The sequence below is a fragment of the Vigna unguiculata genome, chromosome 9 (assembly GCF_004118075.2).
Source record: "Vigna unguiculata cultivar IT97K-499-35 chromosome 9, ASM411807v1, whole genome shotgun sequence".
In the NCBI taxonomy this organism is placed as follows: Eukaryota; Viridiplantae; Streptophyta; class Magnoliopsida; order Fabales; family Fabaceae; genus Vigna; species Vigna unguiculata.
Window position 1 is genome coordinate 6665225 of NC_040287.1, and position 53430 is coordinate 6718654.

Consider the following 53430-nt stretch of genomic DNA (forward strand, 5'->3'; position numbering starts at 1 on the left):
TATCTATAATTATAAAGATAAAAGCTTATCATTACTTATTATTCAAAATCAAATACAAAATCTATTAAAATGTAGAAATGTTAGGTACTGGCATGTGTATACCACGAGCGATGATTTATTTCATTTTTTTCAATTAACATATTTTTCATGATATTTATGTACATCATATTTAAAATATCTCAACTCTTTAAAACTCTAAAATATTTGTTGAGACAACCTTTAGGTGTTTTCTTTATGAAAACACCCTTTAAAGATTTTTTAGAAGCAAAAAAAATTTACTTTAAAACAAATTTACCTATTGCTTTGTTTCGAGCAATTTAAAAATAAAATAAGAGCCAATAAATAATCTAACATTTTAACAAAGTCTTCATTGTTTTGTTTCTGAATGTAACTTTGAGTGAAAAGGTAAAAGAAACAAAATCTTCATTGTTTCTTTTATCATTTACATTATATTTCCATATCTTTGAAAAGCTTTACAAGAATATTTCGAAAATTGTTTTCCATCTAATATATGTTTTCACTAAATCATTTACCCGTATTTGTCTTCAAAAAAAAAAAAATCTAAAAGGTTTTCAAACTCTCTTGAACCTCCCTTCTAAAGCATAACATGATCGTGGAGACATCTATATATAATACTAATATTCCAAGAATTTGGAAAATAAAATGAGACAAGTTGTATTTGTTTCCTAAGTGGACTAAGTTTATGTTGAAAATACATTCTAACTTCTTAAAAGAAAAGGAATTGTTTATGCATTAACTTTCTTTCGCTTTTTCTCTTAGTTTTACCCTTTTTCTTCTTTCTTCCTTCTTTCTCGTTTTCTTTTATTTTGCCTTTCTCATTTTCCAAATAATAATGCCCTCAATTCAAATATTAAAGTTGTAAAATTCGTGGTGTCAACTCTGAAACTCACGTACACATGTGGACTACGTTGGTTCATGTTTCTCCAAATATTTGGTGTGTGGCCAGGATTCACTGTCTTCAGATTCCATACCAATGGCCACTTCCACCCTCTCCCACCAAACTTCACGGCCGTTCCCCACGGCGTGCGCCAGTTCCAGCCCACCAAGCACCGCCGTTAGCCTACGGCGGCACCTCCCACCTCCTCCCAAGCCCCGAAAACTTTCTCTCAGTGTGAAAAACAGCAACCGCTTCAAGTGGGTCATTCAGTCGAGCTTAGCGGAGCAAAGCCCACCCAAAACGTTCGACATTCAAGAACTCGTGAGATTTCTCTATGACGATCTCACACACCTCTTCGACGATCAAGGTATCGATAAAACGGCCTATGACGAACGTGTCTTCTTTCGAGACCCAATCACCAAACACGATACTTTGAGCGGCTACCTCTTCAACATTGCCCTTCTCAAAACAATATTCAATCCCCAGTTTCAGTTGCACTGGGTCAAACCGGTCGGTTTCAACTTTAACTTCTCTTGCTCTTATCTTCTTCGCTTTATTGTAGAGTTTGTTCTGTTGGACTGATGGAGTTGCTATAGACAGGACCGTACGAGATAACTACTAGGTGGACCATGGTTATGAAATTCGCTCTGCTTCCTTGGAAACCGGAGCTCATCTTTACTGGAACTTCCGTAATGGGCATTAACCCAGAAAATGGCAAGTTTTGTACCCACGTGGTAAGTTCCAAGTTCCACGTTCCAATTATCTAGTAGTGATGCTATGCTATCAAATTATGAGTTTTTAGATTAACAAATATTTCATGTTGCCATTGACCTTCTTATTTCTTAATTTTCCAGGACTTTTGGGATTCAATACAGAAAAATGACTATTTTTCTTTCGAAGGTCTGTTGGATGTAATCAGACAGGTATCCCTCATGTTTCACAATCAATCTATGTATGTTTTGGACCTTACATTCTCACAAAGTCGAAGTCTTCCGAAGTTATTCTAACTAGGAGGTCTTGTTTGCAGTTGAGGATTTATAAGACACCGGAATTAGAAACACCAAAATACCAAGTATTGAAAAGGACGGCAAATTATGAGGTCAATCGTGTCATTCATCAGTATAATTGTTTTTCATTGATAGTTTCATTTACTATCTTCATTTCTAATGTATTAGTCTGATTCATGATAAAATAGCGTGCCAATTTGTTTAAATGATTAATTTCTGATTAAATACAAGGGTACCAGATTGAATCTTTACTATTGTTATCTGATGCATTATATTTTTCATTTTTAATGATGAAACAGGTTAGACAGTATGAACCATTCATAGTAGTCGAAACAAATGGAGACAAGCTATCTGGGTCTACAGGCTTTAATGATGTTGCTGGGTAAGATTTAAAAAATTAAGTGAAGCTGTCGTTTGTTTGTTCTTAGAGTCAGCCTTAGGTTAATCAACCACATACATACACAGATATATATTTGGAAAGAATTCCACGATGCAGAAGATTCCAATGACTACCCCTGTATTCACTCAAAGCAATGATGCTGACCTGTCCAAAGTTTCAATCCAAATAGTTCTTCCATCAGACAAAGAAACAGAAAGGTATGTCTTCTGAGTTTTTCTTGTCAACAAGTTTTGTGCTGAGACATTCATGTCATAGCTTAATAGAGAAATGCAGTTTTGTGCAAAATAATATATGAACATAGAAAAAGTGTGATATCTTTAGTTGAATTTATAGGTTTGTGCTTCCTGTTTAATCTTGATCAGTTTACCAAGTCCTAATCAAGAAACAGTTCGCTTGAGGAAGAATGAGGGAGGCATTGCCGCAGTAATGAAGTTTAGTGGAAAACCCACAGAGGATGTTGTTTGTGAAAAGGAGAAAATCCTACGCTCCAACATCATTAAAGATGGTCTTAAACCTCAGATTGGTTGTTTGCTTGCACGATACAATGATCCGGGTCGAACATGGACCTTTACAATGGTATGCTACGAAACCTGCTTGATTATGTCTGTGGATTTCTGATATGTGTGCTTGCTCTGCTTATACTACTTCTCAGTGTAGATACCTGGTGTACACTTTGGATGAATTATTTAGCTATAGAGATTAGGTTTAACAATAATAACAAAGAAGGAAACAGGATTATCCCTATTATTGGATAATCCTAATCAAGACACAACTCGCACCACAACAATTATAACTATATAAATTTCCTCTATCTCCCAAAAGGAACACTATCACTTTCACACGGGAAAAATGTAGTTAAAACAATTATCTAAAAATTGCCTGCCAAACACTAAAGAGGCTTATTTATAACTCAGTTTCCCACTTGAACTGGGCATGTTAGGACTTTTACGTTGAGAAAAGATCAGAGAAACTTTAGGTGAAAAAGAGGTTAGTGATTGACTACAAACCTTTAAATCAATTCCTCAAAGATGATAAATTTCCTATACTCAGTCTCCTTGCCAATTCTACTCAAAGAATCCAACACTTTTCCAAAGTTTGATTTAAAACTTGGGCTTTAGCAATTAGGAATCCATCCCTCTGATAGGGGCAACACTGCCTTCTGTATTCCCAATGCCCAGTATCAGTGGACTGTACTTCCTTTTGGGTTTAAAGTAGCCTCCTCTTTGTTTCAAAAAGTAATGAACCAAATGTTTGAACCTCTCTTAGAACATGCAATCATATACATAGATGATATCTTGCTATTTTCCAAAATATGAAATCGCACAACGCTGTCCTAGAACAATTCTTTGAGCTAGTTAACCAGTTTGGCCTCATGTTTTGAGAAAAACAGATTCATTTGGCTCAACCGAAAATAGATTTCTGGATATGCATTTCTTCCAAGGAACATGCTAGCCTCAACCTCATAGCTGGAGAATTACTAAACTTCCCAGACGAATCTCTCATTGTTAAACAGATTCAACAATTTCTTGGGTTCTCACTTATATTCGAGATTTTATTCCTCATGCAGCTAAATATACTAATCTTCTATCCAAACTTTTGAAGAAAGATCCCCCACCTTGAAGCCTAGAAGAACAGACCCAAGCTGTCAATTGGAAACTTTCAAGATCTTTGCGAATACTATGGTATAAGCCATAACTTTTCTACTCCTAGGATACCAAATAGAATGTACATTAAACCCTTGATTAAAAAGACTCTCTATAAGTTGTGGAAAAACAAAAAGTCCAACATATATTAATCTCATGCTTGTTGGCATTCAATGCTTTATCCTTAATACCAAGGAAAGTTTGGGTAAGTTTGACTCCAAAAGATATAAAGGAATTTTACTTGGATATTTTGAAACGTCTTAAGGTTTATAGAATCTACAATTCTAGAACGTCTTTAGTAGAAGAAGTCATTCATGTAATTTTTAATGACCACAAACCTGATTAGGAATTATCAAAGCAAGACAAATCTCTTGGTTTTGATTTACATGATATACAGAGAAATCCCATTGCATCAGACAGTTTACAAGAGCCACTAGACAGTCCAACGGAAGAATGAGAACTAATTGAAAGGAATTGATTTATTCATGTTCCATGAATAACACTTTCCATGCTTCATTCACACTTGTCTTGCCTTTTCTTCTGCTTGATTTTTCTTTCCTTTGACTTGCATGTTTTGGCCAAAATCTTTGTGAGCTCAATAAAGATCTATTTTATCCTTTTGGAAGTTGTTACACTAACTTGATGTTGGTCGGCTTAATTAATGACAATTGATTCATTTGTTTTGTGGGTCATGACATGGAAGAGGAATGAAGTGCTGATATGGCTAAATGATTTCTCCTTGGATTAGCATCAATGCAGAAACCATAGCTGCTGTTATTGTCACTGCACACAACTAATTTTTCCATCATATATTTGTCTGAGTATATGAAAAATGTTGTTAAAAGTTCTGTGGTAAAGAATGAGAGATGTTTGGAACCAAAAGTAGGAAATATAATTTGGAAAAAAGTTAAATAGGAGATTATCAAAATTCATGTTTATTAGCAACAACTCATCAAGTTGTACGAGAACTATGAATGTTCTTTATTACATACAATTCATCAAAAGAAAAAGTGCTACTTCAATAAGTTCATCTTTGTTATTGAAGTGATTCAAGTTCATAACTTCTTTGATAATGAGCATATCTATATTCAAGACTCGGTAGAGCAACTGCTAATTCATTAAGGCAGTTTCTTCCTGCATCTCCATATAAAAAGACACCTCATTTTGTCTTTTTTGGATTGGATAATACGAAAGTTTTGTCTTTTTTAGATTGCACAATATAAAAGTCAAAAATGAATTACGAATTGCGTAATGTAGAAGTCAAAAATAATTATCAGAAGTTGAAGAGGGTTAAGAAAAAATATTTTCCAGATTGTATAATTTGAAAGTCATTTGACATCTAGAAATTATTTTTGGCTTTCGCATTTAACAATCTGAAAATATTTTTTACGAGAAAGAAAAACTTCTAAATTATATAATTCAAATTTATTTTTTTATTTTTAAATTATATAATTTGAAAATCATTTTTAACTTCTGCATTTACAATTCTAAAGAGCAATGGAGGAAGTAACTAAATGTATGAAAGTCATGAAAAGTTCTCAAAACATCATAGAATAACCTTTCAATAATGTTTGGTCCAGAATAATGGCTCTTTGCCATTCCAAACGCCAATGCTTTAGAACCATTGATGTCACCACCTGGCATAGGCCTATGTTTGGTAAAAAAGTGACTATAAATTGAAAATTTCCAAAACCAAGAGAAAATATATAAAAATTATTTTGATATATAAAAATATAACTATAAGAAGATAAAATTACAATTTTAAACAGAAAATATATAAAAATTATTTTGATAGGGGTTTTTGGGAATTTTTAGTTGCGGTCAACAGTTGAGAGAATTAAAGTTAAGAATAAATCTTCGCTTTATTTTCTGTCAATTCAACGGATCTAATAAAGAACTTATTTGTTATAGTTACATTAAATGAAAATAAAATTAATTAATGTATAAAGGGTAAGTTATTCTTGGATAAACACTCCTTGTTACAAAATCATGAGAAGGAAAAATTATGAATTAACTGTTTTAATAATGATTATAACATATTTACAAATTACAACATTCATCATCGCGTGTAGTGATAAATTCATGCTCACCCGTAGACAAGATGTAAAAATGAATAAAAACTTTAACATATATAAACTAAAAATAATTCAATGTTATAAATTATATTTAATACATAAATGATATCCTGAATAATCCTTTAAACTTTTACGCGTAAGCATTTAACCTATAAATATGTTACATTGTATTACTTATAATACAAGACGTGTTGCAAGAAGAGCATTTAACATTCACAAGTATATATAAAATAAGTATTCTTCGAATTTAAGTTATGCATCATCTATGTTAATCTATATGGTATTTGTTTATTATTTTATCAATTCTTGTCAAGTATTTTTCATTATAAAAAAAGGAGATTATTGAATCTAAGAAAATCTAATCCCCATAAACCTCTATTATAACAAAAGTTGAACATGTTATTATTACATGAAATTCTAAGTTATTGCCCATTAGACCATTTAGAGGTCACTAATAGTGTTAGATGATATGTTAACATTTACATATTAAAGTTAAAATATAATACGTAGCCAAAATCGTAATCATAAATGCTTTCAAAAGATAAAACGAATTAAGATTGATAATAAAGAAATAACCTATACTTTTTTATTGATTAAATAAAAGTTGCATTTTATATAAAAAGTTATATTCTATAACGTTCATATTAGAATATCAAAAAGGAAATAAAAGAAATACGTGATATGCAATATAATTGAATCATGCTTATATTACTTGTTTTTTAATTGTTTTCTTATGCAAAGAAGATAAAGTTACAAGTATCAAAGCTTTTCATGAAAGGTTCCGGTGAACAAACACAATGCGTGATCCACGTAGTTGACAAAGATGAGAGGAGAAAATTCAATCAAAGCAAAGATTGAAGAAACGGTCATCTTCAAGACCCTATATAAAGGTTTTTAAGGTTTCAAGATAAAGTTGAATGACATAAAAGTGCTTTATAAATTATAAGTTGGTAGTTATTATTTGTGGGTGAGTTAAGTCTTTGTATTTTATTCACCAAGTGCAATAACCCTATTAGCTTAAAATATCCTCTTTTGAGAAACTTATTTGTTTTATACTTTTAATCTTAGGGAGAGATAAAGACAAGACAATTATGAGTGATTTGTATATTCATTGTAATAAAGAGTGATTGTATATTCGTTGTAACCATTAATTTGATTAGTGAAACCTTTTAAGAAGTGATCTTAAGAAGTTGTTCTAGATGTTCAACTTATCTTTAGGCAAAAGGCAAAGTAATGTCTTGTAGAATCTACACACATCTCTTAATAGTTAGCACCCCCTTGAGTTGACATTAGTATGAATTTTGTGTTTAGTCTTCCAAGAATTGGGAGGGTTTAATCTATCTTTGTAATAGTGGATCATTTTAGAAAAATGGCCCATTTTATATTGTGCCACAGGGGATATGATATTAGTTACATTAAGGATTTTCTTTAAAGTTGTCAAATTTCATAATTTACAAAAGATCATAATATTTGATAGGGATGTTAAAAGTTCTTGAGTTGATGGGAAAAAATGTGTCATTGTGAAGAACATCAATGTCTTTATCCCCGAGAATTACCCTATCGATAGAGAAATAAGATCAACACAAATAATATACCCCCGAGAATTACCCTATCGATAGAGAAATAAGATCAACACAAATAATATAACGTGAAAACTCCAAAACTAGAGGAAAACCATAATCGTTGACAACCATAGAATAACACAATGTAATTTTTTTTATAACACATAGACCGCTCTTATGCCCTTTGACCCCAAATACACTCACACTCTTCAAAGCAAGAATTTAACCCAAACCTCATACTCTACTACTAAAGTATAAGAAAAGTCAAATACAAGTCTAAAGTGTCTTTGTCTGGGCATCTGAAACCATGAACATAAAGTCTATTATATAGCCATTATCACCCATGCCATTGCTTATCTTATACGATGTGGGACTTTCCAAGTTGTATTATTTTCACCATCTCAACAATCTCGACCATGATTAAAATAAATACATCTTCATAGCTTATACCAACAATCATACTCCACCATAAAGAGTATACTCACTTGGAATTAAACCATTTCAAGAATTTCCTTTCATTTTACACCTGCATCAAAGCTAACCAATGTCCATATGTAATCACCACAAACCTTGCATCAATATTAGTCAATGCCCTTGCAAAATTACCATACACCTTGTATCCATGCTAACGAATGCCCGTGTATAATCACCACACATTGTGCATCAATATTAGCTAATGCCCGTGCATAAAAACCACACACCACATATCAATGCTAACCAATGCCCATGTATAATCACCACACACCCTCTATCAATATTAGCCAATACCCTTGCATAATTATCGTTAGAAAAGACTTATTCGAGCACTCACAACATGCTCAACCAAGAGTTGCCACATGTCACAGTCTTCCATTTTCAAATTTGATCAACTAGGAGATGCCATGTGTCGCAATCCTCCACTCTTAGAATTTGCCAATTAGAAGTTGCCACGTTAGCTCCTTTTTCCAGCAAATCTAGTATTGCTTCATGCTCATCGCACAACCACCACCGAAGCATCGATCCTCCCTACACTAGCCTTTGGTAGAACACATGTCCTCCACCAATGGTTTGACAGGCTCAAAACTACTTTCATTCAGTTTGGTTTTTGAGCTAGCAAATGTGATTCATCTTTTTTCATCTACAAGCATCAATCTCACACTCTTTTTCTTCTGATTTATGTGGATGATATCGTCATCATTGGCAACTTTTCCTCCCTCATCCAAAAACTTACCAATCAACTTAACTTTACTTTCTCTCTCAAAAACCTCAATATGCTAAAGTATTTATTGGGAATTGAACTCAAGCACTTACTTGACAAGTCTCTTTTCCTAACTCAAAGCAAATATATTTGAGACCTTCTTCATAAGACTAATGTGGTTGTGGCTCATCCTATTTCTTCTCCTATGGCCTCTTCCTGCAAATTTATGGTTATAGTGGTTGTGGTTTATTTTCGGATCCTACCCTCTACAAATTTGTGGTTGGTGTTTTATAGTATGCCACTTTTATTAGGCTTGATATTGTTTTATGGTCAATAAAGTTTGTCAATTTATGGCTAGTCCTCTTCATACACACTAAGTAGCAGTTAAAAGGATCTTAAGATATCTTAAGGGTACTCTATCTCACGGGCTTCTTATGCAATGAACTATTGTTGTGAAACCTTTCTCCATCACAACTATGTGTGATGCTAATTTCGCTTCTAATATTGATGATCAATGCTCAACCTCTGGCTCTGCTACTTTCTTAGGCTCTAATTTGATCTCTTTGTGATCTAGAAAGCAAACAGTAATTGTAGATCCAATACCAAGGTTGAATATTGCAATTTAGGTCAAACCTCAGTTGAGCTAACCTGGATTCAAGCTCTGTTACAAGAACTTCAAGTTCCTTTCCCTCTTCATCAACTTCTTTATGACAATCAAAGTGTCGTAGTTATTGTTCATAACTTTGTTTTTCATAGTAGAACCAAACACATGGAGATTGATGTCTTTTTTGTTAGAGAAAAGGTTCTATACAACAACTTCTCATTTCTCATATTCCAACTTTAGATCAATAGGCAAATATTTTGACAAAGCCTCTCTCTCCAACCAAATTTGCTTTTCTTCAAGGCAAACTCAATGTGTAGTGTTTTCTCCCAACCTTTAACCTTAACCTTAAGTTTGAGGGGGAACATTAGAATAGTCCCATTTAATTAATAAACATAATTAAAAGAAACGTCACATACAAATAGTATAACAGTGCAGTCCTGGGGTCTTAAACACAACCCTTACAATCCTAGGCACACCACAATGCCAAAAGTAAACCAGTTAAAAAGTCTAACAGAATATATAGGAATCAAAAGACGGACAGGTACATGGACCATATCCCTAAAGAAAAGCATTAAGAATATGAAGACCAACCCAGGTAGACTAAGAGCGGGATCATCTCTCATCTGTTGACCACGAGTATCTCTCACATCTGCTCCCATCAATAAATTGATGATCATCGCAAGAGTAGAAGAATAACATACAAGACATTCAAACAAGAAATGGTAAGCTAGAGCCAAAAAGATTTCATCAATGCAATCAGATATACTTTCACAGTCCAATATACATATATCAACCAAGCATGTTATAACCTTTCAATCAATACACTAAGACTTGACTCGACTCATCCGGATACATATAACCTGGTCGGATTCAGCGGATGCTTGCACTTGTGATGGATACCTCTGCTCACCCCCGAGCTATGTGTTACAAGTGTTACAATGAATCAATTCCCTCACACACAAGGTTAGCCCTTAATGAGTTTCAGGCCTCATGCTACTCTCACCACAAGAGTCTGTCTACTCTAAGTGAGACTAACTAACTCCTTAGAGTGTCAGGATGCAATCCTTACCTTGAATCCTTACCAAGTTATATAGATGGGGCACCACCATAGACACCCACTAAAAGGGCCATGAATTACGTCCCGACCACTGAAGCACGACCCTGAAATCTCACCTAGAGATTTCAAGGAATTACGCCCTGACCACACACCAAACATATTCACACAGCCAAGTAATATTCATCATGCATGTATATATATATATATATATATATATATATATATATATATATATATATTATGTCAACCTTTAAGGCCAATACCTTTCATGTTCCAAGTCAAACCCATTCCAACTCATTATACTCCATCCATGAATATAGAATTTCAACTCATCACGTTACCATGCCACTTTAATACCAACCATCTCATCAATATCACATGCTAAGCTCATACCAAACCCATTATTCACAAATCATTAATCACATCACTCATGCATAATCATTTGTCTCACACTTTTAACACAACACTTAAATCCAAGCAAGCATTCACCATTCAAGGTCAAGGAAACAATCAAACATCACACTGCCTCGCCCAGCTCCTCGCTCAGGCTGAAGGGTCTCGCTCAGGCGAGCCCCTTTCGCCTAGGCGAGAGCTCTAGAGATGGCAAATAAACCCGTGCCCGTGGGTATCACCCGAACCCGTCCCCGTTTTGACGGGGAATCCCCGCTTTGACTGGGTATGGGTATGGGTATGGGTAATACCCGAAATTTTCAACTGGGGATGGGGATGGGGATGGGGATATATATATACCCGCCCAAATACCCGTCCCCGCTTAAATTACTAAACTATTTATAATTTATTAAATAATCTAAAAAATATATATAAATAAATAATATATTTACACATAAAATATAATATAATATAATATAATATAATATAGTATATATACATATAAATAAAATATACTTTTATATATATATACATATATATATATATATATATATATATATATATATATATATTTACACATATACATGTAATATAATATAATATAATATAATATAATATACATATAATATATATACATAATAATATAATATAATATATATAATATATACGTATAAAACAAATTAATCATTTAACTAGTGAGATCTTTTATAAACAAATTTATAACATTACAAATTTATAAAAATTTAAAAGAAATATATATATATATATATATATATATATATATATATAAAAGCATAAAATATCTACGCACATACATATAATATATATACATAATATAATATATATTATTATATTTATATTATTATATAATATAATATAATATATACTTAAAATAAATATATATCTATAAAAAATATATATATATATATATATATATATATATATAAACATAAGATATCCACACATATAATATATATACATAGTAATAATAATATAATATATAATATAATATAATATATATAAATAATTATATATATATATATATATATATATAAACATAAGATATCCACACATATAATATATATATACATAGTAATATAATATAATATATATATATATATATATATATATATATATATATATATATATATATAACATATTTCTCATTCTCTTTGTTTTTTGTTATACACTTTGTTTACTCTCTCAATTGTCTGGTTTGTTTTTCAAGATTTAATTTTGAAGGTAATTTTTCTTCTTCTTATTACATAATTTTTACTCTCTGTACATGGTTATGTTCAAATAGGTGTTCCTCAATTTCATTCTATGAAATAATTTTTAGGTTACACATTTGATTATCTTTATTTATTTATTTATTTTCATGAAAATGTTTGACTATTATTTTGTAGCTCTTCTTTTTGTTACTTTGGTTATACACTTTGGCTTGTTCTTTATGTTCAAATGGATATTCTCAAATTTGGGTCACACATTTAATTATCTTTACTCCTTTATGATAATTTTATTTATTATTTATTTTTTGTTTCATGATAATGTTTAATTCTCAATTTTAAGTGCTCAATTGCATAAATCCTTAATTTAATTCAAGATCAAAAGATGAAGAATCTATGTTTAAATTTGAATTATTATTAATTTAATTTTGTTATTTGTGCTATTTCGTTTAAGTGGTATAATATAAATTTTTAATAGTATAAAAAATATTTGAAATATTTTTAAACTTGATTATTGGTTTTCCTTTTATATTTTGTTAAAAAAGAAATTAACCTTTTTACTTTGTTTGATTTTTTTTTGTTACGTATGTTAGTTTCTAGAGAAAATGAGCACAGGAGATCAAGATTTGCAGGTACCAAGTCCACCACAGTGTTCACAACAACCAACTCCCTTTCAAAGTTCCAATAATGACAGTCAATCTCCATTGAATCCATCTACGCAAACACCTTCAGAAGTTCATGATGAAATACATTCAACAACACAAGTAGAGCCTGAGAAAGGGAAATTGAAAAGTGTTGTGTGGGAACACTTTGAAAAGATAAAAGTTGATGGAAAATACAAAGCTAAATGTAACTATTGCAAGAAACTGCTTGGTGGAGAAACAAAGAATGGAACAAAGCACTTGCACCATCATACAAACATATGTATTCAAAAGAAGGCTTTAGCAAAAGGAAAAGGGGGACAAAAAACACTTTTTTCTAAGATTTCAAGTGGCAAAAAGGAATTGGCTTGTGGAGCTTATAATGAAGAAAATGCCAAGAGGGAACTTGCAACAATGATTATATTGCATGAATATCCATTGTCAATAGTGGACCATATTGGTTTTATTAGATTCGTGACAACAATTCAACCATTATTTTAACTTCCTTCACGAAATACGATAAAGAAAGAGATACTTGGCATCTATGAACATGAAAAACAAGTTGTTATGAAGTTGATAGATACAAATAAAGGAAGAATAGCAATTACATCGGATATGTGGACTGCAAGCAATCAAAAGAAAGGGTATATGTCTATCACAGCTCACTATATTGATGACAATTGGACATTGCAAAATATAATTTTGAGGTACACCTTTTTTAATTTATAAATTTTCCAGTAATTTTTTTTATGCACCTCTAGAAAGATTATATGTCTTACAAAATATTGCTTAATTTATAGGTTCATTTATGTTCCCGCACCTCACACAGCTGATCGACTTTGCAATGTATTAGTTGATTGTTTATTCGATTGGAATATTGATACAAAATTGTCTACTATCACTTTAGACAACTGCAGCACAAATGATAGCATGATTGAAAAAATTAAGGATAAGTTGAAGTTGGACACACTCATTAAGAAAGGGTCTTTGCTTCATATGCGTTGTTCAGCACATATCCTTAATTTGATTGTGAAAGAAGGGTTAGCCGTCCTAAAAGAAGGGGTGGAAAAAATTCGAGAAAGTGTAGCATATTGGACAGCAACTCCTAAAAGAATGGAAAAATTTGAGGAAACAGCTAGACAATTGCGAATTTCTTTCACTAAAAAGTTAAGTTTGGATTGCCCAACTAGATGGAATTCTACTTACAAGATGCTTGATATTGCCATATGTTATAAGGATGTGTTTTTTAGGTTAAAGCAACGTGAAGCTCAATACACTTTCTTTGCCAACTGATATGCAGTGGGAATTTGCAAAGGATGTTTGTCGAAGGCTAAAATTATTTAATGACATCACAGAAATCATTTCTGGCTCCAAATACCCAACTGCCAACATCTTTTTCCCAAAGATTTGTGAGATCAAGATTGCAATAAATGATTGGGTTAAATCTCCTGAGATAACCATTCAAAATATGGCAATACAAATGTTAAAGAAATTTGAAAGTTACTGGAGTGTTATTCATGATATATTGGCAATTGCTTCAGTTTTAGATCCAAGGTACAAGATGGACATGTTAGAATATTATTTTTATAAATTGTATGGTAATGATTTTGATCTGAAACTTAGTAGGATTCGTCAAATGTGCTATGATTTGGTTTTGGAATATCAATCAAAAAAGAATGAAACTTCTTCTTATAGAGCTACATCATTGGAGTTGGGAAAGGATGTTGATAATGATGCGAATGAATTTTTAGAGTTTATGGCAAAAAAGAAAAAATCTAGAACTACAGTTATGAAAACAGAGTTGGATTATTACTTGGAAGAAGATAATTTGCCGGTTACACAAGAATTTGATATCCTATCATGGTGGAAAACAAATGGGTTAAAGTTTCCAACCCTTCAAGCAATTGCAAGGGATGTTTTAGCTATTCCAATAACAACTGTAGCTTCTGAATCTGCTTTTAGTACTGGTGGTCAGATATTAACTTCTCACCGTAGTCGACTTCATCATATTACTATAGAGGCTTTGATGTGTACAAGAAGTTGGATATGGAACTCAAACCATCTAGGTAAGTTACTCAAATTTATTAATATTTTTTGTTAGTATTTTTTGTGAATTCTCATCTAATATTCTACATTTGGTGTTTGTAGGTGTTAAAAAATTAAAAGGAAAAGATGTTCTCATGAGTGAAAATGAATCTGATGAAGAAGGTACATTATATTCTAGTAATTAAAATTTTCAATTTCAATTATTATATCATATCTAATTTTTCATTTTTTTCTATGTGTAGGTGGATCGAATGCAAATGAAACCACTGATCATTTGTAAAATTAATAAATATTTTGGTTATTATAAAATTTTAGTAATGTGTAATTTTTTAGCTTTTATATAATTATTTGAATTTTATTTAGTTGTTATTTGATACTTTAATTTGAGATTTATACTATTATAATATTTTTCTTAATATTTGACATCATGAAAATCAAAAAGAGTATGTTATTTTAATATTGAATATTTTGATAGTATCATGATTCCGTTGGTGTGATTTTTAAATTTTTTTTATAAAAAATATTTAATTGATATATGGAACAATAAAAAAATGGGTATGGGTATGGGTATAAGAAAATACCCGTTACCCGGTGGGGATGGGGATAGGTCAAAAGTTGTATACCCGTTGGGTTTGAGGATGGGGATGGGGATGAATTTTTATTATGGGGATGGGGATGGGATCATGATACCCGTACCCGCCCCGCTCCATTGCCATCCCTACTATCACCCTTGTCATTGCTTATCTTAAATGATCTAAAACTTTTCAAGATGTATTATTTGTATCAACTCATATTTGTTAAATATTACGACAAAAACTAGAAACTAAGCTTTTTTTTTTTTTTTTTCAAACATGTTATCCATTAACTCATGGACAAACAAAAGTAGTGAATATGTTTTTATATTATTAGAAACACTTATAAAAGTCAATGAATATTTTTGAAACAACTATCTTTTTCATATAAAACTTTTTTATAATTAAATAATTTATAAGGTTATTAATTGCTCCTTCTAAGGTCTTTAAGATTTTGATCCTATCACTTTTCTTTACTTACTGGAAAGACTAAAAAGTGTGTTGAATAAAATGAATTTTGAAGAAAGAAACTATGTTTAGCTTTATTTAAAAAAAGAAAAGAAAAAAAAAAGGTTTCCATTTGAACTACTTTTTATTAGTTATTTAATATTTTCTAGAAACACAAGAAAAATATATAAAGTATTACATGTCTTTTTACGAATCCTTTTACTACCTTACAAGAAAAGTACTAAAAAAGGACAAAAATACTAGTCTTAAAAATATAAAATACATTCGACACTCACAACATAAAAAAAAAAGGAAAATTAACAAAAAGTTATATATGACAGACAAGCTTAAAAGTATTAATTAATGAAAATAAAGTATATAATAAAAGAGGTCTAGAATAGGAAGTAAAGTAGGGTTGGAGACAGAAGAAATAATAGTATGATAACAACGGTTGGATTTAACGCCAGCGACCGTCTCTGATGCGAACGGTCAAAGTCGGACTGCGCCGCCCTTGAAAAACAACAACGTGAATTCATTGGCGACGCGTTCCAAAACCCGACATGCAGTTTTTGTTTTTGGGCTCAACCTTGGTTCTTTCGAACTTACTCCCCTCCCACCCTTCTTTCTGGTGCCTCCCTCTATATATAGATTCACCTTAGTATCAGATAATCTTGGAATGTAATATAGGCGCAACTTCGTTACTAACTCTCCTTGCATTTCGCCACCCACTCTCTCTCTCTCTAACAATTTTAACTTTACCTCGTTTTCAACCGCTGATTCAAATCTATTAAGTTTTTTCTCTCTCTCTAATCCGCTTCTCTCCATTTCACGGGCGACGCTGCTGCGTTCTCTGGTGTCTTTGGCCTTTCAAGGTACTAATTTTTTATTTGGGAACTGGGTTTTGTTGCACTATTGATTTTTTTTGTTTGTTTGTTTTTTTTTTCTAGCTCGATTTGTTGATGTGAATGTATGATAGTGTTTATGTATACCATCGGATACGTATATGTATTTCCCCGTTTCGTATAAATTCGGATCTGGGTTTACGTAATGGTTTGCTGTAGAAAAGGGATGTTTGAAAACTTGAGCTTTGGTTCTGTCGTTTCGATTTCGTTGACTTCAGTGAGAGCAACGAAATTGTTACCTGGGACTTTATTGTGTCTTGTGATTAGAAGTTGTGAAATTGTTTCACCTCTGTAATTTTGTTAGTGATGACAAATTTCTTGTCCGAAAATCTGTTATTTTTAGTGGGATTTTCGTTTAATTTGAATCCAAGATTTTGTTTTTGAGTTGTCCAAACCTTGCAGACATCTCTGTGTATAAATGGTCATATCAATCTCATTTTTTCATAGATTTGAGAAAAAAGAACCTTCTTTTGATTGACCCTTTTGTTTCAAGCAAAGTTTAGTCTAATGCATAAATGCTGAGTTTGACTGTATCAAGTTATCTAATATTACTGAATGTGTTCAAATGAAATTTAGAACAGGAAAAATGGCAGAGACAAAACCAGACACACCATTGATGCCACCGTCATCGCGGAACCTTCCAGATTTCAAGAAGTCCGTGAAATTGAAGTACGTGAAACTTGGTTACCATTACCTCATCACTCATGGCATGTACCTCTGTCTTTCCCCTCTGGTGGTGATCATTGCTGCACAGCTCTCAACCTTTTCCCTCAAAGATCTCCATGACATTTGGGAGAATCTACAATACAATTTGATATCCGTCATTCTTTGCTCCACCATGATTGTGTTTTTGTCCACACTATACATTATGACTCGTCCAAGACCCGTGTACCTTGTCAATTTCTCATGTTACAAGCCTGAAGAAGCTCGCAAATGCTCAAAGAAGATATTCATGGACCAGTCCAGGAGGAGTGGTTTTTTCACAGAGGAAAATCTTGAATTCCAGCGGAAGATTCTCGAGAGGGCTGGTCTTGGGGAAAGCACTTACTTTCCAGAAGCTGTTCTCAATGATCCTCCCAACCCTTCAATGCAAGAGGCAAGAAAAGAGGCTGAGCTTGTCATGTTTGGTGCAATTGATGAGCTTTTTGCTAAGACTTTTGTGAAGCCTAAGGACATTGGAATTCTGATTGTGAATTGCAGCCTCTTCTGCCCCACGCCCTCACTTTCTGCAATGATCATCAATCATTATAAGCTTAGAGGGAACATAAAAAGCCTCAACCTTGGAGGAATGGGATGCAGTGCAGGTCTCATTTCAATTGATCTTGCTAAGGACCTTCTCCAAGTCCACCCCAATTCCTATGCATTGGTAGTTAGCACAGAAAACATCACCTTGAATTGGTACCCTGGGAATGACCGATCCAAGCTTGTTTCCAATTGTTTGTTCCGTATGGGAGGTGCTGCCATTCTGCTTTCCAACAAAAGCTCTGATAAAAGAAGATCGAAATACCGGCTGGTTGACACAGTTCGCACTAACAAGGCTTCTGATGACAAGTGCTTCGGCTGTGTTATCCAAGAGGAAGATGCCAATGGCAAGGTTGGTGTCACTTTGTCAAAAGATTTGATGGCAGTTGCTGGTGATGCTTTGAAAACAAACATCACCACATTGGGGCCTCTTGTCCTTCCAATGTCCGAACAACTCCTATTCTTTGCCACATTGGTTGGGAAGAAGGTTTTCAAGATGAAGATCAAGCCTTATATTCCAGACTTCAAGCTGGCTTTTGAGCACTTTTGCATCCATGCCGGAGGCAGAGCTGTGTTAGATGAACTTGAGAAGAACTTGCAGCTTTCCACTTGGCACATGGAGCCATCAAGGATGACACTTTACCGTTTTGGAAACACCTCCAGCAGTTCTCTTTGGTATGAATTGGCTTACACAGAAGCCAAAGGGAGGATGAGGAAGGGTGATAGAACATGGCAGATAGCATTCGGGTCTGGATTCAAGTGCAACAGTGCAGTGTGGAAGGCTCTCAGGACCATCAACCCTGCCAAAGAGAAGAACCCTTGGATGGATGAGATCCACGATTTCCCAGTTGAAGTTCCAAGAATTTCATCCTTCTAGACAAGTGCAGTTTTGAGTATTTTTGGGTCAACATTAGGTGGTAGCTGTTGAAGTGGTGGAAGGGGATGAAGGTTAGGTCTTGCTTGGAGCATAGATTTTGTTTGATATTAAATCTATTTTAGTCAAGGGTTGAAGCAAGAGGTTTGGACTGTGGTAGTGCAATGTAATTAAAATCCTGTTCTGTATTTGTTTGATACATTTACAATTCTTTCCCATGTTGAAATGGAAAAAGAAAATTCATATATTCTTTAGGCATTAATATCTATTCGCTTCTTTACAATGGTCATGAGCTACTTGGTGTTTTTTCACTTCATACCATAATCACCTTTGCAAAGGTATGGTGCCAATAACCAGGGGAAGCTAGCCTTGTAATCTTCTAACCAGTTGCCACAGGGGACCCTTGATTTTGTTAGAGAGAAGTGTTAAAAAAGTTTTTAATATATTTTATAATATCAAGAACCAGTATATATTCAAAGCAAAATCATGGATTTATCTTGTTTCTTCAAACTGTGTGGAACACATGGATTAGAATTCTTCACTAAATGCATTGTCTGAAAATACAAATAGCTTCCTTACCTTGGAATATTCTTAAAGACACATCTTTAGACTCACTTTCAAAGTGTTTATATGGAAATACATTAAAGAAAAAGTTAATATTAGTAGAATATACACGACAAGTATTCAATGATAACCATAAGTATTCTATAAAATAAACATAATGTTTAAGAAGTAGGAGAGCGTGATATAAGTATTGGTCCTTTGGACAAAACGTTAAAGAAATTCGTTGTATGATTTTTTGACTCATTGATTATAAATTGGTCCTTCAGAGGAGACAAATTTATTCACAACTCTTTTAGGAGACGGAAATATGAAGAAAAAATAAAATGAATTTTTCTATAAACTAAAATTAGTATATACATAAACGAAAACTAGTTCATGTCTAAACTGAAACTAATTTAGGAATAAGCTAATTTCCACAAATTCTCTCTTATAATTTTCTTCATAAAATTTTATTTGAACTTGTACATTCGTTACTTTTGGTTTTATTTTATTTTAAATACCAAAAATCTTTTATATGTTATAAAATAAGGTAATAATAGAGAGAAGAAAAAAGACACAAGACAAAATGGAGAATAACTTTTCTATGTATCATATTACTAATAGGAAGATTCTTATTTATAAATATAAAATGTAACTCAAATGATACAATTCAATGGGATACGAGTTAATGCAAATCGTATTGTATGGGTCGATCGACCGTCTAATCGGTCGGTCGACCGCTGCGAGAGTGAGATTACTTCAAAGAAGGTTTGAAGTGATGCGATCAACAATCACTCAGTGACTGAACGAACCCTAATAGTTCCCGCAGTTGGACTGCCTCCAAAATTCCACCCTGGTATCCGTTTATGCAAGTTATATGTAACAGTCAACAAGTGCTCGATGACCAAGTGGATCCCTCACAGTACCAGCAACTGGATTGCCCCTAGGATTTTACCCTTGTGTCCATTTATACAAATCATGTGTTGCGTCGTTCGGACGGTTATGCTGAACGGAGTAGGGTGAATTAACTAGTTTGTAATTAGCGTAAACAAGTCAGTAATCAGGTTTAAAAAGCAATTGGGCCATGATTGGAAGTTTGTCGCACATGTTGAATTATAGACCTTAACCAAACACATTCACAACTTGTCTCGTGTAATGCTAAAATTTCTAAATGATTTGATGATGTAGCTGTTATGGTTTGTTTCACAAATCGCCATGAAATTGTTGTGCCACCGCATGTGAACAAATATCCTGTTTATGATCGATCACTGTAAGGATTTGATAAATAATCTACATCTGCATAACCCATTAGAACTGATTTTGAATCATTTGGATAAAATAAGCTCATATTCATAGTACCATTAAGGTAACAAAGTATAAGTTTTACTCCAATCCAAAGTCTTCTTGCAGGTGAAAAAATATGTCTTACTTAACAAATTTTTAAAATAAATGCAATATCAGGTTGAATATAATTAGCAAGATACATTAGTGCTCTTATAACACTGAGATACGATACTTCTGGACCAAGAAGTTCTTCATAGAGCCGTCAAAGTGGGTCAGAACCCGTGGGCCAACCTGGCCCACCATGGGTTTGGGCCGGGTTGGGTTGAAATTTTTTTACAAATGTTAGTACGAGTCAATTTTTGACCCGATCCACCAATTTTTAACTCCAAATAGATGGGGATAAAGAAGATGCTTCAAGAGATGAAAATGTTGTGGATTTATCCATTCAAGACTCTAACATTATGATTGGATAAGTGACAAGAATGCTTTGATCTTAGATAGTAATTTATTTTTATTTTTTTTGGTTTGTATTGGAGTTTAACATCATTTTGGATTGTACTTAGATTGTATTGAAGTTTATTTAAATTTTAATCTGAATTATAATTTATGACTTAAGAAAAAATTATATTTTATTTTAATTAAGTGGGCTAGTGAGCCAACCCGTTTAACCCATCAACCCGTGGTGGGCCGGGTCGGGTTCAAAGTTTTTCGGCTCGCTTATAAGTGAGTCGGGTTGGGTTGGCCCACCAAGTGGCCAACCCGTAGTGGGTCGGGCCGGGCGACCCATTTTGACAGCTCTAGTTCTTCGTCATTTTCTTAATGTCTAAAAGAGCCTTTATTAACATCTAACGACCTCACAACCATTAGAGTGCATAATGAATGTGACTTGTTCGTTTAGAACATTTTAAGCACATCATTATATAAGTCTCTTGATGTACAAAAACCCCTTTATTTAAATAATCAATTTATATTCTCAAACAAAACTTTGTCCTTCCAAAATCCTTCATCTCAAATTCTTTCTTTAAGCAATCAATTCCTTTTGTAAGCTCATTGAGAGTTCCAATGATGTTTATGTCATCTACATAAACAAAAATTCTGGAAAATTCATTTTCTATATTTTCATATAAATACAAGGATAAATAGGATCATTACTATACTATTCTTTTAACAAGTACTCACATACGTCCTGATTGCGTTAATCAATATAGAGACTTGTTCAATTTTATTGAATAATCCTCTTTAGAATTTACCTTGTTGGGCATATTAAATCCTTCAGGGATTTTTATAAAAATATCATTCTCAAAACAATCTTACAAATAAGTTATAACATCATCCATGAGATGTAAATGCAACCCTTCTTGTGCAACTAGGATAATCAAATATCGAAACATTATTGCATCTAATACAAGTGAATATGTTTCTTCACAAATCAATAATAGGTTTTCTGTGAAAAAACCTTGAGCAACTAATCATACTTTGTATTTAACAATTTCCCCATTCTTATTTTGTTTTTATGCAAAAAATCATTTGTACCCAACGGGTTTTACACCCTTAGGTGTGCGAACTACAAGTCTAAAAACCTTTCATTTAGCAAGCAAATCTAATTATGCTTCCATTGCCTCTTTTCATTTTAGTCAACAATTTCTTTGTCGACAATTTTCAATGATCATTGGTTCTTGATCCTCATTGTCACTTATAACATTAATCGCTATATATATATATATATATATATATATATATATATATATATATATATATATATATATATATATGCAAAAGTCTCATCAATGATGACTTCATTTTAGTTCCATATTATCTTATTCATGACATAATTTATTGAGATGTTATCATTTTCAACAATTTTAGGTATATATGTTCTTCTAGAAATAAATCATTAATCATGTCAACTAAATCTTTTGGGATTATCCACCTTTTCGATTAGGTCATGTTGCTTTTTAGCTCATTTTCTCATTCAAGAGTTTTAATCTTTGGAACCAATAGATCTATCATGCTTCAAGCGTGACTTTGCAACTAATAGGCCTACCATGCTTCAAGCATGTTATGAATTAATATCAATTCTATTTAGAGCATTAACAGCCGATATATATGAGCATTAACAGCCGATATATATGATTTAATTACCCTTTTTCTATCAATAAAAACATATGGTAATTGATTGACTAAATTATCCTTTGAACTTTCAATTCACATTCTTTTATACGAGGATCAAGACGAGATCATTAATTCATTCCAACCAATATTTTTTTTTCAATTGTTTTCTTTCTCCCCCTAATATTGAAAACACTTATTTATCAAAATGACAATCGACCAATTGAACTATAAATAAGTCATATTAATAGTTCAAGATACTTTATTGTTGACGGAGAATCATATCCAACACATACTCTCAATCTTCTCTGAAAACCCATTATAGTCCCTTTTGGTAAGGAAATTGGAACAAATACACCACACCCAAAAATTCTTAAATGAGAAATATTAGGTTACTGACCAAAAGCCAACTGCATAATAGAGTATTTGTTATAACTTATTGGTTTGATGCAAATCAATATCGTAGTATGCAAAATTGCATATCCCCAAGTAGCCATTGGAAAATTAGCTCTCATAAGTAATGATCTTGCAACCTTTTTTATACATTTTATTAATGATTCCACAAGTCCATTTTGAGTATGAAATGTGTTATTGGAATACTCATGAAAAACATGAGATGTAAATGCACTAGTATTATCAAGACCGATTTTCTTAATTCATCATGTAGAGACTTCTTCTGTCATTTTATAAATATATATATATATATATATATATATATATATATATATATATTAACACTCTCATCACCAATTAGGTGATAACTTAGTTGATTAGAGTGTTTATTATGTAGATAGATAAATATGTTAAAGATTGCTTTCATAGCTCAGTTGGTTAGAGCACCGCTTTAGTAAGCGGGAGGTCTTGAGTTCAACTCTCAATGAAAGCATAATGAATATGTTTTTCCGGTTTTCTTTAAGATTCTTTGGTGTACAATGATAACTTATATTGTCATCTTATTTGTCATTACTTTCATTTTTTTTTCTTTTTCACACTTTTGATGATAAAATTTCTCTTATATTAATAAGAGATAGTGCGACATTCACTCTTAGGAAAATGGACATAACTAGTTATGGATTGCTTTCATAGCTCAGTTGGTTAGAGCACCTGTTTAGTAAGCGGGAGGTCTTGAGTTCAACTCTCAATGAAAGCATTTTATAAATATGCTTGTGTTTTATTTTTTTTTTTTCTGAAAGTTTCTTTATGACCATGAAAATATTAATAAGAGATATTGCTACATTCACTTTTGGGAATGGCGTCAAACCAGTTGGGTTAGTCTCATGATTTTTCACCTAAAGCTCATTCTATTGTTCAACTATATAAAAAGACATGAAATAAATTCAAAACATTTGTGAAATTCATTTTCACGATATTTTTGTTGTAGGAGCAAATTAGTTGTTTAGATTTTTATTTTATTTCTTTAATGACATCACTGTTAAGACTTTGGTAAGTGTATCAAGTCATGCAAGTAATAAAAATGGTAAGTCCAAGTATTGTTTTCCCACGAGAATTGTGTTTGTTTAGTTAATTAGGCGTACTAACTAATTTAAGCATTGAATGTAATCATAGATTAATTCGAAACAAGTGAAAACATAGATATTTCTAAACTTGAAAGTGATAAAATAATCAAGGCAAAGACTCATTGAGGTTGGAATTCATGACCATAACTCTAAGCAATCATCTCACACTATATATCTCTAATCTACTTAAGCATTGACATCAAAGGTATTCAAGCCCTAATCCCTTAGGGGCATGTTTTGAACTTTTATGTAAAAATACTAATCCCTTAGATGTTTAAACACAATAGACACATTAAAAACGATGTCTAGAATGACCAAAAGCTTTGGTCTATGTCTAGAACCAAACCTCTAGGTTGTTCTATTCATGTCTAGGGTTCCAAAACACTTTCAATTGATTAGATACCACAAAAATGCATAGATATTTCATCATGCACGAAAATAATGTAGATAGAACACAAAAGCAGTGAAAGAAATTCTATTGCATAGATGAAACTATAATGAGTTCAGGTACATTATATCCAACCCCAATGAAATGGAGTTTAGCTACTCCTATACATCTAGAGCACAAATGGAGTTGGAATGGTAGAATGAATGAAAAAAGATGAATCATTTAAGCCCAGAAGTGTCTCAGCCTCTGTCTTGAGTTCCAGTCGTGTTCCCCAAACCAAAATTGTGTTTTTTCTTTGAGTCTCGACACTTTTAATGTTTAAGCAAAAAGTGATATTCATTGGGCCAGTAAACATTCACGTTGGGCGAACAAGCCTTCCTCGCTGGGCTAGTGAGTCTTGGTCGCCGGACGAGCACGTCTAGGTAGCTGGGCGAGTGACTCCATGCAGCTACTAGTGATTTTTCTTCAATCTTCCATTCTTTTCTACAAAAGTCCATAAACATCAAAGTAAACCTATTTTTTGAAATAAAATAACAAAATCCTAAATTCTTTCATGGGATTAACACAAAATACATTAATAAAAGACAATTAAGAGGTTCTAAGAAGTGTAAATAATAGGTAATTATCACACTTATCAATCACCAAGACCCATTGCATATAAATGTATTACAACAATTAATATTCAATATAAGTTATTTTTCCTCATAATATCAAGGGCCACAAATTCAAATTTTGAAAGATTTGACATGTTTAGAACTAGTACATAAAATATTGATGATAATCATATTTTATGTATGAAACTATAAAATTAATAAGAATAAAAGATAAGATTCTAAATGAAGAAAAAAATTGAAAGAGCTAGTTGATTAATTTTCTTGGGAAAGATGTTTTGTAAATTTTTTAAAAATATAGGTTTGTTTGTGTGTGTAATTGTAAAGGAAACTATTACATCAAATGTAAAGATGTAATATATATATATATATATATATATATATATATTGTATAATATGAACATGTCGGTCAAACATCAAGAGGTAGTTGACCAAGTTAAGACCAATTAGAGGGTCTAGTTGGTCATATAGGTATGTCCGATCAGTAGGACATGCTCGATGATTCAATATGATTAAACATTCTAAATGTAATTTAGCAAAGATAGACCCTAAATCAACTACTAAATAATAACATTGAGGTATGTTTAGGTCCTGATTAGGCCATGCTAAGTAAAAACCCATTATGAATAGTATAAATAAAAAGTCCAAGTAGGGTAGTTGGGTTCCATAATTATAATATTCAATATAACTTGTACTCGGACAATTACAAACTTAAGTATTAGAGTACTTTATGCAAGTACAACCCGAACGGTTTGGACTATCAATAATCTTTTGCATTAGAGAGGTTGAAAACTAAAATAATTTAAAGACTAAAACATATAGAAAATAGGAGTGTCAGACCGGTCGAATAGAAATATATATGTATGAATTTCTCATATCTTTTTTAATGGTCACAAGTAGATTTAAGATAAATCTTATACGGTCAAAATTTAAAATTCGATAAGAGATGTATAATGAAAATTATACAAATGTAACTTGTTTATCTAAGTTAAAATCGATCATTCAAATCTCAAATACGTTTTTTACTCATTATATGAAACTATACTGATATTATTTTATCTATTTGGTTAAACTAAACTAGTATATAAACGTCTTTATTTTTTATAGATTAAAAGGAACCCATGTGTTTAGCAAGATCTCACACTGATAAATTTTAATTGAATAAAATTATACATATTGTTGATAATTATGTTTTATAAATTAAATATAAAAATTAATAAATACAATATATCCAAGAGGACAAAATAATATCAAATTTTAAGAAAGAAATAAAATCAAAATTTGCATATTATAATTCAAGTAATAAAAATATATTTAATTTAAAATTAATTAGCTATTTTCCTTTTAGACTCTTCAAAATAGACAAAAGTAACTTAGTTTTTTAATATTTCATTTCAAATTTACCAATAATATCACTATGTGAATTATTTTGTAAGTTCTTTGTTTCGCGAATAAGTTGTCAAAGTAAAAATATTAAAACGAAGATATCAATGTTGAAGTGTGATTTATTTTTATTTATATCATTATATTTACACTTTTACATTTGCCTATTAAAATTGCTTAAGAGATTATAATCATATTACACTTATGTTTTTGAGTATTATTTAGTTATGTTTTAAGTACTAATTTTAGATATATGTTTTAGATTAACATAATTTGGATTTATATTGTTGAAATGCAACTTATTTAAGTTTTTTTGGATAGTTTTATTTAAAAAAATTCAAAATAAATTTTAAAAAATATTTCATGAAAAACTTCCAAATTTAAAATTAATCTTTAGTACTTTCCAAACTAAGTACTCCAGTGTAATAAGATATATATAACACATACATATTTTTTAATCAAACGAATAACATACAACTACTAACCATATCCACTACCATTCCTATTTACCATTAATAAAATAACATCCCAAACTGCTACCAATATATAAATATTATAACGCATTTGTTAGGGACTGCCTGAGTTTTATCCAATTTAATTATGCGTTGGGCTAACTTTTAATTCGGTTTCTAACAAGGTCGGATTGGTGAATTCGGGTAAAGTTTTAAAACACCAGTTTACGGTGAAAACAAGTAAATAGTCTTAAAACTGGGGTGGCGATGTAATTAGAAGAAAGTTGGAGGGTCAGCGGATGCGTGTGCGGAAAAAATAAATAAATAAAGAAGCGTGGTAGGAAGGACCAAGAAACAACCTCAAATCCCTTTCCTCTGTGTCGATTACAGATTACCTTCATTCATCAGAGTCTGAGACCTGCCTTCATCTTCTCTCTCTACCTTTCTCTCTCCTCTCAGCGCAACACCTCGTACTGTTTTGGCGGTAAAAGATGTCCGGGAAAGGGGCGAAGGGGTTGATCACCGGCAAAACCTCTGCCGCCAACAAAGATAAGGACAAGAAGAAGCCGATTTCACGTTCTTCTCGTGCCGGCCTTCAGGTTCTCAGATCTCCCTTCCTTTCTCATTCCTTTACCTCTTCCGATTCCCTCCTAGCCCTGCAAAATCTCCACGCACTCATTCTGTAAATTCTTTTCTTTTCTTAACCCTCGTTATTGGGGTAACGCAATGTGAGCCATTTGTTGTCGGGTTTCGTAGATATTAGCTGTGCTTTTTCCGTGGGATGTTCTGACCAGCGGGAGAGGGAAAAAAAATCAAATGTTGGTGTCTGTTTTTTCTTTGAAAGTTTTTATTTTTCTTTTTTCTTTTAATTATCTGGAAGGTTTAATGCGAGTATACTGAGTTAGTAAGTTTAATTGCAGCGTACTCGTTCACGAACACATGTTGGTTTGACATTTTTGTTTTTGTTCTTGTCATTTTGACATTTTTTAAGTCAGTGTTGAGTCTATGTAAATTTTGACTGACTTTTGCTATGTAAACACTTGGATTGTTATTTTAAATATGTTGGAGCTGCATCGACATAATGTAAACGCGTTTATCGCAGCCCATAAGACAACTCGAGTCCAGTTAGACCTGAAAATTTCTACTGTTGATGTTTAGATGTAGGTCGCGATATTGTGTAAACAAACTTATCTAGAGTCAGATAATTTGCTTACATATTAGTTTGCTTTTGTTTATTTTCCATTACAAATTACAAATGCTTCTAATATTACTGGCATGGTTCTGATATGCTACAACCAAAAGTTCATCTGTTTAGGGAGATTTACCTGACTATATTTGGTTTCTCGTCTGTGATTGAGGAATTGAAAGAACTAAACTGTCTTAGGTGACCCTTTGGATTTTGAAATTGAAATCAGTCCCTAGTTGGTGTAGCTAGAAGATTAAAGCCTTTGGATTTAGAAATTGAAATCAGTCCCTTCTAGGTAGCTAGAAGATTGAAGCATGTTATGTAGGGGTCATGTCTCCAAAAATTTCTGTTTTAATGTGATATGAGTTTACTATAATTTCACCAACCTTTTTGATGTTTTGACCAAATCATTGTATTCTGATTCCACAGAATATGGTAGCATATAGTTTGTGGGAACTATTGATCCATTGGGCTAAGGAGTAGCAAAGTCGTATGTTGTCTTACATGAGGTTCTTGTATGTTGTAATTTGCAGTTTCCAGTTGGTCGTATCCACCGGCTATTGAAGTCGAGGACAACCGCGAATGGTAGAGTTGGGGCTACAGCTGCTGTTTACTCTGCCGCAATCTTGGAGTATCTCACTGCTGAAGTATTGGAGCTTGCAGGGAATGCTAGCAAGGATCTCAAGGTGAAACGTATCACTCCCCGGCATTTACAGCTGGCCATTCGTGGGGATGAAGAGCTGGATACCCTGATAAAAGGAACCATTGCTGGTGGAGGAGTCATTCCTCACATTCACAAGTCTCTTATCAACAAGTCTTCCAAGGAGTAGATCCCTAGTGCATAATAGCTGCTTCATGTGAAATTTCTCTCTACTAATTGTGTATTTGTTGCATGCACTTGATAAATCAGTAGGACCTTCTATTTAAGACTCAGTTGCTGTTGTTCATCATGGAGATAATGTGTAGTCTTTCTCTTCATCAATTTAGTATGTCTCTATCACTTCAAATCTTAATTCAGGATAATCCAGTCTCATGATTTGAATTATTGTTACTCTACTAATTCTGCATTTGTTGCATCAACATCAAAAAAAGAACCTTCTATTTAAGACCCTGTTGCTGTTGTTGGTCGTGGAGGTGTACTATTTTAGTCTTTCTCTTTACCAATTGTGTATGTCACGATCACTGAAAATCTTAATTGAGCATATTTCAGTCGGATGGTTTGAATTATTGTTACTTTCAACCTGTGTTTAGCACTGCGTCTTATAATACTTGTATCTGATATCTATCCCAACCATGTTATTAGTAGGCTTGTGGGTGTTAAGGTTGTTTTTCTCAATTTGGGTTAGCATAAAGGATTAAACTTGTTGAAATAGTTTTGGTAAGCAACATAATTATGGCAATGGTAGTAATCATAGTATTGTAGTGATGGCTGTTGGCGTGCCGTCTATGATTGTGACATGCTATGTGGCTATATGGGACTGCCTGTGTTGATATATCAGGTTAACAGCGTAGCAGTGCAGCAATCAAGGAGTTGCAATATGGTACTTTTTTTGTTGCGGGAGTGTTGTCATAATTCTATATGATAGTTTGGATAATGGTTAGATTCAACCAGAAATCTATTTGTTTATTTGAATCTTTTGTGATGCAATTTCAGTGGATGCTGCAAGAAATGTCGCAGAAGCAGACAAATATGTTGTCTGTGCTACTTTTCTATTTTCATTCGATTTCACAGTTTACATATACAACAGCAAAACTGTGAATATTTTGCTCAAGCCTAAACCTTTGTTTTTAATTTTCAAGTAATCCAAAACAAGTGTTAATGGTTTGAATCCATACATCACACCTGCATCTTTGATCCTTTTATACATATGATTTAAGTATACTTTGGTTATTCCAATTATGAACTTTATATTTCAAGTTTTAATACTATAAATAGTTAGTTTAGGTAACTTATTTTTTATATTTTTTAAATGTGATCAGTTTTTTTTCGTACTATTTGTATAATTTAATTATATTTTAGTTCTTTACCAATGTAAAATAGTCAAGGAATTATAAATGTAATTAACCCTTGTCAGAATGCTTCAGTAGATCATATTTTCCTTTTCTCGTCTCCTTTTTTGGTGTGTGTGTGACATGTTGGAACAATTTTATATTTTCTTCTCTTTTGCCGTGTGCATTTGTAGGATGAATAGGTTATTTCGCAGATATCAATTTACTTTTTTCTTCTCTTATTTTTGTTTAATTGAGATTAACATAATGAGTTCATGAAGTTACTAAAACAAAAATAAAAAATATCTACAAATTACAAATCATTTGAAAAGTATTAAGTGTCTAATTCGTAGAAAAATATTTTTCATGGTTACCTATCTCATCATTAAAATGAGATATTTTATTAGCAAAGCAGTAGAAAGAAAATTGGTGAAATGATGTTAATGAAGTTTGACTATGTGATGTTAAGTCTCACAACATAAACATTAGATTGTAGCAAACTTGTTGGGAATCATTGTAAGACACACAAGTCAAGACACAGAAGTAGAATCTTGGAAAAGAAAAATATAAAAAGTTGGGTGATTTTCACAAATGTTGAATCCAGTCATTCTGGAGAAGGAAAATATTGTGATGATTTCAACTGGGGATATTAAATCATAAAGGAGACCAAGGAACTCATAAAAGAAAATGTGATAAATACTATCATTATAAAATAATTTTTAATTGTTTTTACAATGAAAAGTTTTGGCAAAAGAATGGATATTTAAACATCATGAACACATATTGAATACTCAATACTATTATCGGTACCCGCTAAAACCTTTATATAGATTTTTTTTTTAAATGTTAAAAATGTAAACTATATTAAAATTAAAAAAATATTTTAAATTATACATTAACTGTTTATAATATATATATATATATATATATATATATATATATATATATATATATATATAAATTATGGATTAAAGTTTCTTCAGGTCCTAACTATTATATCGGTGGAAATCCTAATATTCCATGGATCTGGCATGAGATAGTAGATGTAGCAATTTTAAGTAGTGAAAATAAATTATTTTTTTCTCTGAATGACACGGTGAAGTCTAATGTCAAATTTAAAAATGAAACAAATACTCGTAAGACTCATATATTGGAGAGAAAGACCAAATTACTAGTAAGTTTAGAAAATGATTTTCACAAAATTTTATCTTGACTATTTCTATACTCGTAGTCTTCATCACAATTTAATAAGTATAAAATAATATAAGAGAAAAAAAAAATCAATATAGAAATTCCTAACGATTATCGAATATTAACGGACATAACTACATTTTTTAATAAAGTTTAAAATTCTTGCATCACCATGAAGCAATGATATATCAGTTATGTTTATACACTACGTCAAAGGAGAAATACAAAAACATAACTCATTCAGGGGGAGATTAATTAAAAATCATGAGAATCAAGAAAAATGAAGAGATTATTTATTTCTAGGAGTCAATTTTATCCATTGAAAAGGGGTGATGTGTTGACTTTCTGTCCTACAATTTTTAATGCAATGTTATGGATGCATTTTATCTTTATATGGTGCTCAATTTTTTTATTTTTATTTGATGTAGAACTTAGACTCACCGGGAAGATAAATACCAATGACACATAACTCCAACCCATATATGACATCACTCTTAATCTAAAATCTTAAAATGATGGATTTATGCGTCTTCATCCTTATATGATGCTCAATTTTTTCATTTTTACTCAATATGAAACTTAGACTCACACTTGGATTCCCAACACTAACCACCAAAAGATATTAACTTTAGAAAGAAGGTTGAATGATAAAAATGTTTTGGAAAAATTTTCAAAATACAAAGTCTATTAAACACCGAAAGGAGATTGTCTTATAGTTGTAAAACAATTCAAAAACACTATATAAGACGATCAAGAGCTTATCTACATTTTGGAATAAAAACATAAATATAATTACTAATATTTGCGAGTAAAATTCATAATGGATATTCATGGATAATGGTACATGTTTTGACTACATATTTTAATTATAGTATATAATGGTATATATAAAAATGATTTTCAATTAATAATAAAATAGATAATTCAAATCAATAAAATTTAAAAGAATATCAATATTTACTTAACATAAAATTTTTGAAATTCTTTTGAAATGTTGCGGCCTTAGTATATGGAAATATAATCATTATGAAATATATGCTAATTTCATTTACATTTACATTGCATTTCCTTTTCATTCCCATTTTGTAACATGTTTTCATTTCATCTTTACAGATATAAAATTAAGGCTAGAGTCATGGATGAAATAGATTCAACGACTTTTGTGCTATTTGGTAGAGATGCATCTATGTTACTCTAGAAATCATGCTCTAAGGTTCTTGAAACTAATGATAAGGTACATCCTTTAATGAGTTTTTTACACTTCTGTCCTTGACTTATATTCCACATTCTCAAATCTATTTCCACCAATTTGATTTTTGTATACAAAATACAAATTCTGCCAAACTTTCAAAAGAGTTTGACCAACTCATGGATAAGACTTTGTCGCAAGCTTGATCTACCTACATTTCAATAATCATTTCAAGTTAAAAAATGTTGAAATGAAAACATGGTGCAAGAGTTTAGAAATGTGATTTTGAAGTCTTTGGTAAAGCTTTGTAATTGTATATTTACATGTATCATTGTCCCAAACTTTTTAATTCCTAATTGCATGTGTTTTAATATCACATTCGTTGACACGGCAGAAGTTTATAAATAATTTACATATTTGTAAAATTTTCTTCCTAACCTATTCCACTTTATAAATTTTCTAAGTTTTCCTCATTTTGTACAAGATTTACTCACTAAATTCTCACATAAGTCAAATGATGATAAAGTTCTGTCTTTAAGAATTGGTTTGAGTTTTGATGTTGCTCTCACTTCTCTGATCGAAGATGATACTCTTGACGCCCCAAAGCATGTTATTAGAAAAAATGTTTTAATAAAGACTATTAAGATTGAGAGATGGGTGATTTCACCTTATAAGGAATGTCATATAAAGTTTGAGAGCATTTAAGAACAATTTATATTTATTTGTTTATCCATGTATTTTGTTCTTTGATTTATTTTGTTATTGCTTTCCGTTTGAGATGTTAAAACACATATACAATTACGAAGTATTATGCAAAATAAATTAACAACCATTTTTATATTATTAATCATGGAAAATATTTTTATATATATACCATTCTATTACTATAATTAAAATATTATTAATAATTTTCTAGATTTATGTTAAGAAAGTATTGATATGCTTTTAAAATTTATTGTAGAACATAAAAATGTTATTGGAATAATATATTTGTTTTTATTGTTGATTTTTTTTATGTGTTCAAAATGTTCCTAAAAAAGTTCCTTTTATTTGTATAATATTATAATATATAGATAGATATAGATATAGATTATGGATATATGCATATAGATATAAATATAAATAGGTTAACCTACCTATCTTTGTTTGATGAGATTTTAAGACGGTTAGGAATATATATATATATATATATATATATATATATATATATATATATATATATATATATATATATATATATATATATATATATTCACTTGTTTTCGTCAAACAATTTTAATTATATTAATTAAATTAAATAATATTTGATAATTCAAGGTTAAGTAATTTAATTCAACTCATACTAGCTAAATAATTCAATTGTAAATAGGTAATTACTTAAATAATATACAATAATAAATGTTTGATTTCAATAAATATTATTCATAAGAAAACTAATATAAGTCTTTAAGATACTAATTTATTATAGAAATACTTTTTTATATTAATAATTTATAATTTTTATATTAAAAATATTTAATATAAATGATTTTTATTTGAATTCATACCACAGACTTATTATGTTTTTAAAAGTTTTATAATATATATATATATATATATATATAATATAACATATTTTTTTACTTTTAAAATAAAAATATTGACATATTAAGTACATATCGATATGATATATGTATCTATCCCTACAACATAGATATTAAATACTAACTTTAGTGATTTTTTTATATTTATAAATATATTTTTTTAGTTGGTTTCAAATTAAAATTTAAAATGATTGCTATTTAAATAAAATAAATGTATATATAAACGTGATTAATAACTTAAATGAATTAATTTTTATTTATTATGTGCAATAATAAAGGTAACTATTTATTATAAATGATAATTAGTTTAAATATTAAAAGATTAAATTTTTATTTTTTTATTTTAAATTATTGGGGGATAAAATATCATCGTCCACTTTTTCTTTTTGCAAAAGATCTTTACAAATTGGAACATCTTATTTAAGATTTGCAAACATTGGTGTATATATATATATATATATATATATATATATATATATATATATATATATATATATATATATATATATATATATATATATCAGTAATGGTTTTTTTAGTACTATAACTTTTTTATTTGCTCCTAATGACTATTGAAAATATTCTTCAATTTCTCGACTGAATGCATGTGTCCGTATCGTTTCTTCATTTGAGACCAAAAATTTTAAGGAAATATGGAGCTTTTCTTTTTAAATTTATGTTAAATATTATTATCTGGGTTAAATACTTTTTTTCTAAATTATTATAAAAAATTATGTTTTATTTTTAAACTAAATTATAAAGTTATATTTTATAAAAGTTATGAAAAATATATTTCTCAACATATAGTATTCGGGTATTATTCTTCATATAACATACGGAGTTTTATGGTGAAATATATATAACTTCTAAATGTTATTTGTTGAATTTGATTTTGCAAAATATTTTATAATTAGTTTAAAAATAAAATATAATTTATGTATAAAGAAAAATATATTTAATCTTTATTATATATTATGATATCTCACTAAGGTTGATATCTCAAAACACATCAATGATTTATTATGACATGAAAAATATTATTAAAACGATAATAACAAAAAACAATGGTTAAATTTTATTTGTATACTTTTTATAAAGCAATGAAATTCTAATAATCATGAATTTAAGCTTCAATCCTTATAATAATAAACTAAGTACCAAAATTTATTACTTTTAATCAAATTTACATAATCATAAAGAAAAATGTTTACCTCAGTTCGAAATCGTCCAACGTTTACTAAAATAAATTTAAGGTTAAAAAACCTCTTTCATTTACGTTTTTTTCAAAAATTTTAAATAGGTTTTAAAAAAATATTTAGTCTCAATTAAGTCTATATTTTAAAAAATGTGTAACAATTAAGTTCATTCCATTAGTATGGTGTTAAGGATGTGACACGTGTCAGTTCTTCATTCTTTTGAAATTTTTTTATTTTTCTTTAATTTTTTAATTTTCTTAATTTTTTTTTAAATTATTCATGCCACGTTTCAAGTCAGTAAGGTGACACGTGTCAAGTCATTGTCCGAATCTCAATTTCGTCCATATATTTATTATTTTGATTACATTTCAGTCCATTTTAAAAAAAATATATATTTATTTTAACCTTTTACAAAATTGTTTTAAAATTTTATATTTAAATTTTTAAAATTGTTATTTTTAAACCAACTCTAACATTTGTATATAAATTATTTAAAACAATTTTGTAACAATTTAAAATAAATATTTTAAAATTTTAAAACAAAATATAAGTAAAGTTTAATGTAAAATATAAATTTAAATAAACTTAATATTATTAAAATGTTTAATAAAAAGATAATTATAAAATTTATATAAAAGTTAAATTTGGTCTCAATTTGAAGAGGATGAAATTGAAAATTAAAAAAAAAAAAGACTGGCACGTGACACATCCTTAACACCATTAACACCATACTAATAGAATGAACCTAATTGTTACACATTTTCAAAAATATGAACCTAATTGAGACTAAAAAAAATCTTATGACCTATTTGAGATTTTTAAACAAAAACATGGACCAAAGAAGTATTTTAACCTAAATTTAAAGAAAAAAAACATATTTTTTATTAAGATATTGTGATTTATATTTTGACAGAAAACACTATGTCTCCGCAACCGGTAACCTGCAGCAAAGTAAGCGGGCCCAAATAGACAATCAGTGTCTCTGGTCCTTCACCCCGTTGAGGCCCATTAAGAATAAGTCTTGTCTTCATCTATGTCGGCTGAACTTGTATGTCTCACCCAATAGGCCCATTTGGCTATTACTAATCTGCAAACTGTGCTTCCAATATTGGGCACTGAAAACTGTAGAAGAGGCCCAAGTGGGTCATGTAAAATCTGATCTTGATTACAACCTGCCAGCAACATGTCTTTCAAATTTGAGGGTGCAAGTGGGCTCGATTTACACATTTTTGACCATTCATCATTGGGGCACTATGCTGTCCAACATGTTCACCAACATGGTAGCAGTTAGTTAGGAGCAAATATAAATTTTATATCGACTATAAAGAGATAAGATGAATTTATAGTTTTAATAAAATTTGATTCTATAAATTTTGACAAACAACTATTTTTGATTAAAAAAATCCTAAAATTTTATTACTTTACTTTTGTAACTTCCATAAATAAATGAAAAAAATTCTATTTAGTAACTTTGTTAATTTTGTCAAAAATTTATTTGTCAAAGTTTTATTTCCCTTTATAATAAGTTGATGTAAATTTTATTTACAAGTCTAACTCTAGATTGAATTAAGTTTAAAGTCTACTTATTAAAATAGTATTAGAGTCATCCAACATTTATCATAATAAAATTTATTATTTGTTAGACCTATCGTGTCAATTACTATTATATCATTATAAATTATATATTAATGTCTAATCTCATACTCAAGTTATATATAATAGGGTTAAATATGTTTTTGGTATCTTAACTTGTAGTGAAAATTTAAATAAATCTATCTTCGAAATTTTGGCTTAATTTAGTCCCTCATCTTTAGAAATTCATGGATTTAGTCTTTTAACCGAATTTTGTGAAGTTTATTCAATATTTCAAATACATCTGATGATAGCATTTGAGTTATTTACACCATTTGACACATTTATGCTTTGATGCTACCTAAAATGTTAGTATGAAACACATGTGTTTGAAACATCAAATGAACTTAACAAAATATAGTTAAAAAGATTAAATTCATGTATTTCTAAAATTAGAGGACTAAATTGTTCAAAAATTTCGAAGAAGAATTAATTTCAATTTTCACTAAAAGTTAAAAAACCAAAAACATATTTAACCCTGAATGATAGAAAATACCCCCAACAACGAACCTATTGATGAGGTCCCATGTGCAAAAGAAGGAAATAAATGTTGAGTTCTAATGGGTGGATAGAATTATAGGACACAAAGGGTGCTTTCAATGTCGGTTGAATGGTGTGTTGTTTGGGTTACGACCTAGTTTCTATTTATTAGCTATCTAACTCTTTCCTTTGAAGTCATTTTCTGCAGTTCCTGAAAAGTTTATAGGGTATGATCCATGTTTCTAAGGCCCATGCTGTCTTCCATATCCTTTCCGTAAAGTGGCTATGATTCATGTTTTTTCCAATCTATCTTCTGCCTACCACTTATTTTTCTGTATGTTTAATCTATAACAATATATAATATATAAAAGAGATTTTCTTTTTTATCCATATTTTAAAATATTAATTTTATCTTTTAAATATAATAATTTATTAAATTTTAACAATTGACCGTTACTTTTACCAGTTTTTTATAAAATCCGTTATCTTTGCTTCTTCTCTTATTCTTTATTTATGAATGGTTATTCTTTCATCTGTTCTGATATATTTCACTTTATCTTTAATAAATACAATTTTAGTTTATATATTAACTTAATAACATTACAATATTATCACCTACTAATATAATATCACATATATTTACAAAATGCATATACAGGTGCGATAGTACTTGTATTTACACTAGTGTTTATAAATTACTTATACTTTATTATTATTATTATTATTATATATATATATATATATATATATATATATATATATATATTGGGTGCATTTGAACAAAATATATTTGGCATAAAAGGCAGTTTTATTACATTTCTTCTCTAACACTTTTTACAAGAAGAAATACTGTAGGAGTGTGGATTTACTTATTCTAAGAAAAGTAAATGATATATATATGTTCATTTTACCGACAATTTTAGACCTGAGGCATATTAGGATGAGGCCAAAATGGGGTGTCTTTTGGTCTCAAGTTCAAAGGGACCGGAGCCATAGAGGGACTTTTTTGCTTCGCGACTATGAGAACCGAAGCCATTGGTGTGGAGGTGCATTCCGCAGCAAGTAGTGGCTCATGCAGCGTCGACGCAACTCGGGAGGGGTTTTTTGCAGCGGCACGCGACTCACGGTGGTAATTCTGCAGCGGCAACAACGGAAGTTTTTGATGGCGGTGTCGAAGGTGCAGTCGCGCGCGAGTTGCAGGTCATGTTCCTTCAACGGCGCGACTCGTGGTGGTCGTCGGAGGCGCGAGGCAAATCTGGCTCGCAAGACAGAGCAACAATGGTGAGGTTGATGGCGTCGCAACAAAAGCTGTCTGCGTCTTTGCTCGCAACAGTGTCGATCTCTGTCATTGAAGTATGGCTCCGAACGCGTAGCAACAACCTGGTTTAGCGTCACTGTGGCACGCGGTGGTCTAACGTCGCACTGGCTCCCGGTCTGGTTGCGTTTTGGGGGAGTTGCGCAGAGGAGAAAAACAGTTCCCGATTTTGGTTCGCGCAGAGAAGATTAACAGTGCAGGGTTCACAAATTTGGAACCCTAAATAAGGTTTATGGTCTCGGTTCCATTAATAACCAAGGCATAAAGTCGTATAGGCCCCGATCCTATTCCACCTGAGGCCAAAGCCTCTGCTGTCAGTGGCAATTTTAAAATTTTGGAGAACACTAATGAGTTATAGGCCTCAGTTGAGTGATAACCGAAGCATAAAAGTCTTTATAGGCTTCAGTTGGATAGGGACCCGAGGCAAAAAAATTCAAAAATTTCAAAAATGTCACCGCGTCCTTATAGACTTCAGTTCCGCAGTAACAAAGACCTATAAGGTGAGTTAAGAACGTGATTTTGCACTAGTGTATATTGAAAGTTTTATTTTAAGAACATATTTTTCCTCGTGTATATAAATACATACGAGACCAATTTGTGTTCACTTTACATTAAATAAAAATTATGAGCCACAAACCTTTACAGAGCCCAGCCACTATCCACAACATGGAGGAAATGTAAGTGAGAAATAACTTCTAGTGTTGGATGAAATGGAATAGTGATAAAAGAATGTTATGTATCATTACATGAAATAAAGTATTTGATGACGAGTGGAGACTATTTTGTTTCTATTAAGCTCCACCACTTATGAGAAAGAAAAAAAAATTACTTGTTTATGTAATATCAAAAGAAAACATGTCAAAAAAACATAAATGGTGGAGCATTAGCTTGATAGCTCTCGTTTGTCATGTGTATTAGAATTTGTTTCTGTACACCCCATAATTTAATATCGTTTAGTAGTCGAAATCAAATAATTTTAAATAATTCTTTTTTCTTTCATCTTTTGAGACGTCTTTTAAAAATAAAATCGTGACGACATAAAACAAACATCATCTCAAAAATGTGGTCGTTAACGATGATGCCGAACTTGTTGTCGGAACAATATCATAAACTAGGTAGAGTGATGTTTGTTTTGCTAAGAATTCGTGTCACTTGATATATGCAATTTATGATATAATTATTTACACTTATGCAGGAATAAAATTATATATATAATATAATATTTAAGTAAGAAGGAGAATATATGAGAAAGATGAATTTAGAGATGAGATATTGGGTAAGGCAGAGAAAAGTATGTTTGGTGATGATGAAGGTGGTTCTGTTGTATAACTGAAAAGGTGTGGTGGGTCGAAAATACTATATATTGAAACGTCACTGGTTTGATATAAAAATATTATATGCGTACAAATATGTTAGGATTAGAAGTACATGTTATTATTGTATGGTGTTCTGTCTATGATTCTTACATATCATTTCTACTGACACAGTTTGTTATCTTTGTGTCTTCCAAGACAAACCTGGTGAGCTGTTTTATCACACTGCAATCAAATTTATCATTTTGGAAACATGTGATTTCCAACCTTTTTTTACTTCATTTTTGTTAGGGTATAAGTGCCCAAAACACAATTACAAAATATATAATTTAGTTTACCAAAATATCACATAGGAATGAGTTCTTCCATTTAATACAAGGATCAAGTACGTTATTCGATTATGCTTTATTATACATATTTTAAAATTTCGGCTAATTTTGAAATAAATAGTTTATGCTCATCCACAGTACACTTGTTTTTACATTATCACCCAATTACAAATTATTTACACATATTAAATTTGCTAACTTTTACAATAAAAGTCATGCAAATGATGTAATAGATTAAGTTGCTACCTGCATTACATTTTAATTGAATAAATCTAGATATTTTTTTACCGGTCATTTCTGATTTTTGGTCCATTTTTTAATGAATATATTAACTAAAAACTATTTGTGTATGACGTAGATGATTTTTATAAGATTGTGTATTCTCTGTTGATTAATTTTTTTGTCTGAAAGTCTGCGGGTTTTCTCGATCTCAATTTGTTTATTAAGACGAATTTTTTGTAAGGAGTTATTCTAGTAATTAAACATAAAGTGACGTGACTTTCTCTTCTAATTCCTCTAAATTAATTCATCCAAACAAGTTTATATATATAATTTTATTTTTTTTCTTCTCCTACCGTACGTCACCTCAAACGAACACAACTTTATTCTTATCATAATCTTGTTGTTAAAAGAAGTGCCTACAAATAAGCTATATAAGTTGAATCTTTTCTACTTTAAATAATTCTTTTATTTTGTTGATTTGTGATGAACTTGATCTTTAGTTAAATATATTACAGCGAGACTATCACAAAAAATAATAAGATTCCAACTAAAATTAAAGAAAATTTAGGAGCTAAAGGTTAAAAAATAAAAATAAAAAATGAAGAATTAAAAACCATTTTTGGTTCTTAAACTATTAAGCACTAACTAATGAATGGTTTGTACTTTGTCTGCAGACAAAAAGTGGTGCAGAGGTTCTGATTTGGGCAAACCAAAGAGAACCCATAAACGAAGAGGTACCTCTGCTTGTTGGGTAGGTCTCTCACTTCATAAAAGGAAAACCTTTTTAAATCACCACAACACACGTGTCACCGCTTCATTCGCCATAGCTGTACACTCCCAAAGAACGACGACGTTTCAGTTTCAGTTTCAGTTTCAGTTTCAGTTTCAGACAGTAGTGACGACCCTCTCATTGCGTGGAAGAAAACTCGTTATTTTCTCTGATGTTTGTGCCCTTTGATTCTCTGCGCACACCTTATATACGTATCTGCATACAATTACACCTTTTTATGCCTTTTCTTTTCTCATTTATGCAAACAAGGCTTTGGCACCATTCATATGAATAATTGAAATTCTGTGTACTTCTCAGTATATAACGTCCAACGTTGATGTAACCACACAATGACCAGGGGATTCCGGTATCAAAGGGACCAAATCCTAAATCATCATAATATTACTTAATTTTTCTTCTTTTCTTGTTTTGGCTTTGATTAAGGTAAGTGCATCATTGTGAATTGAATTTCTTTTTTTTAATTAATATTCTACAAACCCTTTCTATGCAAAAACATGGTCTGATTTGCGAAGTGAAGTTTCTTTCTTTAGGTTAGGCATGCGCAATATTTGATCTTTAACTTCTAATAAGTGCGCATTTACTTCAGAAACAATAAATATATTTAAACGAGAAATGCCGCTACTGTTCCCATCATTGGCTAGGATACTACGAAAATCTTTGGAAAGTCCTAGGGCCTACTATGTTTCGTGTTGGATTTGGCATCGAGTGAAACAGGATTTAGATCCTTAACCTTGTGTTTTTTTAAGGTCAAAAGTTATCTCTCACACAAGAATCTACGCGCTAAATTTACGACAAGTGGAGCATCTCCATTAATAACAAAAACAATGAAGATAACGTGGTTGACGTAATTTTTAGTTGATAACCGTAATCACAAAAATGGAGATATGATATGAGATATGATGGTGAGAGATTTGCTACCAAATCATATACTCATTTCCCTTTCTTTTGCTCTTAATTATTGCTTTTCATGACTTCTATTTTTTTTATTTAAGTTTATTATTAGCTTTATGTTGCGTGGATGTAGCTTGGAAAATATATAATTCATACTTGGGCGAATTATTGTTTATTCTTTTGCTGGCTTTTGGGTGTAATCTTTGAATGATCCAATTATCTGTTGTCTAATAATTCCAAAGCTTCTTTTCAGCATATCATATTTTAATCGAAGATTGGTGCATGTTTCATATTAGTCTATTCACAATCATATTCGATGTGTATTTCCGGATAAAGTGCACCACAATTCACAAATATATATAAATAAAATTTTACGCATGGAGATGATCAATATAGTTAACTTTTGTTCGTGTATGAAAAGAAGAATATAATTAAATTGTGTACGGATGAAAGATGAGATGCATTTGTTGACAAATTATATATATATATATATATATATATATATATATATATATATATATATATATATATATATATATATATATATATATACACGTGTATATTATTTTTTTTAAATTAATGCTCTTAATTTTACAATATTGTTGTCAAAGTAAGTTTGAAACTGAAATTTCAAACATAACTCCATCGAAATAAATTGACAAAGAAAGAACAAGGATGAAATTGATTTGCAAAACTGTAATCTGGGTTTTTTATTGTTCAGTTAATTTTTCAAATATTCCATTTCCAATGAGAAACGATCGTAAGGGAAAATAATACTAGAAAAAAATATCAAATTATTGATAGAATTTTACCGATTTTAAAAAATATCAATTGATAATATTTATTAACTGATTTTCTTAAAAAAAAATTGTTGGTAAAATAAAATTTATCGATATATTTTATTGACGGATTTAAGATTTACCAACAAAAATATCTATTAGTAATATATTCATCGATAAAATTTATTTGCAAAAGTCATCAGTAATTTTGAATATTTTTATCGATAGATATATCCGTCGATAAATTTCATCAATAAAATGAATGTCAAAGATTCCACTTTAGGCTTTGACCATGTTGTGGTAAAGTTTTTCAATAATAAATATTTTTATAAAAATATCACTAATTGAATTCTTGAAAATTTATCGATAAATTTGTTGATAATTATATTTTTTTTAAATTTTTAGTAAATTTGTTGGTAAAATGAGTGTTAGTTTTCTCGCCAAACCAAACAAAATATTTATTATAAATTAAATGGATATTGGTGAGAAGAAAAAGGACAAAAAAGGAGAATGGCAAGGAGGAGGAGGTGGTTGCGACAATTATGAAGGCAACAAATGTAGTGGTGATGACAATAACGGTGATGGAGGAGAAGGGTGAAGAACATGAGAATGAGGAGGAGTGAATGCAATTGTGGTGGCAGCAACGATGGACCGATAATGGTGGTGGCAACGAAGGTGGAGGAGGAAAAAGAAAAAGAAAAAGATGAGGAGAAGGAAGAAAAAGGCCAATCTTATTGATGGAAAAACAATTTATCAGTAATTTCCAACAAATTTTGCTCATCGGTTATTCTCGATGGGCTTTCCAATTTGTCAGTAAATTTTATAAATGTTCATTTTACCGACAATTTTTTTATTGTTGGCAAGTCGTCAGTAATTTTATTGTACCGACATATTTTTGTGATTATTGATCGATTTTATCCATTGATAAATACATTTTTTTTAATTGTAACTTGATTCAAAAAATGATAGTCAATGCTTATCCTTCGCCTAGTAATAATGTAAGTGGAAATGATTTTTTTTTTTTCACTTTTCACCATTGTTATCTCATATTTTTTTTTAGTATTACCTATTCTCAATTCACTTAAGTACTACCTAAGGTTGGATATATCATCTTAATTTCTAGTAGATTTAACACTTGTTTTCTCACTTTCTTCTTTTAGAGTAAGATTCAATCATCTTTGAAGTTATGTTACTAGTTTATAATATTTTTTTGGTTATAATTTTATGCATGCAATAACTTAAAGTTCTTAAATATGACACCCTAATTCTGGTTTATTGCTTTCTTAAACTATAATGAATTGTGCTTCCTCATTTGGTAGATAGGTTGTCACTTATTATGACTAATTTTTCAACTTCTTCCTCAAAAAAGACATTTGACGTGAAGGGATGTATATTAAAATTTATCTCTAACTTTTTCCTTTTAGCAACCTTATTTGTGACAAACTCTTTAATTTTCTCTAAATAATTTGGGATGCCATTTATATTATCCAAATTTTAGATGTACTCAACAATTTCTTCTTCTTGTGACTTGCTTATTATATAAAAGTAGATTAAGTTATCTTAAGAGGTGAAAAGTTACTAAATTCATTATGAATAAGTTTTAGTGCCTACTCTTAAGCATATTTCTCTCCTTTTTGTATGTTCCATGACTTTTTGAACATCAAAAGTGACTACTTCATCCTGAACTCTTAATTTGAATTTCCAACATGCATATCAATGAGTGCTACTGAAATAGTCATAAAAGGTCTCCCTATGACAATAGATACCTCAAAATTTCCAACAATATTCTTGATTAGAAATTTGTAAAAATAAATAAATAAATAAATAAACTTGTCAACCTTTATCAACATGTTTTCCACCATCACATGAGGAAGTTTGATCAAGTTGAAAGGTCATGTGTGTGGGATTTCTTCAAGTAACACTTTATCCACCGATAAATTTTGTATGATGATGAGTAGGGCTGGGCATAGTTTATAAAACTGTACTAAACTATGGATTATCTACACTATTGTATACTAAAAAAATTGAACTTTTTTAACAAAAACTGGATTAGACCGTTTTTGTTGTTCAGTTTAAAAAACCTGAACCTATATAGTTATGGTTCAGTTAACTTTTGAACTGTAAAACGTTGCAATCATATCTTGTTAAACACTCCAATCAATGTTAATGGTTTTTTTTTAATTCGTGTGGCCAATGTATAAGATGATTTTGATTGTATAGTGTGAATTTATTTTTTATGTACGTGTTATGAATTTTGCTAAAGAGTATCTTGTTTATTATTTATTTTTTATGATGATTTCATTTTTATTGCTCTTTATCTTAATATACCATTGTGGTTAAAATTAATTATGATTAGGTTTATTCCAAAAATTAATATATCATACAATTTAATTGTGATGTATATTAGATTTTTATTATACGATATTTACCATTTTTTATTTTGTAATTTTTGGATGCATTAAATTTGTGATTATTCCTTGAAATTGGATTACAATTACTAAAATAATTGTTAAGGTATATTAAATTTTTTTATCTTGTTTATTATTTATTTTTTATGATGATTTCATTTTTATTATTCTTTGTCTTAATATACCATTGTGGTTGAAATTAATTATGATTAGGTTTAATCCAAAATTTAATATATCATACCATTTAACTGTGATGTATATTAGATTTTTATTATATGATATTACCATTTTTTTTATTTTGTAATCTTTGGATGCACTAAATTTATTATTATTCCTGAAATTGGATTTCAATTACTAAAATAATTGTTAAGGTAGAACTATGTCATATATATTCTAAATAAATGACATTTTGTTTCGCAATTAAATTTTTAAGTTTATCATATAAGTAAATATTTTCTATGGTTGATAAAAAAAAAAATCACCGACACCGAAGAATATGTCGTAGCGTTTTACATACGGAAAAAATTCAAGATAATGTAAAATACGTAAAAATGGTTCAATTTTACAATGAAAGATATGATTGTATCGTTTTACAATTCTAGAAGTTAATTGAACTGTAACTATATAATTCCAGTTTTTTTTAACTAAACTTAAAAATGGTTCAGTTCACTTCTTATTAAAAGAGTTCAGTTTTGTTTAGTATATAATAATATGGATAATGTATAGTTCAGTATAGTTTCATAAACTATGCCCAGCCATAATGATGAGCATCACGAAGCCTTAAGAATCCTTCAACTTAGGAGGTAGAGATGGATAATTGCACTACAATATGTTTATAATTTCACGATATCATTTTCAATGATTTTTCTTTATTTTTGTCAAAATCTCCTTCATGAATTTAGAATTTATGGACATTTTATCTGACATCTTACAAAAGAATGTTTATATTTTGAGATATTTAGAGATATCCATGAAATGAGCAAGTATTTTATTTTCCAACTAGACATTAAAGGAAAGGCTCTTTACATTCATAGGTATTACAAGCTCTTTCACAAATCTTGATCTCATCACTTCCAATGAAGCAACACTTTACTTGGAAAGACTTATCCAATGATTTTCCATAGTGAAAAGTCGTTTTAGTTTAACCTACAAATGTTCCAATCCTAAAATAATAACAATCCAACACGAATGATCTTTTTTATAACTATTTTACAACATAGAGAAAACAATATAGTACAAATATTCTAAACAAATAACAGAAATCAATTTACCAACATTTGGTTCAAGTTGTTGATCAATAACTCATCCATAACTTAGTACAAATCAAAAGAGACGTTGATGACAAATGATCAATCATCGGAAAAAGATCTAACTTTTCAACACAAGCATGTTACACGAATAATCATGGAGCAACATTGAATTATTTGTCTAAACAAACAAACTCATGTGTGTAACATCTCGTGAAATGATTTATGACTTATAACATAATGTCTACGTCAATGAATCACCAAATAAGAAGATCTATGTAAAATATATGTATCTATTTTATTTCATTATTTTATATTTTATTAATTTCATGTTCTTTTTCCATCTAGCTTTTAACTTTCAAATAAATGAAATTTAAATTAATCTATTAAATGTTTATTATTTTCAAATATATTTATTTACATGTTAAAAGTTAATTTTCTCACTAAGAAAAATATTAATAATTTTAAAGTTAAATTGTTAAAATTGTTAATAGAAAATATTAAATAACAATATATGAAATTCTTAATCGAAACCTAAAAGAATTTTATATTTTTACTGTATTCTTTAAATTCTTTACTGACTCTTTTTTATAACTTTTGTTATAAATAGTTTTTTATTATTTTATAGGTAGTTTTATATTTAAAAAATGATTACATTTTTTTCAGAAAATAGTCAAATTGAAAAAATGGTAAAATTGAGAAATAATTATTTTAATTTAAAAATACTTTTATTTAAAAGATAAATTTGTATAACAGATCTGACACCAAAAGGAAAAATCTACTTTATATACCAGGACAAATATTTACATTTAGAATATTTTTATTTAAGGTATAAATTCAAAAAATAAATATGGACACAGAAAGAAAAACCCCTTCATACAAAAGAATAAAATTGTCCTACATATATAATTAAATTAGTTATATTATGTATTTTAGGAAAATCATTATTTGTTCTTGTCATTAAAAAGATATAAATAATTTTAAGAATATCCATTTATATTCTACATTTAATTACACAAACCGAATTCGTATTTATTTATTCAAAATTATTTTATTTTATTTTTCTATTATTTTAATTTTATTATACTATAATATTCAAAAACAAAAAATAAAATCATATCAAGAAAATAATACTAATTATACTTAAACATTTTTAACAACAATAAACAATTAAATTAAATATAATAATAATTAGCTGTAAACTTAATATTTTAAATTTCTTTATTAATTTTACACTAAATAATTTAAAATATTTCTAAACTATTATTAGTATTAATTGTATTTTATATATATTTCTTAATATTATTCATGAATCTATTTTATATTTTATTAATTTCATATTCTTTCTTTTTCCATGTAGCTTTTAACTTTCAAATAAATGAAATTTAAATTACTTTATTAAATGTTTATTATTTTCCAATATATTTATTTACATGTTAAAAGTTAATTTTCTCACTACGAAAAATATTAATAATTTTAAAGTTAAATTGTTAATAGAAAATATTAAATAATAATATATGAAATTCTTAATCGAAATCTAAAATAATTTTATATTTTTACTGTATTCTTTAAATTCTTTACCAACTCTTTTTTATAACTTTTGTAAATAGTTTTTATTATTTTATAGGTAGTTTTACATTTAAAAAATGATTACATTTTTTTAAGAAAATGGTAAAATTGAAAAAATGTAAAATTGAGAAATAATTATTTTAATTTAAAAATACTTTAATTTAAAAGATAAATTTGTAAAAAAAATGTGAACACCAAAATGAAAAATCTCTTCTATATACTGGAATAAATATTTACATTTAAAATACTTTATTTAAGGTATAAATTCAAAAAATAAATATGTACACAAAAAAAAAATCCCTTCGTAGAAAGAAAATTCCCTAGATAAATATAATTAAATTTTAATTATGTTATTTATTTTAGGAAACTCATTATTTGTTCTTGTCATTAAAAAATTGTAAATAATTTTAAGAATATCCATTTATGTTCTACATTTAATTACACAAACCGAACTCGTATTTATTTTTTCAAAATTATTTTATTTTTTTATTTATATTAGTTTAATTTTATTATACTATAATATGCAAAAACTAAAAATAAAATCATATTAAGAAATTAATACTAATTATACTTAAACAATTTTAACAACAATAAAAAATTAAATTAAATATAATAATAATAATTATATGTAAACTTTATATTTTAAATTTCTTTATTAATTTTACACTAAATAATTTTAAATATTTCTAAACTATTATTAGTATTAATTTTATTTTATATATATTTCTTAATATTATTCATGAATCCATTTTATATTTTATTAATTTCATGTTTTTTTTTCCATGTAGCTTTTAACTTTCAAATAAATGAAATTTAAATTACTTTATTAAATGTTTGTACATGTTAAAAGTTAATTTTCTCACTACAAAAAAAATAGTAATAATTTTAAAGTTAAATTGTTAATAGAAAATATTAAATAATAATATATGAAATTCTTAATTGAAACCTAAAAGAATTTTATATTTTTACTGTATTCTTTAAATTCTTTACCAACTCTTTTTTATAACTTTTGTTGTAAATAGTTTTTATTATTTTATAGGTAGTTTTACATTTAAAAAATGATTATATTTTTTTAGGAAAATAGTCAAATTGAAAAAATGGTAAAATTTAAAGAAATGGTAAAATTGAAAAATAATTAATTTAATTTAAAAATATATTTATTCAATGATAAATTTTTAAAACAGATGTGAACACCAAAAGGAAAAATCTCTTCTATGCACCACATTTTTTTAGGAAAATAGTCAAATTGAAAAAATGGTAAAATTTAAAGAAATGGTAAAATTGAAAAATAATTAATTTAATTTAAAAATATATTCATTCAAATGATAAATTTTTAAAATAGATGTGAACACAACAAGAAAAATCTCTTCTATGCACCAGAATAAATATTTCAATTTAGAATACTTTTATTTAAGGTATAAATTTAAAAAACAAATATGGACACAAAAAGAAAAACTCCTTCATACTAAAAAAAGAAAATTCCCTACATATATAATTAAATTTTAATTATATTATTTATTTTAGGAAACTCATTATTTATTCTTATCATTAAAAAATTGTAAACAATTTTAAGAATACCCATTTATGTTCTACATTTAATTACACAAACCGAATTCGTATTTATTTATTCAACATTATTTTATTTTATTATTTATATTAGTTTAATTTTATTATACTATAATATTCAAAAACTAAAAAATAAAACCATATTAAGAAAATAATACTAATTATACTTAAACAATTTTAACAACAATAAAAAATTAAATTAAATATATTAATAATTAGTTGTAAACTTAATATTTTAAATTTCTTTATTAATTTTACACAAAATAATTTTAAATATTTCTAAACTATTATTAGTATTAATTATATTTTATATATATTTCTTAATATTATTCATGAATCGATTTTATATTTTATTAATTTCATGTTTTTTTCCCATGTAGCTTTTAACTTTCAAATAAATGAAATTTAAATTACTTTATTAAATGTTTATTATTTTCAAAAATATTTATTTACATGTTCAAAGTTAATTTTCTCACTTCGAAAAATATTAATAATTTTAAAGATAAATTGTTAATAGAAAATATTAAATAATAATATATGAAATTCTTAATCGAAACCTAAAAGAAATTTATATTTTTACTGTATTATTTAAATTCTTTATCAACTCTTTTTTATAACTTTTTTGTTGTAAATAGTTTTTATTATTTTATAGATAGTTCAATATTTAAAAAATATTTACATTTTTTCTAAGAAAATAGTCAAATTAAAAAAATGTTAAAATTTAAAGAAATGGTAAAATTGTGAGATAATTATTTTAGTTTAAAAATACTTATATTTAAAAAATAAATTTATATAACTGATGTGAACACCAAAAGAGAAAATCTCTTTTATATATCCGGATAAATATTTCAATTTAGGATACTACTTAAGGTATAAATTTAAAAACAAATATGGACAAAAAAAAATCTCTTAATACTAAAGAAAATTCCCTATAGATATAATTAAATTTTAATTATGTTATTTATTTTTGGAAACTCATTATTTGTTCTTTTCATTAAAAAATATTAAATAATTTTAAGAATATCCATTTATGTTCTACATTTAATTACACAAACCAAATTCGTATTTATTTATTCAAAATTATTTTATTTTATTATTTATATTAGTTTAATTTTATTATACTATAATATTCAAAAACTAAAAAATAAAATCATATTAAGAAAATAATACTAATTATACTTAAAAAAATTTACAACAATAAAAAATTAAACTAAATATAATAATAATTAGTTGTAAACTAAATATTTTAAATTTCTTTATTAATTTTACACTAAATAATTTAAAATATTTCTAAACTATTATTAGTATTAATTGTATTATATATATATATATATATATATATATATATATATATATTCCTTAATATTATTCATGAATCTATAATGTTTTAAAATATTAAAAATAATTTAAAAATATTATAACATAAAGTTGTGTAACTTATAATTTTATGATAAATGATGTAAATAATAATATAATAACAATCAAAAACTATTTTAATTAATAGTATATCAAAGATAATAAAAAATAAGATTAATAATCTCTAAATTTGATAAAATTAAAATTTATCACTATTTAAAATTTTAATATATTTATAATATATTAAATAGTATAAATATTTTCCTCTAAATAAAAAACGAAAGTATGTCAAAATTTTAGATAAGATGAATTTCAATTTTTTCTTAATTTATAAACCAAATAATATAATGTTATTAAATGTTATTATTCACATAATTACGAAATTGAATTTCAAATTGTAGGAGAATATTCATTAGCTTGTCGATGGTAAATGATAGAAGTCACACAAACCACGTGCCTATAATTTGTTCTTGGCTAATTTTAAACTTTTGAAATTCTCTTTTAAACACTCAATAAAACCCTAATCCATACATTTTTTTTCTTTTTTGGTCTTCAATTTTCCAAAAGCCACAAGGGGGTTTTGATCCCTAAACTGAACCCAATATACACTTATTCTACGCAAACGTGCTGGCATAGCCATAACGCATCATCATCAACAATCCACGGTGGCTGCGCCGGTGGCAATGGGTTGGAAAATGATCGGCGCGCCATACTGAGGGTAGAGCAACATGAGGACCGTCGGCGCGTGGCGATAGGATGGGGCCAATTTGAAAGTGAAACGGCTAAGCATGATGGCCAGGGTGAGCTTGGTTTGAAGAAGCGCCAGGTTCTGTCCCACGCAGGTTCGCGCACCGAGCCCGAAGGGGATAAATGCAAAAGGGTGGCGCGCCGCGCGAGATACGCCGTTGGAGAAACGCCCAGGATTGAACTCGTTCGCGTCGCTGCCCCACGTGGCCTGATCGTGATGAACGGCCAGGATGGGGATCAGGAGTTCTGTCCCGCACGGGATCTTCAGCTTCCCCAGCTCCACGTCACCTTTCGCCCTTCTGATCGTTGCGATCGTCGGAGGGTACAGCCTCAGAGACTCGTTCACGATCATCGTCAACTGCAAATATAAAATTTCAATTTTTTTAAAAAAATTTTAAAAAAAAAAACATAGTATTTAAGTGTTTGATACGAGAATCGACAAGTTGATGACCCAGGAAAGATTCGAGAATTTTGAGGGAAGTTTTGTAGTTAAACGAAAACAAAATTTGGAAGAGGGAAACGATAACACTGCCCCTACATGCTTCCTTGAGATAAGAAACAGAAAAGCCGAAAGGGCCGCGGTTGGGTTTCCTTGTGTGAGGAAAGCAACACAGAAAACAAGGGCCGAAGAGACAAAACATGATTTTTGTCTGAATCCCAAACAAAAACAAAACAAAACTTGCTTAAAGATTATATATCATTTTATGCACAGTTGCTGCTTACTGTCTTAAGCTTGAGGAGATCGTCCTTGGTAGGGATGTCACGTGCCCCGCACACCATCGCCACCTCCTCACGTGCCTGTACCTGCCACTGCGGGTGCATCGCAAGCAGAATCGTGCTCCACGTCAGCAGGTTGGAAGTGGTGTGTTTCCCTGCAAAGAAAAATGTCTTGCACTCTTCCACGATGTCATCAACCGTTACGTTCGCATTGGTGGCGGATGCCCCAATCATAAGCCCCAGCAAATCTTTCGCCCCCTTCGTATCTTCATTCCCACACGCATTCTCTTTTTTTCGTCCATCGATCAACTTCACCAACGATCTCTTCATTTTCTTATCCAATTTCCAAGAATTTAAATTCCTCCTCGTCGGAAAGAATCTAAAACAACCCCACTTTCAAAATATTATTATAATTAATTAATTAATTAATTACACAGGGATTGTATTGTTCGTTGTTTGTTTGTTTGTTACCTGGAACCTGGAATGAACACTTTTTGGAAGGCATCAGCTGCTAGTTCCATTTGTTGGGCTTGCAACCGGAAAACCGCTTTCCCATCTTCGTAGCTGCTTCCAAACGCTGTCCTAGTCACCACATCTTCTGTTAATGTTTGAAAACATTCTGAAACTTCGATTTCCACTTCACCCTTCTCGGCCTCTGTCTTCCACTTCTCCAACATCTCAACCA

At 29.5% G+C, this 53430-nt stretch overlaps 4 protein-coding genes and 2 non-coding genes across 7 annotated transcripts in view; 5 read left to right on the forward strand and 1 right to left on the reverse strand.

Moving 5' to 3' along the window:
- The first annotated feature begins 913 nt into the window (after positions 1-913).
- LOC114162463 lies at positions 914-4978 on the forward strand. Its single transcript, XM_028046368.1, has 8 exons — positions 914-1408; positions 1495-1632; positions 1753-1821; positions 1926-1997; positions 2205-2287; positions 2371-2502; positions 2668-2881; positions 4652-4978. The coding sequence occupies exons 1-8, from the start codon at positions 995-997 to the stop codon at positions 4694-4696; spliced, it is 1167 nt and encodes a 388-aa protein (XP_027902169.1). The 5' UTR covers positions 914-994; the 3' UTR covers positions 4697-4978.
- An 11202-nt stretch (positions 4979-16180) lies between these two features.
- LOC114163245 (3-ketoacyl-CoA synthase 11-like) lies at positions 16181-19178 on the forward strand. 2 transcript variants are annotated; one of them, XM_028047428.1, is made up of 2 exons: positions 16181-16617; positions 17229-19178. In XM_028047428.1, exon 2 carries the CDS (start codon positions 17234-17236, stop codon positions 18764-18766), a length of 1533 nt encoding a protein of 510 aa, XP_027903229.1. In that variant the 5' UTR covers positions 16181-16617; positions 17229-17233; the 3' UTR covers positions 18767-19178. The 2 variants fall into 2 exon arrangements, with proteins under 2 accessions (XP_027903229.1, XP_027903228.1); XM_028047427.1 differs by having other exon boundaries at positions 16183-16617; positions 17224-19178.
- A 4333-nt stretch (positions 19179-23511) lies between these two features.
- On the forward strand, positions 23512-23585 carry TRNAT-AGU. Its single transcript has one exon. It is a non-coding gene; the product is annotated as a tRNA-Thr (tRNA).
- Positions 23586-23775: 190 nt separating this feature from the next.
- Positions 23776-23849, forward strand: TRNAT-AGU. The gene has a single exon. It is a non-coding gene; the product is annotated as a tRNA-Thr (tRNA).
- A 3538-nt stretch (positions 23850-27387) lies between these two features.
- On the forward strand, positions 27388-29363 carry LOC114164326 (probable histone H2A variant 3). Its single transcript, XM_028048961.1, has 2 exons — positions 27388-27649; positions 28770-29363. Exons 1-2 carry the CDS (start codon positions 27542-27544, stop codon positions 29064-29066), a joined length of 405 nt encoding a protein of 134 aa, XP_027904762.1. The 5' UTR covers positions 27388-27541; the 3' UTR covers positions 29067-29363.
- A 22309-nt stretch (positions 29364-51672) lies between these two features.
- The window catches only part of LOC114162603 (cytochrome P450 734A1-like), a 3556-nt gene continuing 1798 nt past the window's right edge, over positions 51673-53430 (reverse strand). The window contains exons 3-5 of the mRNA XM_028046547.1: positions 53217-53430; positions 52752-53124; positions 51673-52386 (exon numbers count right to left, since the gene is read on the reverse strand). The exon at positions 53217-53430 is cut by the window's right edge and continues 28 nt beyond it. Coding sequence (XP_027902348.1) covers positions 51934-52386; positions 52752-53124; positions 53217-53430 — 1040 coding nt within the window. The 3' untranslated portion in view covers positions 51673-51933. The remainder of the gene's footprint in view (positions 52387-52751; positions 53125-53216) is intronic.

Excerpts from the sequence above, each read along its gene's own strand:
- LOC114162463 (XM_028046368.1), top strand. The coding sequence starts at position 995 with ATGGCCACTTCCACCCTCTCCCACCAAACTTCACGGCCGTTCCCCACG. Across the intron at positions 1,409-1,494 it reads AGTTGCACTGGGTCAAACCG|ACAGGACCGTACGAGATAAC; the intron begins GTCGGTTTCAAC and ends GAGTTGCTATAG. Across the intron at positions 2,882-4,651 it reads GAACATGGACCTTTACAATG|AGGAATGAAGTGCTGATATG; the intron begins GTATGCTACGAA and ends ATGACATGGAAG.
- LOC114163245 (XM_028047428.1), top strand. The coding sequence starts at position 17,234 with ATGGCAGAGACAAAACCAGACACACCATTGATGCCACCGTCATCGCGG.
- LOC114164326 (XM_028048961.1), top strand. The coding sequence starts at position 27,542 with ATGTCCGGGAAAGGGGCGAAGGGGTTGATCACCGGCAAAACCTCTGCC. Across the intron at positions 27,650-28,769 it reads CTTCTCGTGCCGGCCTTCAG|TTTCCAGTTGGTCGTATCCA; the intron begins GTTCTCAGATCT and ends TGTAATTTGCAG.